The 68,871-nt window shown below is 53.7% G+C and overlaps 3 protein-coding genes across 10 annotated transcripts in view; 2 read left to right on the top strand and 1 right to left on the bottom strand.

Moving 5' to 3' along the window:
• Positions 1 to 5,642: 5,642 nt before the first annotated feature.
• On the bottom strand, positions 5,643 to 35,654 carry USP31 (ubiquitin specific peptidase 31). Of its 8 annotated transcripts, none has more exons than XR_015807152.1 (17): positions 35,058 to 35,654; positions 25,582 to 25,719; positions 25,020 to 25,108; positions 24,083 to 24,175; positions 22,865 to 23,000; positions 22,219 to 22,363; positions 21,291 to 21,474; positions 20,673 to 20,784; positions 20,350 to 20,444; positions 19,751 to 19,828; positions 19,432 to 19,561; positions 18,180 to 18,299; positions 17,807 to 18,032; positions 17,275 to 17,433; positions 16,458 to 16,610; positions 13,060 to 15,117; positions 5,643 to 7,249 (listed from the first exon to the last, which is right to left on the bottom strand). XR_015807152.1 is itself a non-coding variant. In XM_014886446.2 (17 exons), exons 1-16 carry the CDS (start codon positions 35,637 to 35,639, stop codon positions 13,580 to 13,582), a joined length of 3,978 nt encoding a protein of 1,325 aa, XP_014741932.1. In that variant the 5' UTR covers positions 35,640 to 35,654; the 3' UTR covers positions 5,643 to 7,246; positions 13,565 to 13,579. The 8 variants fall into 8 exon arrangements, 4 of the variants coding, with proteins under 4 accessions (XP_014741932.1, XP_088030280.1, XP_014741931.1 ...); XR_015807151.1 differs by having other exon boundaries at positions 5,643 to 7,246; positions 9,287 to 15,117; XR_015807150.1 differs by having other exon boundaries at positions 9,287 to 15,117.
• Positions 35,655 to 36,298: 644 nt separating this feature from the next.
• Positions 36,299 to 47,215, top strand: SCNN1G (sodium channel epithelial 1 subunit gamma). Its single transcript, XM_014886369.2, has 12 exons — positions 36,299 to 36,720; positions 37,452 to 37,746; positions 38,191 to 38,384; positions 38,765 to 38,868; positions 39,446 to 39,609; positions 42,330 to 42,428; positions 43,598 to 43,715; positions 44,244 to 44,322; positions 44,401 to 44,458; positions 44,752 to 44,813; positions 45,009 to 45,084; positions 45,497 to 47,215. The coding sequence occupies exons 1-12, from the start codon at positions 36,299 to 36,301 to the stop codon at positions 45,890 to 45,892; spliced, it is 2,067 nt and encodes a 688-aa protein (XP_014741855.1). The 3' UTR covers positions 45,893 to 47,215.
• A 12,308-nt stretch (positions 47,216 to 59,523) lies between these two features.
• SCNN1B (sodium channel epithelial 1 subunit beta) overlaps positions 59,524 to 68,871 on the top strand; it is a 10,074-nt gene continuing 726 nt past the window's right edge. The window contains exons 1-12 of the mRNA XM_088174155.1: positions 59,524 to 59,971; positions 60,982 to 61,645; positions 62,353 to 62,546; positions 63,314 to 63,417; positions 63,832 to 63,995; positions 64,498 to 64,605; positions 66,338 to 66,455; positions 66,895 to 66,970; positions 67,153 to 67,210; positions 67,540 to 67,601; positions 67,938 to 68,013; positions 68,366 to 68,871. The exon at positions 68,366 to 68,871 is cut by the window's right edge and continues 726 nt beyond it. Coding sequence (XP_088030281.1) covers positions 59,553 to 59,971; positions 60,982 to 61,645; positions 62,353 to 62,546; positions 63,314 to 63,417; positions 63,832 to 63,995; positions 64,498 to 64,605; positions 66,338 to 66,455; positions 66,895 to 66,970; positions 67,153 to 67,210; positions 67,540 to 67,601; positions 67,938 to 68,013; positions 68,366 to 68,821 — 2,499 coding nt within the window. The 5' untranslated portion in view covers positions 59,524 to 59,552 and the 3' untranslated portion in view covers positions 68,822 to 68,871. The remainder of the gene's footprint in view (positions 59,972 to 60,981; positions 61,646 to 62,352; positions 62,547 to 63,313; positions 63,418 to 63,831; positions 63,996 to 64,497; positions 64,606 to 66,337; positions 66,456 to 66,894; positions 66,971 to 67,152; positions 67,211 to 67,539; positions 67,602 to 67,937; positions 68,014 to 68,365) is intronic.

The raw sequence follows: 68,871 nt of genomic DNA on the forward strand, positions 1-68,871 counted from the left end.
AAATCCCAGCCCTGCACGAGCCAAACCCTGAGCTCTGCTCACAGGAGCAGTGCTGGGCCAGCAGCTCTGAGTGCAGCTGGCAGAGGTGTCCCTGGTGGCACATGCATGGCAAGGGGAGCGTGTCCTGCAGCACAGACAGCCGTGCATGCCTCTGTCAGCACGTCCTGCCTGCCCTGGGCATGCCCAGCCTGCAGCACACAGGACCTGACCCTGCCCTGGCATCCTTTGGCCCAGAGGGTGTCACCTCTGTCACTCCCACCTGACACGAGGCTTTGCCCCTGGCCCCAGCACAGCAGTCCAGCAGCAAGAGCAGAGCTGCTGGGGAGAGAAAAGACCAAAAAAAGCCCCTGGAGAACACCAGGCTCCTGTTCCCTGCACATTTCCATCATCTCCAGCACCACTCGCCATCACCTCAATGTTCTGTGCTGGTGGCTACACCGGGGCTCAGCACAGCAGCAGGTGACAGTGACAGTCACACTGCCAAGGTGCCCACCGTGTGCCAGCACAGCTCCCTCACACCCAGCAGAGCCACGGCCTCTCTCTCCTGGTACTGCAGCAGTGCAACTGGGACCTGTCAGGCCATGAAAATATTGGGGCATTAAATGTATTAGATGAAACTCCCTCTGCTACTAAAGTAGCTCACATCCTGGAAATCAGAGCAGTGAGCAGTGCAATTCCACCCAGTGATAGGACTGGATTAAGTTCTCCCCACAAAAGCCTCTTACTGTATGAAAAAGACCATTAGCAACCATGGAAATCAATAGGGACTGGCTGCAGAGCTGCAACACCCGGCACTGCCGAGAGCACCGATCGGCCCGGGGCTCCTGCACGGGCTCTGCGGGGCTGGAGCAGGGCTGGAACCGGGGATGGAGAGGGAATGGAGCGGGAATGGAGCGGGGATGGAGCGGGAATGGAGCGGGGATGGAGCCGGGGATGGAGCCGGGGATGGAGCGGGGATGGAGCCAGGGATGGAGCGGGAATGGAGCGGGGATGGAGCCGGGGATGGAGCCGGGGATGGAGCGGGGATGGAGCCAGGGATGGAGCGGGAATGGAGCGGGGATGGAGCCGGGGATGGAGCCGGGGATGGAGCCGGGGATGGAGCCGTCCTTGGTGCCTCCAGCACCGGCAGCTGGCCGGGAGGAATAACCCAGGAGCCCAGGGAAGCGTTCCCAGCAGGAGCCAGAGCTGCCGGGCCCATGCCGGGGTGATGGGGCGCTGTCCCACGGCAGCAGGACCCCAGAGCCCTTCTCATCCTTCCCCCACTGTCTCTGGGGCTGTTCAGCTCTTTTCACTGCAAACAGGGCTGGGAGATTTTCCCCTCAGCCCCTGCAAGCGGCCACTCCAGAGCCCTGAGCTCCAAGAGCCAGGCTGGGAGCCCAGGGGCCACAGGGCACTGGCCTTGGGATGGAATTTCCAGAGATCCTCCCGAGGGTCAATCACACCCTACAACAAACAGATGCAACACACAAGTGAGAAGGAAAGTTCCCTGGGTTTTAAAAAAACATTCAGTAACAGCAAGTGAGGGCAATATATTATTTAAAGGTTTTTCCAAGGGAAGAAAATTATTTCAGCTTAGTTAGCTTTTTAGGACATGCTAGCAGAGAGCAGGGAGCGCAGCGCTGCGCGCAGCAGGGCGGGGGCTGCAGCGGGGCGATGCACGGAGCCTGCGGGCAGAGGGCACGGGGCACCGGACCGGGCACCGAACCTGGCACCGAACCTGGCACCGAACCTGGCATCGAACGGGGCACCGGACCGGGCACCGAACCGGGCACCGGGCCCAGCCCAGCGCCGGCGGCTCCGGGCACAGCGCGGAGGGGACACGGAGTGCCCAGAGCCCCGCAGGGTGCCAGGGACACGGCGGGTGCTGTGGGAATGCGGTGGTGATGGAGAGAGCAGCACAAACGCACCGTGGTGCGGGCACGCTGATGAATTAGGTGTCAGTGGGTTTAATCCAGAGTCATTAGCCATGCTCAACGTCCGCATATCATTTGTTAAACTAATGGATCGCTGGAGGTCATTCGGTAATAAGAAAGGGAGAGGAGGGTTATTAGTTTTTATCAGACATTAATTGGCCAAAATCGATTGCTTGTTTGGTGTCTGCAGTGCTGTGGGGGTGTTTCCCCAGCAGCCCCCGCACAAACCCCGCACAGAAACCTGCACAGATCCCGCACAGATCCCGCACAAACCCCGCACAGACCCCGCACAGATCCCACACAAACCCCGCACAGATCCCGCACAAACTCCTCAGTCTCTGCCCGGGCTGGCACAGCCCCGGTGGCAGCTGCTGCCTTGGGCCGGACCTTAAACCAGACTTTAAACTGGACCTCGGGCCTCAAACCAGACCTTAAACCGCACCTCGGGCCGCTACCATCGCCGAGCGCTTCCCCGCAGCCCGTGCCAGGCTGTGCCCAGGGCTCTGTGGCCAGCAGCCCGTGCCAGGCTGTGCCCAGGGCTCCGTGACCAGCAGCCCGTGCCAGGCTGTGCCCGGGGCTCTGTGGCCAGCAGCCCGTGCCAGGCTGTGCCCAGGGCTCCGTGACCAGCAGCCCGTGCCAGGCTGTGCCCAGGGCTCCGTGACCAGCAGCCCGTGCCAGGCTGTGCCCAGGGCTCCGTGACCAGCAGCCCGTGCCAGGCTGTGCCCGGGGCTCCGTGACCAGCAGCCCGTGCCAGGCCGTGCCCGGAGCTCCGTGACCAGCAGCCCGTGCCAGGCTGTGCCCAGGGCTCCGTGACCAGTAGCCCGTGCCAGGCCGTGCCCAGGGCTCCGTGACCAGCAGCCCGTGCCAGGCCGTGCCCGGGGCTCCGTGACCAGCAGCCCGTGCCAGGCTGTGCCCGGGGCTCCGTGACCAGCAGCCCGTGCCAGGCCGTGCCCAAGGCTCTGTGACCAGCAGCCCGTGCCAGGCCGTGCCCAGGGTTCCGTGACCAGCAGCCCGTGCCAGGCTGTGCCCAGGGCTCCGTGACCAGCAGCCCGTGCCAGGCCGTGCCCAAGGCTCTGTGACCAGCAGCCCGTGCCAGGCTGTGCCCAGGGCTCCGTGACCAGCAGCCCCTCCCGGGGCAGTGCCAGCAGCAATGAACCCGCACCCTCCCGCTGTCCCAGCCCCCCAAACCCCCCGAGCTCCCCCAGCACGGAGAAGCAGAAATGAGCTGGGAACCACTCAGGTGATGTCACATTTATCTAACAAGTTTCCAAATGAAAACTAGCATTTGGACTTACTGCATTCAGGCTCAAAATTTGATTACATTTTTCTACAGCTGTAAATCTGCTTTCCTTTCTGCAACATTATTATTAAAGCCAGTATTGAATTGGTGGTGTGATACGTAAAATTTCAATCCTGGCTTTGACATTCCAGGAAGTTAAAAACCAATTACAGTGTGTGCTTTGCCTCAGGACAGAATGAATCATTGAACACAGCCACTTCACCGAGAGAAATTAAAGGCTGAAGCAGCAACATGGGGAAGGTATTACGTTAAAAATCAAAGGTCAATTAAAGAAAAACTGAGTCTATTTTATTTTTACTATTTTGCTTACATTTTCATTCCCTTCTGATGAACAAGGAGACAAAATAAACCTGCACTTGTATTTATCTGCCAGGTAATAAATCCGGGCTGAAGCTGTTTTCAGGAGCTGAGAGGAAACACTGAGGTGATAAAAACTCCCAATAAGCAGCATTAATCTCACTGTAACGAAGCCAGCACAGCAATGGGGCAGCACCTGCCCTCCCTGCAGGGCGGCCGCCCCCACAGCCGAGCAAGGGGCACCCAGGGGACAATGGCCCAGTCCCCGTCACTCCGAGCCCGCAGGGCCCCTTTTGGCCCAAGCTTGGCTGTGCCACGCTGGGATGGGCAGCACCAACTGCAAAAGGTGTGGGAGAGGGTCCAAGCCAGCGCCGTGGAGCGCAAAGAGCTTCGTGTCCCACAGGCAACCCCTCCCTGGGCACTGCAGCCCGCGGGGATGCTCGGGGTGGGGAAGCACCGCAGGTCCCGCCGGCCCTACAATAAAAAATCACTGCATAAATCAGTGAAGGACCTGCCCAGCTCCCTGCCTGAGACCTGCACAGGCGATGTCACAGCCCATGAACCCATGGAACTGCCACCAAGCTCCTCCTAACCAGGCATGACAGCAGCCCTGACTCCAGGGGCAGGACGGCGCCGCCCGGCCAGGGGCAGGCACTTACCGATGTCCCCAGGGATTTACCCATGTCCCCAGAGCAGCCAGAGGGACAGGGGCTGGCATTTACCGATGTCCCCAAGCAGCCAGAGGAGCCGTGGGTGATCCCCAAGCTGCGGCAGGAGGCGCTGACCCCTCCTGTAACACAAGAGATCGCTTGTACTTGCCTTGTTCGGCAGCAGCCTGTCAGCGCAGATGCCTCCAACATGAGCTCTAATGGATAATCCACACCTTGAAATGCACTCTATCATCTGCTCGTTACCCTCAATAAATCATTCGCAAAATATTAAAATGCTTAAGGACTGTCAGAGGGGCTCCAGGAGCCGCTTTGCAATGCGCACAGTGCCTGCTACAGGAGCAGAGGGAATCACGACAGCACCAGCTTTATTCACAGTCTGGAGCACAGAGAGGGCAGCGAGCCCCCCCGGCCCCCATCCCCAGCACCGAGACAGTCTGAGCCCGGCTCTGGAAGCTCATTAAGGCTGTTGGGAAACGCGGCCGCTCTCCAGGGAGCCGGTTCCGCCAGATTAAAAACGGGAGCGCTCTGCGGAGCGCTCACATCCATACGGAGTGCGAGCCACAGGGAGACAGCGAACTGATGGATTCCCAGGCAATTTAGACTCATTTCAATAAAACCACAATTAGACGGCAGCAAATGGCGGGGAGAGCAGCTGTTACAGCACCGGGACACCCAGCACAACCCGCCCTGGCGCTGCGTGACACAGACAGTGCAGAGCCTGTCTGCGGGCCGGGAGAGAGGGCTGGGAGCTCGGGGATGCTCAGGAGCTCCTCCCGGGGCTGGGAGCTCGGGGATGCTCAGGAGCTCCTCCCGGGGCTGGCCTGTGAGTCCCAGGTGCCTTCTAATCCCAGGGACAAATCCCAGCAGCGGGATAAAGTCCAACAGGTCCGAGAATGCACCACCAGCATCCATCACCAGGGATGGAAGGATCCCCACAGGGACACGTGGAGGAGCTGGGGAGCAGCCCAGCAGCAGAGCCCTTCATGCCCAGCAGCTCCTGCCACCCACAGCAGTGGGACAAAACTCCTGGCACGAGGGGACATATTATGGATCCAGGGCCTGTCGGGTCAAGGGATCCCAGCCCAGACCTCAACCACCACGGGAAAGGGCACAGGAGACCAGAAAGGAGACCCCTCACATCTTCAAAAGCCCCTCAGGCCTCCCCTGCCCATATGGTGTCCCAGCCCAAGGGGCTTCTAATGTCCCTGTGCCCCCAACCTGGGGACCCACTGTAAAATGGTAAATCCACCTTGGAATCAGCCAGAGGCTGATGTCACCATTTCTTATTAAAAGCTGGGTTTTTCCTCTACGATGGACTAGTTTTATGTTCTCATAAATTGCCAAGAGTTAGCCAGATCCCCACAGAGCCAGGATCGATACCTGGCCGAGGGGAAAAAGTGCTGAGGAAGGAAAAGCAATACTCCAATTAGAGCAAAATTTAAGAGTCCAGGGGTAGGGGTGACAGTGCCTAATGTGTTACAATTTATTGACAGCCTCCCAAAGCTCGGGTTTTGTTCTGGCTCCCAGAGGCAGGCAGGTGTCCCACCAGGGACTCTATGCACCCTGTCCTGGTTGGCACAACCACGAACCATTCCCGTGTGGTTTGGCATCCCCAGCCAAACACAGGGTGTTCCTGCTCCTCTGGTTCACCCATCAGCAGGGGAGCTCTGCTGGTGCCCCCTGAGCTGGCAGCAGCCACCCTACAGCCCACGGGACAGGTGAGAGCCAGCCCCAGAGCAGGGTGTGGGGGCACAGGGACCAAGGGCACACCTGGCACTGCCCCACGGTGCTCCTCAGGGACACATCCCCTCCCCAGGATGTTACAAACTTGTGTCCAGCTCTGCTGTAGTCTAAACTAAGTCCCAGTTAAACACAGCATAATCCCAGCCCAGGAGTAACATCTGAGAGCCCCAACCCTGGGCTCCCCTCCCGACCCCACTCCAGGCATTGCCAAATCCTGCCCTGGACCCTCAGAAAGAGGGAGGCAATAGAATTGATCAGTCAAAGATCCAAGTTCTCAAGTGTTTCCCATGGACCTCTCACCCCCCTCCCAGGTAGGCTGGAGGATGGCAGTGGGCTCTCTGTTAAATCCTGTGGCCAGAAAAACCCAGCTGGATTGGAGAAATGTTGGCAAATATAATAAACACAAGTACATTAACTCTAATTCTGCAAAGCCTTTGGCTATATTAATCTCTCTTTAATGTAATCACCTATAAATAAATGATGACCCATGATTTAATAGAACATCTGCCATCCCCATTTCTACACAAGATGTGAAGCAGTGCTAGGGGTGGGACTCGTGTGTGACTGGCCAGGGCAGGCAGCAGCTCCTCAGCTCCAGCTGCCCATTCCCAGCAGGGTGGATGAACACAGACCAAGGCTCCATGGCAGGGGCCATGTGTGCCCCCAGGCCCTGGGACCTGTGTGGGCAAGGAGTGATGCAGCAGAGCTGTTGATATAAACACCAACATCACCGTTTCTGCAATCACTGCCAGGCAAGGGGGAATCAGGACAACCCATGTGGAGATTTGGGGAACAAGGGGAATCCACTTTGGTGAGCACTGAGTGTGTGGGGCACACACTGGTAATGCTGCTCACCTGGGCAACACTCCCCCCCTGCAAAAATACAGAGAAGAGTAAAAAGAACCCTTGAGAACCAAAAACTGTGTTGAAAGACCAGTTTGTGAAGCCAAACCCAGCCCCTGGTCCACTGATCCAAGGGCTCACAGGAGCAGGAGGATGCCAGTCCACAGTGGAAAGCCCCCCAGGCATGGGGGGGGACGCATCATCTTCCATCCTTGTGCCCAGAGGAGAGCCCGGATTGCCAAAGCCTTTCATGCCCTGTCTGCCCTGGGACTGGGCAGGGCTGGTGCCTGCAGCTGGAGCTCTGCACCATGAGGAAACAATCCACCAGGGACAGAGGTTTTCTGTTCAGCACCCAGGAGCAGCAGCCCATCCTCCATCCTCATCCTCGCTGGGCTGAGGGGTGGCAGCAGGAGCAGCCCAGCCCCTCTCCCCTCTGGCAGCCACTCTCTCCTCTGTGTCTGGAGCCACTGCTGCACACCCTGCTGAAGGAAAAAGAGTTTTAGTTAGTTCAGAGCCAGAGGGGCTTCAAGCTTCCAGTGTCTGGAGAGGGCAGAAACCCCTCAGGCCCCCCCTGCCTCCAACATGGCCAAAGGTATTGAGGCAGGGGGGGCCTGAGGGGCTCCTGGAGGTGTGGGGATCGGGCTGGGGGTCTCCTGGCCCCAAATGCCACAGGACTTGGGTCCATGTGTCCCTCCTGTCTGGAGCTTGGCCTCCCAGCTGTGGTAGCAGGGCTCTGGTGCTGAGAAGCCCCTCCACGTGAGCCCCAACATGAGCCATGCATGGATGGAGGGACAGGAACACTCCCAGCTCTACCTGAGCAGGTGTGAGCCCTCAATCTCCAAAGAAGCAGCAGACCCCACGCCCTGCCCCGGGGCTCCCAGAGCAAACCCAGCAGCACAGGGCTCTGGTGCAGGTCCCACAGCAGTCGGGACCTGCACTGATGCTCTGTGGAGAGAGAAGCACCAGGAACATCCCGGGGCAGGAGGAGCCCGTGTCCCCTCCCCAGCACACAGCTCTGTGCCCAGCCAGGCCCTGGGGCACACAGGGAAGCTCCCAAGCCCCCATCCTGGGCAGGAACACACAGCCTGCAGCCTGGAAAAACGCTCACTCAGGCAGGATGCCTAGTAATAAATTTATTGTATTTTATTACATATTCCCCTTTTTGCACTTAATTCCAATTCCTCATATTCAAACTCTTCTTTCTGAAAGAAAATGATTTTTAACATAAAAATATAAATTCTGCATATTAAAAGTGCATACACCTTGAATAATAAAACATACAAATAAATAATAAAAGGCATTGACACAGTCTCATGCAGTTGTCCTCAAATAATTTAAAATTTATGGTACAATGTTCAACCCCAAGTAGACAGCCTGCTTTCCAATTACTGTACAGGTCAAAAACATTAAAATACAGAGGAGAATATCAAAGGTGTGGGAAAGCCCCACGTCCCTGTACCAGGTACAGTGATGTGACATGCAGTTTGAGAACTGTAGATATTCCAGTGTAAAATCTGACATTGCGTCCAGAAGAGAAATTGCATTTGCAACAGGACTTAAAATTCAATTTTAACCAATGGTGAGGCACAGGTGGTGAGCAATCTGTACAAATTCATACTTGGAAGGCCACAGGACAATACTGGAGCCACTGGTGGCCTGGATTCCCTTGTGTTACCCTGCCAAGGCAATTAGCACCTCCAAGGGGTTATTGCACTCACAAATGCCACACGAGCCTGAGGCCAGGGCGTGGCTGCAGGGCTGAGTGAGCCGGGACTGGTGGTCACACTTAGTTTTAATCTGTGTCTTTTAAAAAACACTATTTGCAGATAAATTGAGTGCTATCGCCTTTAAAAAAATAAGAGTCCCTAAGCCTTTAGATCTAACACAGACATTGTACAAGTCTTCAGGTGCTTTTCTTTTACAAAATAAAGCTCTTAATAGTAACTGCTTTACGATGCTTTTGTTGAGAAAACCACGTACGACTTTCATCTCACCACAGATTAAAACTAAATTTCAGTTCCCTCCACAGGTATCATTAGATACTGCCAAATTCTTTTGGATTAGTAGGCAAACGACAAAGATTAAAAAAAAAAAAAAAACAACCCCAAAACCAAAGTAAAATTAAAAAAAACACAACACCCAACAGTAAAATTATTTGGAATGTTGTTTCCAACCCTCTCCATGCCAGCTGACCAAGGGAAGGGCACCGAAGCTGCAGGGCCAAGAACCAGGAGGGGTCCAGGGCCCTGCAGAAGCCCGGGCCATGCAGCACACACGGGACACGGCTCAAAGCCCAGCCCGGGGCCCCAGAAAGGCAAAGGCCAAGAGCAGCGTGGGCAGCAGGGACACTCAGAGCAGCTCCGTGTGCCTGCACAGCCCCTCCTCACAGCCCCCTTGCATTGCATGCGACAGCAGGCTACACACAGAACCCTGAGCACGTCACCCTGCTAACGAAAGGAAAAAAACAACACAAAACAGAAATCAGCTTGTTCTCGTTTCCCTGCTCCAATCCCTCTAACCTTATGTTACGCTCCAGCCTTGTCAGTAACGCAGAATCCTGCAAAGGAAAGAGTCAGAGATGTGCAAAGGAAGCAGGAACCCAGGGACATGCTCCTGTGTGCCAGCAGCAGCTGCAGGAGGCAGCAGCACAGACTCCAAGCAGTGCTCCAGAGCCCAGGGCTGGGCCAGAGGCTTGCATAGTTAGTAGGGACATGCACTGGGGACAGCACGGCCATGCAAGCTGCCTCCAACCCACGGAAAGGGTCGGTCATGCTCAAGTCTCGGAAAGCAAAACCCCTGCAGCGACGGCGGATGAGGGCACTTGCAGTGGGAGAAGTGCAGTTAAGCTGCTAGCTTTCTATCCTAAGCATCTTGTTTTTATTAATCCATATTCAATAAGTCTGAAAGGGTTAACAATTTACACACCCTAAGTGAGACACAGGTTACAGAGAACTGCAGGCACCAAATTGTCTATCAAATGTGATTAATACAAATAAAAGGCGCCTCTTCAATACACGTCATTGAAAATGTGCTTATAACTTGAATACTACTAAACACTATCCAAAAGACACAGCCCAAAAAGGGTAAAAAAAAGTCTCTAGGTGACTCCTGTGGGAATTGAGCACTGGAATGAAGGCGCTGCTCTCCTGTGCCCAGAGGGCCGATCCCAGGAGCAGGAGCAAGTGGCAGACTGGGGACTGGGCTGAAATGCAAGTCACACACTGGCACAGGCCACTCCAACCCAAAGGCATTGCAAACACGCTGCCTGAACGGCTGCTTTGCCCTGGAGCTCACCTCTTTGGGACCAGGACACTGCTGGGCCTCCCCTCCCCAGGCATTTCCCATCACCATTCCCATACCTGTCCTTCCAGGACCTTGGCAGGAGGTCCCAGACCCTGCCACCCCCAGACGGGCTGGGCAGGACACACCTGGCAGCAGCTCCTCCCATGGCACTCAGATGCCCTACATGTCACCACCCAGGGGAGGTGGGGGTCCCTGGGCAGCAGCAGCCTCTGGGAGATGGCAGAGCCCACGTCCCCCACTGCCACGGGTGCTTCTGGTGCCACCAGGAACTTTAAGACACGACCATGTACATGCAGCTGCTCCAGAATAGCCTCGAGCCACTGCTGCTTGAAGGATCCATATGCAAAGCCACGGTGGTGCTGGCATCTAGGACTTGGCAGATCCCTCTCTCTCGTGCTCCCTGGTACCATGCCACATCCTGGCAGCTGGACAACACAATACCATGGACAGGAGCTCCTACACATGAAAGGGACAAGAGATAAGTCTGCTTTGAAGCAAGGAGAGGACTGATGATTTTTTCCCCAAATCCCTTTAAGTAGGGCCTGTAATAACCTACATTCCATTTCAGAAACATTTATCCTGCTTCATTGATGGAGTCATGACTGTAACAGCAGCAAGGCTTTGATTAACACTCCCAGTGAGCACCGTTTCCCACACCCTTCAAGCCTCTCTTGTGCAAGGAAGCCGATTACTACTGGAGATGTGTGGACCAACAGGCAGAGGTGTGGAGTGCCGTGAGTGGTGTTCCCAAGGGCCCTGACACAGAGCAGACACACACCTGGAGCAGGGACCTCACTGCACACACCTGGGGCGTGTCCTGTGTCCCACAGAACCCTGGTGCACTCTGCCAAGTCAAACTTTGCCTGAGGACAGCCCAAGCCAAGCCCTCCTGAGCAGAAAACGCAGCAGAGAGGAAATCCCACCTGCTCAGAGATGAGGGCACTGCCAGTGCAGCCCCTCCTGCCTGCTCACACTCCTCTGCACAGAAGGAGCCCGTGCACCACAGCTGCCATTCCAGAGGGACACAGAAATCCTGTTTGGCAGCATAACGAGAGCAGAAAGTGCTGGAGCTGGCAGCAATTAGCGTCAGGAATTATGGAGAATGTGCAGAGAGTGAGGTTGGCATCTCATGGGATTGCAGAGGTTCAACTACTTTAAGAGCTGCTGGAATACCAGGACCTCCATCTCCCTTCTACCCAAACGAGAGCTCCAAGCACCATTGTCTTGCTCCAGATACAAACACTGAACTGGTGCTCAGCTAAAACATGGGTTTGGACATGGTTCAAACTCCCTTCAGTCAGGCATGCAGCACAGGAGCAAAACCACCTCAAAACCCACACACCAGCTTCCAGCTTAAACTCCTTCAGTGAGAGATGGCATGAGAAAAAAATGTCATTTGATAAAAATAACCTTTCACAAATGTCCATGGCAAAATGCACAGAAAGTAGTTCTGTCTATTAAATATCCCAAACCGAGTCAGCATAAGCCACCGGAATTACATTCTTGCTAGAAGAGTTGTTACAAGAGAAGAGCCAAGACAGTGTAAGACCTTAATACAGATAAAACCTTAAACAAATACTTCAACATCAACATTTCAGGGAGTAATTTAAGTACTGCAATATGAAGCAAGTCTTATCTGCTCTGCTGGATATAACAGAAAATAATCCAAGAATAATCCAAGTCATACATTTCAGAAGCAAGCAATGCAATCTTTGCTTCTTGTTGCTGCAATAAATGAGACTGAAACAATGCCTGGGTGAAGGAATGCATTGAGGGGACACAATGCTCATGTTTGGGCTGGAGCAATCAGGGCATTGCATGTGCAGCCTGTGGGCACTGCTGGGGCACGGGAAGGGGATCAGCAGGACATCACCAGGACACTGCAAGGGCTCCTTCCACGGCAGCTGGGCTCAGCCCCACACACTGACTGCAGCTCCCTGGCACTGCCAGCTCAGCCCCACACACACCCCCAACCCTTCCCTCCCACTGCTGCACGTGTGTGGTGAGCAGAAATCTGACCACAGAGCAGACCTGGGGCAGGGCTGCCTGCAGGGCAGTTTGTTATGGGCTCTGTCTGATGGGACAGCACACACGTCCCTGGCCCCAAGCTATGCCCAGAGAAGCTCTGCCATGGGACTGGGGTGGCACAGACCTGGCTCGGCAGAGAGCATGCCCAGCTTATCACAGCCTACAGCACATAAAGGATATGCAGCACATCAATAAAAACTCATGGAATTTTAAAAAAAGGATTACACCACATATATGTAAAAGGACTTAAGAAATCCACCTTAAGAGGAACCTTACAGAACTTGAGGAATCTCCCCTGTAAGAAGGGCATGTAAACAAAGACATCAGTAGATGTAGTGTTTTGACCCTGATGGAGGCTGTCATCCAAACAAGGGGAACCTTCCACTGAGGGACATGTGGCAGCCAGACCCATGGGGAGGGGACCAGCGTGCCACTGGGAAGAACAGGAAAACTGCCCCGGGGGTTTGGGTACAGCCCCTCCAACCCACACGAAGGGGCCTGTCAAAGCATGCTCAGAGGGGGCAGCATGACACTCGACCTAACCTTCACCCCTAGAGATAAGGGAGGCTTAATTACTCCACTATGGTAAGGGTCTGAGCACATCAGGAAATGCTTCCCAGGAGTTTGAACATCCTGGCAGCATCATGGCCATCCAGGTGTGTGGACATAACTCTCCCATGGCACTGCTTCCACAGGATGAGCTGGCCAGCAGCTGCTGCCCAGGGATTTCTTCTGTTGTTTAGCAGTGCATTTCAGAAGAAAATAGTTAAACAGGACAGGGTAGAGGTTGCCTTAGGTATGGACAAAGCAAAACTCTTCATAGACACAGCAACAAAAACTGCAGGTTACATTTCAAACTTCCTGCTGTTGGAATGCAAAAATGAAATCTGTTACACAGACACACAGGTACCTTTCTGTCTGTCACTAATGCTAGTCCCTCCTATACCGGCTGAGTATATACCTGAGAAACAACATTAGTGTTGAAATATTGCCCTTTAGAAAGCTTGAAAATGGAGGGGAGCAGGGACAGAGAGTTGAGAGCAGAAAGAAGCGACAGTCTCTCCAGTTTCCTTCGCATCCTCCACAGCTCAGAACAAGGCCATACACCAGTGTGGACACAGCCCACCCACAACAAGACCAAAGGAATATCAGTTCACAGCTCTACAAAGCACACCAGTGTCAGTACAGCTGGGGGTCAGGTCCCAACTCTCAGATCTGAAGAAAGTTGTTGCACTTTCGACAGAGACTCCTGTACAAGTGCTATGGGACAGCTGCATTCATGTTCAACAATGACTCCAGCTAGGCTACTTGCACCAGTGCTGGCTGCCTGTGGCTATTTGGTTTGATGGCAGAATCAAAGGCGCTTTGACAACTCGCAGTTAACTTCTCCTCAAAACATACATTAGGCACATGAACAAAAAACAAGAGCTCAGAATAAATTAGCTTCTCAGCAGAAGAAAAGACACCTGGATTGCAGCATTTCACTGAGGTTCCAGAGAAGGCCGTACAGACACCTGCATGCTGGAAGGTAACTTTTTCAGTGGCTTGTCAGCAGACTGCTTGCCACTGGAAGGAGGAGAGTGGACTCTGGGATCTAGCTGGGAAGACTTGGACTTGCGACTGGATAGCAGAGAATGTTTGTTAGATGTGGCATCTTTTGAGACGAGTTTTTCTTTTGTAGTGATGTTGGCGTTGGTTTGGGAGGCTGGTGGGACACCGCCTTTCTCTGGTTTGTCCTCCAGCACGTTTTTAGTGCCTGACTTGGAACTGACACTCCCTGTCTTTTTCGAAAGCATCGTTGTCTTCCCCAGGTCTGCCGAGCGCCGTGTCTCCTTCTGCCTTAAGGCTGATTTAAAGAAAGACAAACCCTTCTCCTCGGACTTGCTGTCCCTCTTGAGCGCAGAGCGCGCCGCAGCGTTCGGGGAGCGCAGGTTGGCCATGGAGGAGCTGCGCACGTGCCTGCTGTCCACGGCCCTGCTGTCGCTCCTGGAGTGGCTGATGCGAGGGGAGCTCGTTCTGGAGCTGCTGGTAACGCTCGTTTTATCCGAGCCCAGGCTGACCTTGGAGCCCTCCCTGCTCAGGCTGCGCTCCGAAGTCCGGCTCTTCCCAGAGGAAGAGCCCTTAGTCAATGAGCCTGATGGGGTTCTCTTGGCAGCTGTGGAGGATGGAGAGGAACCTGACTTCTGCTTCTGTTGAGCTGATGGGACAGATGCCTCCAGGGGCTTCGTGCTGTGATCCTTCCTAGCCTGAGTGGGAGCAGGAGACCCGTGGCGCCCACTGACCCTGGAAGAGTCTGTCTTACTCCTAGAGCGGGAAGCTTTCTGAGAACTCTTCAGTGGAGGAGAAGAGTGAGAGACTTTGGTCTCTTGGGGAGCTAAGACTGTCCTTCCCTTCCTCAAACTTTTGTCTGGCTCAGAAGCTCCTTTGGAGCTGTGACCCTTCTTAGGGGTGTCATGTGCCTTCTCTGCAGCCAGCCCCGTCCCAGCTGGGGCTTTCACCTCCTTCACTGGGGAGCTGTCCACAGAATCACTCTGGTCAACAAAGGCGATTTGATTGTTGTTATCAAAAGGGTCCAGAGCAGGGTGACTCCTGTCTGGCTGCACAGAGCTTTTCCCATAGCCATCTGAAAGGTCTGAGCTGGATGTCCTTACAACGGACTCTTCCCTGAATGCCCCTTCCATGACAGCCAGAGGGGCTCTGCGAGCTGTCCTGTGCTCTCGCCGGCTGTCACAGGGCTCCAAGTAACTGCTGGAGAGATTCCTCAGGCTGCCAAAGCACGAGGTGGAGACTTTATCATCAGCAGCTTCCCCAATCTTCTCCAGAGTGGAAGCAGAGGTATGTACTGGGGAATCTCCAGAGAAGCGTGATGGGGAGTTGGAGCGGAACTGCAGTTTTGCAGAGAGTGACCACGAGGGTCTGACACCATTTTCACTCACTGCCAGTGGGCTGGTGACAGAGGATCTGGATGACAAGCTCTGACGCTGAACACTCCTTACAAATGGTCGAGTTGAAAATCCTCCTGCAGAGAAAGCAAGTGACAGCGTCAGTGGGAAAGCCAAGGCTGCAGCTGCTTTACCCCACCCACCCACATTTCCCCAGGAGAGCCAAGCAGCCCAACCACACAACACTATGTGTCTGTCCATGCAGGCTGCAGGCACAGCTCCTTGCACAAAAGCTCAATGAGGAGTCCAACAACTGTTATTTGCTAGGGGCCACCCAGGAGTAACTCTCTGAAGCCTCTAACTGATAACCCAGATTCTTCTCTCATCCTTGAGCAGCAGATCAAACACAAGGTTTGCACCTCAAAAGTCCTTGAAACTGGCAAGATCACCAGCTAGGATTATGATTCTGCATTAAAGAATACTTCCCAGAGCATTCTGTGAAAGGCAAAGTAGGATTCCTACCTGAAGATCAAGTGATGTAATTGTATTTAGAAACACAAAATATAAGTATTTTACAAGTGTGACTTCCATGGCCAGACCTGAGAGCTGTCACAGCACTGCTGCAGGGACATCTCCACACCAGCTTCCAAATGCTCTGACTGACCCATGGAGCTCCACATTCCCCAAAGTTACAAGGCAATGTGTGGAGGAACCAGGCAAAGCCAGGAACTGAACAGTAACTTGTGTACATGAGTGAATTTGCAACTCCCTCCCTCCCTGGGACCATCCAGCAGCAGGCAATTAGTGCCTATGCTGAATCTGTCAGCATTGTGTCAGCCACCCTGCAAAGGTGATGCACTGAGACCCAGAGAGAACACAAACACAAGAAGTTCCTGACAGAGAGGTTTTGTTGATGGCATTAGCTCTCTTTGAAAAGCTCCTTAAGATCCTGCCCTGTTCTCCTCCAACCTTTCACATGAGACAGAGCCATCTCCTGCCTCTCTTAGCTGCTGGAGTGACCACAGATTCTGCAGCTGTTTTAGCAGGGATCTTGCAACAGAAAGACAAGACAGCAGTGTGTGGGACACATATTGAGAAAGTAAGAAAATTACAGCCTGAAAAATATTCCAGGCTGGAGCTTTTCAGCTTATCCCAGCCGATAAGCTCGTCCAGCTCAAGGCTAGGGAGAATTTCTCCCAGGGTGATAATTTGGTCAAAATAAAAAGGAATTAATAACAAAGATAGAACACCTGTTGTGGTGTGTGCCCAGGCCCTGGCAATGGGGTGTCTTCTCTCTGAACCAATCACCTTTTCTCTACTCTTGGAGTTGCAGTCCTGCTATAAAACCAAGTGTGTTTCTGAATAAACTTGGCTCTTTCTTCCTTTCATGAGAGACGACCATGTAGCTGTGCATCTTATTTCCATCACACTTCAAGGGTTAAAACCCCTTACCCACGGCTCCAGCAGCGGTACCCACCATCATCCTCACTGCGCTCCCCGGCGAGCTCCACGGACTCGGAGAGCGAGGCCAGGGACGTGCGGCGGGAGGAGGCGGCCGAGGCCACGCTGGGCTGCTTGCTGCCCGGGAGCCGGCTGAGCCAGTGCTCACACAGTGACGAGCTCGTGGAGCCTGCAGGGACACACAGGGACACGTCAGCAGCTGCACACAGAGCCCTGGCAGGCCAGGGAGCCAGCACTGCTCTGCCCTGGCTGACACCGGTGCTGGCCCGCACGGCCACAGCGGCCAGGCACGGCCAGGGGAACGGGGCTTTACTCTCATGGAACGGTCATGCTCAGAACAAGACAGAACTGCGCTTGTCCCAGTGTGCTGCCAACACCAGCATGCAGGCAGTGGTGGCATTTCAGCTGCCATCCCAACACCACAGAAATCTTTTTTTTTCCAGGGCCAGGTCACCAAGCCTGCAGCTGCCCACGGCTCAGCCTGCATTCCACCAACACGTGCACTACTGGTGCCCCCTTGGGACTGAGAGTGCTGCCACAGGGAAGGAGCAAGTCATGGTTTGATGTCCTGCACAAGGGCAGCCCTGAGCAGTCACCCGTGGGAGCACAGGGGTTTCTCCATCTCCAAAGCCTCCCTGCCAAAACTGCTTTAGCAGAAGGAGGTGGAAAACTCCCATGGCCTCTGACACACAGCCAGATTCAGACAAGCCTCACTGGGCTCTGGGACACAGGAGTGGGGGTTTAGGCTGAGCTGGGTAGAAAATTCTCCAGAAGGACAAACTATCCATGAAAGACAACTCAGAGCCACCCCTGGAAGTGCCAGCAGGGCTTACCTGCCACGGAGCTGTTGGCAGACCAGGAGGGGATGGCTGTGCGTCGCTGGTAGAACAAGATGTAAGCTGTCTGCTTGCACACCTCACTTTCACAAAGTTGCTGAACTTCACTGTCATCGAAGCAGTACCACTGGCCATCAACAGAATTCTTGCAATATGCTAAGAAATAATACATTACTGTCAGACTCCCTGACTCCTACTGCTCTCGGGTTTGCTGTATGATATTTAACATAACTCATCTGCTATGATGGGCTCCGAGGACAATGACAGGAACAGATTTATTCCTGCACCATCTTCCAGTCTGACTGGCAAGATGGAAGCCTGAGGCTGCCAGAACATAATAAACAGATTACACTTCAGGACTTTCTTTGTCCAACATTACCCTTCAGAACAGAACATCATTTGGGTGGCTCCATTCACTTCATCCTCTGTACCTTGTGACACTGCTCCCATCCCTTCCTGACTCCATACAGAAACAGAACCAGTTTCTGTGTGAAAGGCTCCAGCACAGATAGCATAGCAGGACACTTGCCTGTGTAGTGTCCCCCTTGCATGGTGCCATGGTGGTTGCACACAGCATACAGGTCATAGATGTAGTCCTCAGGATCTCTGCCCAGGCCATAAGGCTTCCTCCAAGGTGACCAGTGGGATGGCAGGCTCCAGCTGCTCTGGCTGCGTTTCACAACGTGAGGGGTCATGTCCAAGCCACTCAAGGGAAATTTAACCATGTTCTGAAGTTTCATCCTTCGGTCTCCTTCCTGTGCACAGAGCAGAGCATGAGCTGCAGAGGCCAAGGCCTGGGAAAAGCCCAGGTGAGGAACACAAGGGGCACAACGGCTGCTTCTAAAGAGGGGAGCTACTCACATCACACAGCAGTCCCCAAGCAACACTCCAGGCATCCTTACCTGTCTAAACCTTTTGAGATGGATGATGAGAACATCAGGTAAGGTCCAGAGGCTCAGTGTGATGCTACCCTGCTGTAGCTGCTTACAGTGTGGGCATCGCCATGCATCATCTGGGGCAAGCTGCAAGGAACAGGCAGGGCTGGGTACTGGTTTTCAATTCCAAGGCAGCCTGCACCACAGCACTGCTCCTCTGCTGTCCCAAGCCCAGTGCAGACACTGACCCCTGTGCCTCATCTCCCTCCAGCATTTATCAAGCTCACTGGAAATGCAGGGCTCCCAATGATGCTTCTCAAAGTGACAAGCAGAGGCGTGTGCCTCATTCAGGAGGCACTTCCTCCTGCAAGGCAGAATTCAGCCAGGGCTGCTGTGAGGAGGAACTTTTTGCACCTTATAAATGCCAGTGCCTTGGAAGTGGAGAAGGAAAAGGAAAAACCAAGGCAAAAAGCAGGCAGGCTTGGCAGCCTGGAAAGTATTCTCAAAAGAAAACCAGCAGTAGAAAAAAAGCAGGGAAAAAAAAAACAAAACAGAAAAAGATCAGAACAGAAAGAAGAAAGGTGTCCTTTGGATGTCCCCTCTGCAGTCCCAGCAGCACAGTTACACACTGAAGACTCTCCCTGTCCCCCAAGCCTCCCTCCACAGCCCAGTGCTCAGAGAACTCAGCAGCCACAGAGATTTAATCTGCCAAAAAGCTCTTCCCCCCCTCTGAAAGAACCAACAAGAGAGGTTCCCAAATTATTACAGGCTCAGTCCTGGGTCCAAAGACTTTCTCCAGATGAGCCCTTTGTACAGCAGATTAGAGACTGATAAAGGAATTCAGAGGGCTTCCATGTGCCAGGCAAGGGCCAGGTCAGAGCCCTCTCTGTGCTGCTGTTCAAGAGGGTCCCACTCAGTGGGGGCTGCCTGAGCCCACCCCAGCCCTGCTCAAGCTTGGGAGCGCACAATTGCTCCAGGACACTCTCATGAAGCCACATTGTCCTAACCTTTTATAATATTTATAATATTTCACAGAAGGAAATTCTCAAAGAGAGGACAAAGTTCTTGTATCAATATCTGGGCAGCAAAGAACCCAGCAGCAGGACCTCCCACAACCCTCTGACTGCAGAGGAGCTCTGTTAGCAGCACAGATAAACAGTCCTGTGCTACAAATCTATTCTCCTGTCACAAGGAATCAATGTTAGCAGAAGAGAGCTGCTCTGGAGTGAGGGAGTTCCTGCAGCACGTGAGCAAGCCAGAGCACACAGTGTGTATCTACCTGTTCCTCTTTGGTGTACAGTTGGAAACACTGAGATAAAGTGCAGGTCTGAGGTTGATGATGAAGCTCTCTCTGCTGGCGGACGCTTTCAGAGTCTGGAATATATTCCTCTTCTGTATTCACGAACAAGCTGCACCAGGGAGACACCACATTTACCAGCACATCCCCTTCCCCCCAGGCTGGCCCTGCAGACAGGGGCTGGGCACAGCTGGAGTTTGAGCAGTCTCATGTTTGCTGAGGGATGCACAGCTCACACAAGCAAGCTGCAAGCAGCAATTGTGAGGTGAACACAGTTTAAGGTTCTTTACTTCATACTTACTAATCTTTAGTTTCTTTGTCCCATTCTACCACTAATTTCACATGAGCAGTTCCCCCCTGTCCGCATGATTTCAATGCCCTGCAGAGAGGAGCAGACAAGTCAGACCATCTTTCAACCCAAAGTCTACATTATCTTTACAGGCATACAATTTCTCTCCACAAACCCTTCATCCTTCCTCCACTCCCACAGCTCAAGTTTGCAAAGGAGTAAAAGGAATTCACACAGCAAAACACTTGGCAGAGCTGATAAATGCCTTTATCCAAGTATGGGAGTTCTGTAAGGCAGCAGACACCTGTTACAGAACAGGCATTTACCAACATTTCAAAGAATAACAGACACAACAAAAATTTTTAAAATAGTGGGAGTAGTATTTTCATTCTGTTCTCTCTTTCCAGGGAGGACAGACTCCAGATGGCATGACACACAACTGAGATATTCTCACACAGCTTCCTGAGGATATTCCCTCATTTCCCTGCTCTGCAGTCCATTCCACACATCCACACCAGGACTGCTCATTTCTGCACGGTTAACACCCAGTTCCCAGCTAACACACCTCTCTCCACCCCTGGGAAGCACCCAGCCCCCGAGGGCCAGCTCACCTTTCCACTGTTGGGTGGCAGAGGGGTCTCTCCTCCTGAGGTAGCAAGTATGTTATGCCCACAACACTGACCACTCGCAAGCTGAATGGGCAAACCTGCAACACAGACAACAGGAACCCCCTCAGTGCTCCAGCCTGCCCACTAACTGCTCCCAGCACTGCCTGACACACACTTTACCCTAGAACACGTCTGACATGAGGAAACAAATGCACAAGGTCTCAAATGTGCCTGTGCCAATGAGCTGGCAGAGGGCTGATGTACAGCACTGGAACCTGTGCACCCAACAGCTCCTCTCTGGTGACCAGAGAGAACATTTGTCTCACCTGCAAGCAGGCTGCAGGCCGCAGGAAATACTGCATCTTCTCCAGTATTTCCTTCTGCAGAATATCCCAAGCAATTGTTTTTTCCAAGTGCAACACAAAAGGCAAGCCAAACCTATGGGAAGGAGAAGCATTTGAGGAACAATTTAAAAATGATCCTGTTCAGCAATCAGAACCCCAAACTACATGGGAGAACTTCATGTGAAGTTTTGTGAAGCTTTAGAGCCTGAGGCAGCTGTCAGGCTCCAGCTGATAAACATGCCTTTGCCATGGCTGTTTCTCACTTTCCTCCCTTCCCCCATTTTCACTCCAATTTAAAATTCCTACTCATAACAAGGTCTGGTCAAACATGCTGCTCTCAAATCAGACAAAGGTGGTGTATCCTCCCAACTGGGCTGCATTTGCTCCTTTACAGAAATGCAATACTTGAAGTTCACCAAAATCAGAAATATTTTGCTGCACCCATTAATGCATTGTTCAACGTGCTCTTTAGCACCTGATGTGAGCCAGGGATGCAAGCTGCTGCTCCTTCACCTGGAGCCTGTACTAGAGGAGAGTAAAGCCCAGCTCAGTTTAGGAAGCAGCCAGAAGAGCAGCTCCAAGCATGCTGCTGCCAGTCACCTTTTGCTCTGCTGTCCAGTGCACGCTCTGTTACACACCAGCAAGACAATCTTGTCATTTGCTGCTACTTTAGGACAGGACTGTTCCAGTTTTCCAGACTTCACCGTTCCTTGAGAGTAAGCTATTGTTCGGGAGTGCTCAGTGCCACATTTCAAGTTATTCAGGTTATTGTTCACATGTATTCCTGAAAAATTAGGAGAAAGGAGACATTTCACTATGTCATTTGCCTTTAGTGTCCTCATGCCCCCCCTGGGCTGCAGAGGAGCAGGTCAGTATGGAATCAGGAGCATTTTCATCACTTGTACAAAGGTTTAAAACTTCCATTTCACAGTGCCAGTTTCTTTAGAGAAGGACATTATATGCAAGTGCTCCCCATCTTATTTTTCACAGCAGGTTGTACAAGCACTCTCAGCTCTTACTGCCTGCAAGAAAAACTGAAGTGCCAGGAGCCCAACTTGTTACTTTCAATAATAAAATTCACCTGTGATTACACTCCATCTGCCCAGGACACCATGATTCCCTTTCACTGAGGGGACATGCAGAGGCCCAGGAGTTTGAGCTTGCAAAGAGAAAGTGTTTGTTCATTCCTGAGACTGTTTAATCACTAGCAATCTGATTTTAAATAACACTGTTTCAGTGGCTTCATCTGGTCCCTAGCAGGTCTTTAAATTAAGCCTGACAAGAGATTTCACATTAAGCCAGCCTAGCCCGCAGCATCAGCCTCGAGAAGAGGCAGAAAGGAGTGTACAACACTGCTTGATAACCTCCCAGCTGACAACACTATTAAATCTTCTGCAATGAGCCTGGACAAAGTCAGAGCTGAAATCAATACCCCAGAACATCAACAGCTTGTGGGATTCACTCTTTTCTCACACAAACCTCCCTCAGCAGTCACTGAGGTGGGTATCAAGAGGAGTTATTGACTCACCTCTCTGACTGAGGATGCCCTCGGGCCTGAAGGTCTCTGGGGTCTCAAAGGCAAAAATGCAGTCGCTCTCGTGGATGGTGTCCAGGTCGTCGGTGTCGCAGAAGGAGCGATGGAACCCATCGTAGTACATCTCTGTCAGCACGATCTGCAGGCAGCACAGGCAAACCAGAACCCATCAGAACACCCTGGCCCCAGCTCACTCACTGCCCCATCTCTCAGCTGCGATTTTCCTGCTAAGGGATGGCACTCCTCACGACATTCTGTTGTCAGCCAGGAGCAAGGAAACAAGAAGCTGGGGTAAAAGCAACATATGGAAAGGGTTTTGTGGAATTCAACAGCTTTCCTGAAGCTCTTCCTACAGAGGAATTGGCTGTAGGTGTCCAGTGGTTGCCTTGCTGCCAGCATGCACAGATCACCAAGGGGTCAGGCAGGTCTGGACAAACCACTGAGGGCTATTCCAACACCACTAGGATTCAAACAGCCAATGCACAGGGAAAAGCACAATCCAGATTTCCACCCCTACCTCGCTTCCCTGATTAACCATGGGCAGCAAATTTCGATTTCTCCATATCCAAGAAGGGACAAAAGCCTCCACTGTCCCTCCCACTGCAGGGAGGGCACCCAGGTGAGCAGCCCAGCCCCTTACCTGCTCCGTGGGGATCTTGGTTTCCGAGGACACGGCCTCCCTGAGCCTGGCCACTGTTCCGGACACGGGCACGGCCACCCCGATGCGCATGCAGTGCGAGCACTTGCCCTGGTACACCACGGTCACGTACAGGGGCCTGTGGAGAGCATGGCAGCACTGCTGGGCACCTCTGGGCACTGCCTGCAGCAGCCTCGGCCCAGCCAGGGCACACCCAGGCTGCCCACCAGGCACAGGGCACTCCTGACTGCCCGCATCCACCTCACACTGGAGGTGCTCTCAGCTGCAGCCACACAAGGGCGTTGGATTTACAGACTCCTGTCTCACTACATGGCCTGGTGTTACTGGCTCCCACAAGCAGAACATCTCAAAAAAGGCCCACAAAGTTAAAAACAAAACTATCTGTGAGAAGGCAATCATTTTTCCAACAGGGACCTTGTAAGGAAGCTCGGGACAGTCCGTGTAAGCACCCTGGGAGCAGGCTCTGCCTCAATCCTGCCTCCAAGAGCAGCCAGCAGCACTCTGGGGAGACAGGAGGGAGGGGACACCTTCCCTGGACAGCCCACCCAGCCTCCACCCAGTGCTGAAGCAGGGATTTCCAGAGCAAACGGGACAGAGCAGCATTGAAACTGCCCTCTGATCACACTGTTCCATTGCTCCCAGAACCTACACAAGTTTTCTGGATGCAAACACCAGGTGGAGGAGTTTGTTTATACCACAGGTAGTTTTGCTGTGCATCTCCATCTTCACTTTGAATGCTGTACCTGAACTTTTTTTCCTCCCCAAAGCCTTTTTCTTTATTTGCATCAGCTGTCTTTCAAAAAAGCAAAATATTTTGCAGGAAAGATTCTAACGTCAATTTTTTTTTAAATTGGAGTGATCAGTGAAGCTGTTCTAAAAAAAAGTATATTTCATCCTTTTCCCTTTTTTAATTTTAAGATGCTGTAAATCCAGTGAAAAGCAAAATATTTTGGTTATGTGAAACAGAGACTTTTCCTCCCAAAATTAATTCTATAGGAAGAACAGGCCTTTCTCAAACAAGTGAAAGGCTCAATTTTGCATTTTACCTGCAGAGCAAAACAAGAAATCCCCATATGGTCCTATCTACCTTCTTTAATGACTTATCAGAAATGTTGCTGATAGTGTGCTCCTGCTGTAGCCAATGAAGCAGCAGGACATGCACGGGGAAGAGCCAACGCTGGGCTGAGGACAGCTCCATACCGAGTGTGGGGCAGAGGGATCGGCAGCGAGATGCACAGGAAAGGGTCAAAGGTGTTGCTCTGCTTCTGGCAGTGAGGGCACGTCAGGGAGGACCTGGGACAAACAGGATAACAGGGCACAGTTACAGCTCACTTCACTGGGAATGTATGAACCACCAAACCCCAAGCTCACCAGCTGCAGATCAAACGGGAAACCCTGGAAGGGTTTTGTGCTTGGAGAAAGGTGAAGTGACAGGACAGCACTGGGCTGCACACAGCTCTTACACAGGTAAAACTCCAGAAAAGAGTCCATCCTCATTCTCCTAAACTCCATTCTCATTCAGAATCAATCTGCACCTTACAATGGCTTTGTGTCTTAGACCAGGCTTAACGTTTCTCCTTTGCAAAGGAAAAGTTGGCAAATACTGGGATGAAAGCCCAGCAATTTTAATTCTTACAGCACAAGCCATCAAGGAACACTGGTGATTCAGCTGTTCTCTTCCAATAGCTCTGAAATTAGAAAGCTCTCTTCCCAGAAAGTAGGGAAAGCCCTGAAGGGACAGTGATAAACTTCAGCTCAGAATTCCCAAATGCCAGATGACAAGCGCTGTGCACACACTGGGGATCCCTCACTCCCAGGCACCTCTAGATCCTGCCATGGGCTCTTTCCTCTGACAGGGTGAGCCTGAGCCTTTCCTGAGCCTTTGCTCATGAAGCACTGACTCACTTTCAGGATGCACAGAACAGCTGTAGGGGTACATAGTGCAGATTTACACTGAATATACCAATTCTGAAGCAGTGAAATTATCTTTCCTCTGGAGCAAGGTCTTAGTTCAGCAAGAATTCAGAAGGAGCTGTTAACACAGTGACACCAGTCCCAACTGTACTGGGAGCCAGTGTCACTTTAGAATTAACACTGGGGTCACCCATACATTCAATAAATTTACAGAATACCATACCTGTACTGAGCTTGAAAGAGTTCCTGCACAAAAGTGCTACTGATGGGAAAGGCTGGACCCTCAAGCAGCACATCATCCTCCAGAGGTGGCTAAAAGAGAGGAACAAACCCTTGAGGCACACCCAGGCGTGGTGGCTGCACCAAGCAGGCAGCTCCAGAACACCAGTCAAATTTTGCCTTCCTTAGCCAAAAGCACTGGGAAAACGCCACAAGCATTTTTAACTACCAAGCACACTCTGCTCCAAGGGCTGGGCATGCAGGACAGTGAGGTGGGCAGGGAAGCCCAGGGAAGGGCCTGGGTCTTGGGGCTCTCACCTGACAAGGTCCAGCAGCCCCAGTAACACCTCCTGGCTATTGCAGAGCCACTCAAACACAACTGCCCCAGGGAGCACTTGCCAGGGGTTAGTGGAGCAGCTGGATACACTCCCAGGGCAGAAACAATCATTATTTTAACCCAAGCTTTTGTTCCATCTGAACTACTCAAGCTGAGAAGCCAGTGGGGAGAGCCACTTTAAAAGGAGAGCCTGTGTGCAGTCACAGTGTCCCCCAGCAGAATCCCTTACCTTGAGTGGAGGCATGCCACCAGAATTGACCACGTTGTTCAGATCCTCGTGGACCCTGTCGAGGAGCCAGAGCAGGAACTCCTGGGCATCGTGCTGGGCGTTCCCACGGTACTGCATGGCATTCTTGGACACGATGTTCTGTGGGAGCAGACAGTGCAGCAACAGCTAATGCTGACCCCAGGCCACCCCATCACACCCAGCCCTGCCTCACAGCACCTGACACCGTGAAATCCTCTGCTTGTTCAAGCTGCAGCAAAACGAGAACTTAGCCTACGAATGCCCACGCACTGTGTGCTGCCCACTGCAGCTTTGGTGAGGTCACACATTTCCCAAAACCTTGGTGCAGGTGTTGAGTGCTAGTTTAGGTCTACAATTGCAGAGAGGTGCAGCTTTCCCTGCACACAGGGAAGAACAGCATGGCAGAAAGCAGAGCTGGAGCAGCACCCGTGCCAGGCTGTGCTGCACCTACACCCTTGGCACACCTGCCCAGGTGAAAAGCTGCTCTCACAGCACTCTCACTTACTGACACGGATCCCCAGGAGGGACGGGGCACTGGCAGAGCCCACACAGCACCTGCAGGGCAGGAATGGGTGGGAGGGCTGCAGAGGCTGCACATGTGCCTGGTGCCAGAGCTCCTCCACTCCTCTAATCAGACTTTGCAATAGATTTGAGAAATGAGGTTGGGTTGCTCGCTTTATCCCTCTGAAAATGGGGTCACTGGGGAGGGGGATGGTGATGAAAGAGGCAGGAAAGGACTGATAAACATATACTGTCTATGCTCTGTAATCTGTCCACCTGTCTCAAGGCTGCAAAATAATGGAAAACAGAAATAATCTGCTCTCATTACATATGTGCAGCCCTTCTGACAGCAGTTTTACTGCCTTTGCTGTGCAGGGACCAGCACCCTCCCACATAAAATATGTGCACATAGCTCAAACCATGGGAGTGGTCCCCAGCCAACACTCAGTGCCACACTGCTGTGACCCCAGCACCTCTGCTTGGTGCCCAATGTAACCTCAGCTTGGGATGCTGCTGCAAATCTTTTTATGGGGGAGAGAAATTGGAAGCAGTCTGTGGGCACCCGAAGATTAATGGAGACCAAACAGCCTCCTCTGCTCCTAGTTCCTATTAAGCAAAGCAAAAACCACTGGCAGAAATAAAATCATAACATGTAATCCATAAAATGGATCCAAAAATGTCTTCTCAAGTACCAGCCTGATACCTCTTGCCCTCCTTCAGCAGGAAGGTGAGCTGAATGCACCCAGAATGTAAGGCATACATGTGGAGACCTGCTTTGCAAACATTAACTTTGTTCAAAAAAACCTACACTGAAAATTTAATTTACTTAAATTACTGTGTTAAATTTGAAACTGAGAATCAATCACTAACATGTGAAGCAGAGGCTGTAGTCCACCTTTAGTGGTCACCTCACTACACCTCTCCAGAACTGTTGGGCATGCTCCTACACTAACACACCAGTTTTAAGAGCTGTACCCATCCTTCCCAACCCACTGTGCCCTGCTCAGTGCCAAGGGATGATGTCCCTCACTCCTCTGAGGGAGCAGGGCTCCAACAGCACTGCAGGTCACCACAAAGCCAAGCTCATTCTTCTCAGTGTTGACCACAGAGAGCCAAGGGCAAGAAGTGCAGAGGTGGCTGCCATGTGTGGGGATGTGTGCCAGCAGTGTGTGCTCCCTCTGTGCCAGGACATGGAAGGTGTGATGGGAGCAGCCCACACTGATGCTCTCCCACCAGCCAGAGCCAGCAGCCTGGCCTGCTGTCCTTTGTCCCAGGCAGCTCAGCCAACACTGTCACTGCACTTCATGGGCCCATCCAACAGAGCTGACCACAACAGGCTCTTGGCATCGCTGGAGGAAACAAATCCAGCATCTCAAGTGAAAAGGGCACATGGAGGGGCTCTGTACAGAAACATAAGGACTTTGGGAATCCAGGCTAGTATTTGTTATTGGCTCTTCCCCAGAGGCACAGCACATCAGTCCAGAGCCTCCCTGGCTTTCACTGATGTGTGTCCCACAGAGAGCAGGCAGCCTGTGCCAGAACCCAGGGATGCACAGCCGTCATGTGCCTTGCTCTCTATCTGTGCCACTGCTCGGCTCAGAAGCATCTCCGTGATAATTGCTCTGGTTTTCTCAACACTCTTGCAGCCTGAGTGAAGTAAGGATAAAGAGCTGCCTGTGGAGACACATCACAAGATGCTGGAAGTGATTCAGGAAGCACTACAAAATATCAGATGCAACTTCCTCACAAGAGGCTCTGCTAAACAAACACTCCAGCAGCAGCACGCTCCCAGCCCCACTCACACTCCCTGCCAGAGCTGCTCCAGCTGGGCCCATGACTGCTCCAAGCCCTGTGGCTGCTGCTGCAGGGAATGAATGCTGTGTGCCCTCCTCCCAGCCGGGTTTCTTGTCTTTGCCATAACCCTAAACTCTTACTCTTCTTTTGCTCATCACTTAAGACAACACCGCATTTTGCTGGTCCTGCAGTAATGCAACAGCAACTGTAACTGGATTCAGATACAGAGTAAGGAAGCAAATGCTTTAAAAACACATGAAAACCACCACATTTACCAACCCCCAAGAGCAGTTAATCCTCTGTCCCTAATCTGGCTCTCCTGTAAGCAGAGTTGACACATCAGACCAGCCTCTGTCCAGCACTACAGGGTATTAAGAATAACTCCAGAACAATTCTGGTGCAGCTGTTCCAGCTGTGAGGCACCAGGAGTGGCCATGGACCCCGACATTGCCTCCCAACACCCTCCAAGATGCACAGCACCTCCAGCCCTTGGCTCAGCTCAGCCCCTGTGAGCTTGGCAGGAGGTGGGTGGACCCTCCATCCCATCAGATGTGCATGCAGTGGTACACAGACACCCGGAATGAAGTGGCTCCATCCAAAGAGATAAGGGAGAAAATTAGAATTTCCCATCAATCCCACTTATGTACCTCTAATGCAGGCAGCCTGCAACCATATCAGTCCCTGTCTGTCCATAAGGGAGATTTACAGCAAAGACATATTATCATTTTTATCAGGCCACTGAAAGTTTAATAAGAATTCATCTACTGCTCTAAAGAGATGCAATAAATAGATCAAAACAGAGCTGAACTACTGGCCTTTTCTTTGCTGCTATTATTGTTCCATATCACAAAGACAACTAGAGGAAAAATGCTGGTCTGCTATTTTCCAATGTGGCCCTGCTAGGAAGCAGCTGTGGAAGGATTTTGCACATGAACAGATGAAGTCAGCTCATTAGAGACCTGACCCAATGACACACATGCACAGGAAAGAAAGTCTGTTCTTTATCTTCTGTTGAACAGTGAGTTATGCTCAACCACATTTCTCTTTTTTAAGCCCACAACCACAGTTTTGCCTTTGAGTAAGTTCTACAGCAGACAACCACTCACCTGAATTACTGTCTGCTCACACACAGACAGCACCTGTCCCTCTCCAGAGATGTTCTTTTCTGGGGAGACCAGCAGGTCTGCCACAGCAGCCAGGGCAGGACACAACACTCCTCCCTTGCTCTGTGGGCATCCAGAGACAGCACCCATGGGACATGGCAGCTCCACGGGCACCCCGTGTCCCCTCACAGACCCACCCTGTGCAGTGCACAGCCCTGTGGGAATACTTCAGGAGGCAAAGCCAAGAGGAGACGTCAGGGAGCAGCACAGCAGCACCAGAGGGATTCTCCACCACGTTTAACAAGCCCAGACAAGAAGCACCACCACAGCAGCCCCTGCCTAACACCTCTCACCCTTCCAGGCTGAATCCCGTTAATCCTCATTAACCTTCCTTCAACACATCAGGAGAGAGTGGAGCTCGTGCGGATCACAGAGCCAGGGCTGCAGCGTGTGCCCAGACACAGAGCTGGGTTGTGGCTGCTGCATTCCCCAGCTGGCACACTCCTCTCCAGGCCTTCCCAGGAGTGCAGCTCTGCCTGCCAGAAGGCACCACCAGGAGTCAGTGCTGGCTGCCAGGAGAATTCACCCTTATGAGGAGCAGAAATGCCATACTGTTCAGCAAGAACTTGTTTTCCTGCTACACTAGTAGAGAACTGGTGGGATTCAAAGGAATAAGGGACTGAGGAGCAGAAGAATGGCACGAATGTGAAGCAGCTCAGTAAAGGACTATCAGTAAATGCTGGCACAGAGGAGGGACATGAAGGAGCTCATGCTCCAGGTGCACACCTGCACATCTCCCAGGCTTTGCTTCAGGTCCCAAGTCACACACAGAAACTGAGATAGGGATCCCATCATCACTGCTCTGAGAAGCCTCCCCTTGCACTTTACAACAAACATTCACTGCAGTGACACAACCAGATGCAAACAAGTTCATTAAGCAGGGCTTTGCTCAAACGGCAGAAGAATGGGACCACTCCAATCAAGTGTGGCCATGCACAAAGCACAGAGCAGCACACATCCAATTAAGCTGCCTGGGAACATGCATCCCCCTCACTGCTTCCATGGGCTGCCACGCACCACACAGCTCTCATACCTCCACCATGACACCAGAGGCACCAGCAATATTTCATTTTGCACAGGCAGCATGGAAATAAGAACCTGGAAGCTCAGAAGACAGAAAACAGTTTTTTGGCAACGATGTTCATTTGCCCTTCCAGCCTCACAGAGGGCTCTGCCAAGCCCCAGGGTCACCTGGCAGTGGAGCAGCAGAGCTGTTCCACACTGGGGTCTCTTCTCCTGCCTCACCCAACCCTCTGCTCTGGAGAGGAGCATTCTTCTACTGCCCCCTCCAGCAGAACCCCCTCAGCAAACCACATCCAACCGCTGGACTCTGCTGCTCAGCCTCAGCTCTCCAGCCCTGTGCTGCACTCACTCAGATCAAAGTTTGAAGCATAACACAGAAATCCCCAGAAAACATTTGGATTTCACAGGTAAGTCAGACAGCTGCCTCAAGGCAACCGGGTCTGCTGCAGGAAACCCTTCCCAGGGGGTTTAGGAATATGCACGTAGAAAGTGAGTGAAGCAACTCTAAGGAAAAATAGGCAAGAAAATAAGCAAAACAAAACAAACCATACATGCAATAATGGACTTACATCTTATCGATTATGAACTAATGTTCAAAAAACAAGGGTGTAACATGGCAAGACTGCTAGACCTTTGTGACCCACATTTCCATGACGTCAAGAACCATCACAAAAATGATGCAGAAAACGTGGAACTAGCTTTTTGTTTCAAGGAAAGTTTGTGAACTCCAAGTCCCAGAGCAGCCCTAGGACAAGCTCCTCAGTATGATGCCAACACTGGAAGCACCTGGACTGAACTGCAAAAGCACTTCAACCTTTCATATTACCTAACCCACCCAAAGCCTCTTCAGACCAACACAGGAACTGAAGCACCAGGCACCAAGAGCCAGGAGTGAAGGCTGAAGGGTTTCACATTTATCCTTTCATGCCCCTTTCTTCCATCCCTCTGTGCAGAGGGAGGGCAGCTTGCTCTCTGCAGAAATATTTTAGGAATAATCAGTTGACCTTATCCAGAATAAAATAATTGATCCTGTGCTAGGCAGAGAGTAAGACAATTAAATACAATCCAGGAGATCATATCTGACACATCACTGGCCCCATTAGCAAGGAACAAGGGTTCTGGTGAGCAGAAGGGCCTGGGGCTGAGAGCTCTGTGAGCATGACTGAAGGCTCCTGCCACCCACGCTGCCCCAGCAGCCCCCCCAAAAACTGCTCTCACTGCACCTTCAACAGGAGGCAAAGATCTGACCATGAAAACACTATCAGGAGTTCCTCCATAACTCAGGAGTTAGAGATTAACTCCCAAAGAAGTGCCCAACACAGCTGGCAGATTGCTTGTCCCAAAGTGAGATATTTGCACCAAAATCATTCCCAGAACACCTTGAAATGAGTTTCAAATAGCTACTGGGAAATCTCATCCCAAACATAAGCTTAAAAATAAATAAATAAAAGAGGAAGCAGCACTTTTAACCTGGCACAATAATCTTCATTCTGGGTTCAGATCCAATTCTGACAATCCAACCCAACTGAGTTATGGTGACTGTTGCTGTATTTGCTCAACATGCTGCAGGTCACAGCCCAGGCCATTTTCTCGTAGGACAAGAAATGCAATCCCAGCTCTGGTGTGCAAAGGGTCTTGTTAAACATTGGCATGCTTCAGTGTGCGACTGCCCTGGAGCCTCAAAGAAAGTCTCAAAACAGACTCATCATTGACAGAAGACCCACACTCCACAGAAGGCAGAGGATTTGCATAAGAACATAATTTTTCAAGCCCAATTAGTTTAAATCACAATCCTTCTTGCTGACGACCCCCACCATGACCTCTGAGTGTTGCAGACCAGTTCCCGTACAAAGGGTGCTCTGTCCTCCCTGTCTGACACTCCCAGGAACTTTGCAGGCAGGACGGGACAGCTCCCTGCAAAAAAACAACCCAAAGCCCTGCTTATACAATAGATGTTTGTCACCATTGTCACACCATCACAAAGGGGAAAGAGGAAGCACACGCTGCAATATTGGCCCCTGTTATGAAAGCAGCAGCTTTGTTTAGGCAGGAAAACAAAACCCGCGGAGCAATCGGAAGAGAAGGATTGTTAAAGCAAACAGCACAGGAGCAGTGGGAAAGTCATCCTCAGCAGAGAAACGCAGGAACCGCCAGCTCTGCCACGGTGCTCCCCGTTCAGCTCCCCAGGAACCAAACCCTTCTGCTTCCACCTCCCATCCAGTCCTCACAGACCTTCTCCTGCCTCAGCCTCCTCCACCCCCACGTTCCTGCTCTGTCAGCACTCCCAACCTCCCCTCTCTGCACAAGCTCTCTGCCAGGCTCTCCCCTCAACCCACAGCTACAAGATGAGCCACTTATCACAAACCAGTTGCTTGAATTGCATTTTCTTTGGTTTCAGCAGCTACATCATTCCGAGACCATGACATGGATTATTTCCCGAAGACCAACTTAAAAAGAGAGGAAACACTACTAAGGAAAACCAGCTGAGAGTGAAAAGCGTTCCAAAAATCATCCCTTCAAAGGTCCCTGTCCACAAGGACTCTGAGACATGCTCCTCTGAAAATAATATCCTCTCTTCCAAGAGAGAAGCCTAGAGATATAAGAATGAGCAAGAAAGTATTATCCTTTATCCTAAAATACACTTAGCACCTGCAGAGAAGTATTCAGGAATTAGGAAGTGTCTTTGCTGAGTTACATTTGGTGCCAAAAGAGGGAAAATAACAAAAGACCCAACACATGGATTTGAAAGCATACTGAATAAAGAGCCTTTTGCCTATCAAATAATTATTACTGTCAGTGGCTATTACCATTGGAGGGAAAGCCCAAAATTACTCTGTGAAAATACTTTGCCCCCTTAAAAACAATTACACCTAAGAAGATCAGGAACGTTCCACCCTCTAAACAGAACAAGCTGGGAGGATGTTTTCTTTGTTTCGGGGGGGAAGCTGCAGTTTCCAGAATGAAAATGCTAATCTTTGCCTTTCTCCAACCTAAGCCCATTGTTTACATTTGTAAATGAACTGTGCAAATCAGCTGCTGAGAAAAAGTTTAATTAAGACTTGAATTTAATAGCAGGTTCTGGCGACTTAACTGTCTCTAGAAACATTAATTTCGTATTAGAAGTAATTGACCCCTATAAGGGAGCAGCACTTGACACAATGACACAGTCCTGCAGCAGGACCCAGGCTGCTGGCACCGTGCAGAGCTCAACTGGATCAACTGGGACCAGATTCCCTTCAGCAAGAGGCTTTTGAAAACCTCCAGGGACCCAGCAGGTAGGAGATGGATGGGCTCCAGCTCCATCCACAGCACTGGCTTATCATCAGCAACGCCTGCAAACAGCAAAGTTGTGCTATCAACACCCCCAGAGCGTGGCCTTCATTTAATCCCTGGCCCTGCTGCTCCTCCTCCTGCTGTGTCTCATATCCCAGCCCTGTTCCCACAGCCTGTGTGAGCAGCACAGCCTGGCCTAGAAAGAGAGCTGCTCCCCCTTCTATCAGTTCCACTGTCAGAAGACCTTTCACTACCTTTTTTCCTGCTATTACTCTGGAGAAATCCACAATTTCTTCTCCTGCCACATCACCTCGGAGCAGTGACAGGTCAAGCTGAGTCCCCCTGGTGCTGCCAAGACCAGACTCGCTGAGTGATCAGCTTTCCAAGTACTCTGCTGAAAAGACCAGAGCCACACGTGGTCCTGGTGGCAGGAATCCTGAGAGAAGGCAAACAGGCTCTCCAGGGAATACCCTGGCATAGCTGTGGGATGAGTGGGTGCTCAAAGGGAGAACCAAAGGGAAGAAGGTGCTGGCCATGCATCCATCCAAATGACTGAGGTGCCAAAGGCCACTGCCACCTCAGAGGACCCTCTAGGACATCCCGACTCTGGGACCCAGTCTCTACCTTCTCTGCATCCCAGCTGAACTGCAGGCTGAGAGCCCAGGACCGTGTCAATGATGCTCTCATTGTGTTTTCATGCATTTGAACATCTGCTCTGCAAGTCAATCTGCAAGAAAAATTCCCCTAAAATTTCCCCTAATTGTCTCTAAGTTCACAGTGTGGAAGTTACCAGCCACCCTCTGATTCTCTCACACAGCCAGTTTTCTGTGCCAGGAATAATACTTCTCCCTATTCCAAGAGGCAAAGTAGGCCTAGAGCACTTTTAAAACAGTTGTGCCTGATTTCATCCACAGCCATGGCAGGGTGTTTTTAAGCCCCAGTGCAGGACCAAGCCCTCTGCTCCAGCAGCTCCAGGGCCAGGCGGGAGGCCCGGGCAGGGCAGGGGCGGTCAGGCAGAACCACAGCACAGGGGCTGCGGCAGGAGAACATCCCTGGACAAACACGAGCGAGCCCGAGCAAGAGAGTACAAGCAGGTATTCCTGAAACACGCTCCCCAAACGAGCCCAGACTCACGAGCTCTTGGTTAGCAGACTAAAAGGCACAGCTCTTCTTCCACGCACACTCAACTCCCAAACAACAGTTTGTTGCAACTTCCCTAATGGTAGCACGGTAGAGAAATGAAACAGTAAAATGGGCATTTTCACCCATAAAAACCATCCAGAGCCATCAGCCAGCATCAAACACCGTGAGCAAAGAGCAGAGTGGCAGCACGTGTCCCATCGCCAGGGCACTGCCGTGGGTGCCCAACGCCGTCCCTTGGCAGGGTCTGCTGCTCTGGCAGGATGCTGGCAGCAGGAACAGCGCTCCAGAAATACCCGCACGCAGCTGGCAAGGCCAGAGGGCTCTTCCCACCGCGTGGGTGCTCGGAGCAGTGCCAAGACACCCACCACAGCCGGTGACCGGGGCAGCCTGCGGTGCCCGTGTGATGGTGACACGTTGTGTCGCATCTGGACCTGTTGTGAGCCACGGCACCACCGGCCGAGCCCCGAGCCACCCCCGCACGGCGGGCACGGGCCCCGCAGGGCTGCTGCCGGCGGCCTTGTGCTCGCTCCTCCCGCCTCGACGGGACGAGGCCCCGCTCACCTTGAAGTCGCGGCTGTGCTGCGGGGTGTACTCGAGCGTCCAGAGCGCCCGCACCAGCTGCGCCAGCTGCTCCGTGACCTCTCCGGGCGCGGGCGGCGGCCCGTCCGCGGGGGGCGGCCCGCCGCGGAACTGCTCCAGCGCCAGGAACTCGGCGAACAGCTCGGTGTTGCTGAGGCACTGCAGGATGGCGTTCATGAAGCAGGTGTTGCCGTGGTTGCGCAGCCCCGCCACGCCGGGCACGGCCTCGGAGCTGCCGGCGGGGCGCGGCGGGGGCTCGGGGCTGCGCGGCGGGCCCGGAGGGAAGCAGCTGCCCAGGCCGCTCGTGGCCTGCGGCGGGGGCAGGCGCGGGGCGAGCGCGCCGCGGGGCTCGGGCTCGCTGCTGTAGTGCGAGAGCGTGGAGAGGGTCTTCAGCACGCGGCTCATGAACCCGCCGAGCGACCGCCCGGACGGCGCCGGGGCCGGGGTGGCGGCCGGGGCCGAGCCCGCGCCGCCGCCCGCCGCCCGCCCGCGGAAAAGCCGCTTGCTGAAGGAGCGCTTCTCCTTGGCGCTGCCGGCCGGCCCGGCGCCGCTCACCCGCGACATGGCGGCGCGGCGCAGCGCGCATCCCCGCCCGGCGCTCGGCTCGGAGCTCAGCCCGTCCGGCGCTCGGCCCAGAGCTCAGCCCGGCGGCCGCCGCATCCCGCCGGGCCGGGTCGGGCCGCGGCTCCGCCGCTTCACGGCGCCGCCATGCAGCGGGCGGGGCGGGGCGCGCCGCCACGTGACCGCGCCGCCACCTTGGCGACGGGCAGACGCTACCGCAGCGCCGCCATCTTGGGTGCTGGCGCGGGGCGGGGCGAGGCGGGGCAGGCTCCACCCCCCGTGCCCCGCCCCTCGGGCCCGGCCACGCCCCTCTCGGGCCCCGCGCCCCACACCGGGGGCTCCGGCCCCGCTGGCCGGGACCCGCCCGGCCGGGCCCGCCCCGCTCGGGCCCGTTACTCCGGGCACCCCGCGCAGCCCCGGCCGCTGCCGTGGGGCGGCGCTGCGCGGCCGCGGAGCGCGGCGGGCGGGACGGGGCGGGGCGGGGGCGGGGGTAGGTACCGAGGGTAGGTATCGAGGCTGCCGCCCGCCGCCCCATCAGCAGCGGAGCCGGGACTGAGAGCGGAGCATGGCGCCACCGGGCCCGGAGGGTTGCCGAGGTGAGTCGCGGCCAGCGCGATCCCCCCACCCCGTTCCGAGGGTCAAGCACTGGGAAAGGGGAGGGGATGCCGGGCGGGACGGGCCCCTGCGGTCGCGGTGCGGCGGGGCAGCGGGCGGGCGGCGATCCCCCGGCCGCCCCCTCAGCGCCCGGTTCGCCCGCAGCGGCCGCCACGGCTCCCGGTAAGAAGATCACGGCGCGGCTGAAGCGGACGCTGCCGGTGCGGGGCCCGCAGGCGCCCACGCTGAGCGAGCTGATGCGCTGGTACTGCCTCAACACCAACACGCACGGCTGCCGCCGCATCGTGGTGTCCCGCGGCCGCCTGCGCCGCCTGCTCTGGATCCTGCTGACCCTCAGCGCCGTGGGGCTCATCCTCTGGCAGTGCGCCGAGCTCCTCATGAACTACTACAGCGCCTCGGTGTCCGTCACCGTCCAGTTCCAGAAGCTGCCGTTCCCCGCCGTCACCATCTGCAACATCAACCCCTACAAGTAAGGCTCGGGGAGCTGGTGGGAGGATGGGAGGTCAGCACAGCACCGGGTTCCTTCCCCAGCTCGCCCCTGTCAGCGCTTTCCCGAGCTGGGTTCTCCCTGTCGGGCACCTGGTGTGCCCCATCCCCGCTGTGCCATGTGCTTTACACTCTCATCCCTCACTGCTGCCTGCTCACCTCGGCTCCTTCATGCTGTGTTCTGCTCCACACAGCCCCTGTCAGCTCTTTAGTTCTCTTCAAATTCTCTTCTTCCCAAGACTCCAGGATTACAAACAGCATCATCACCTAAAGAATGGAAAAGCTTCTTGCTTCTTTCTTTCCTTATGGGAGATTTTGACATGATTCATTAACAATACTTTTTCTCCTGTCAAATCATGCTTTACATTGCTCTCTGTTCTGCTGCCAGATTCCCACCCTGGTCCCCATGGGGATCCAGCTTTTGATGACTCTTCACAGATGAAGTCTTACTTCCACATACTCTGCCTCCTCAGACTTCCTAACATAAGGAGCTTGAGAGTCTTGGGAGAACTCTGTGTGCAGTTCAGTCTGCTCTGCTTCCTGGGTTCCTTGCTCCAAATCTCTCCATGGATGTAACTGTGTCTGCCCTCACTGGTGTGAGACCTGCACGGGGAATTCTGTCCCAAGCCGTGGCACCCAGAGTGCAGCAGGCAGGGCACTGCACTAGGCAGTGAGGTGTGATGGGGTGTCACTGTCACCTTGTCTCCCATGCAGGTACAGTGCTATGAAAGAATATTTATCTGAGTTGGACAAAGAGACAAAAAAGGCTTTGGAAACTTTCTATGGATTTTCGGAGGGCAAGTCCAAGGTGCGCCGGTCGGTGGATGACTGGAACAGCACAGGGAGCGACTTCTTCCAACAGATCCCCCTGCTGAAGGTCGAGGACTTCTCCAGGACAGCGACTGAGCTGCACAGTGGGCAGAAGAGGAGAGTGGAGGGAAGTGTCTTTCACAAGGATTCGTCCATCGTGAACTCTGGCGATTCCAATGACATCATTGGCTTTCAGCTGGTGAGTGTCACTGTGCCCTGGCCAGGGAGTTCTCTGTGGGGCAGCAAAGGGCTGTGCTGGGGTCAGTGTCCCTCTGGCAGGTTTTATTGCCTGCTCGGGTGGCTTTGCAGTGCACAGTGGTGAAGAGCATCCTGTCTGCTCTTCTGCCTAAGCCTCCATGGCTGCTGCAGAGTCACCTCCAGCTCTCTGGAAGAGCAGTACCTTCCTAAGTCTTCCCAAATAGAGTCAGTGTCATCTGTGACCTTTCCTGTCGTCCTGAAATATTTGGTCATGTCAGCGCTGCATAAAAGGTCTTTGATGCCCACTGTAACTTCATACATGGTTATTTCTGTGGAAGAGAAACACTATCAGATGTACCTTGTACAGTCCTAGATTTACACCTGCCTTGTAGAATCCATGATTTCAGTCCATCTGAAATGGTTTTTTTCCCTTTGTGCTTGTCAGTGTGACGCGAACAACAGCAGTGATTGTGCCCTGTACACATTCAGCTCGGGTGTTAATGCCATCCAGGAGTGGTACAAGCTGCATTACATGAACATCATGGCACAAATTCCCCTGGAGACTAAAGAAAAATTGAGTTATTCTGCTGATGACCTTATACTGACATGTTTCTTTGATGGCCTATCTTGTGACAAAAGGTCAGTGCACAGAAAATTCCTGCCATCTTAACAGCTTATTTCCAAGCCCATAATATGTAGGAATGGAATATTTGGTATTTGCTGAATTCCAGCAGGAGCTACTGCTAGTTCTGTGAATCTGCCTCCCCCATGCTATTAACCCCCATTCCCACATTAAAACTTCCTCGAGTTTCCATTTCCTCATACATTAAACTAGATCATACTGCCATGTATTTTCAAATTACTCAGAAAGAGATCCACATCTTTCATAAAAATAAACTTCCTAAAAAGAAGTAGTAACCCCTCCCATGCAGACCTGGTCTGTCTCTTGTCAAAACCAAAGTCCAAATGTGCTTTTTCCCACAGACAGAACTACAGTCATGATATTTGACTTCTTGCAGGCACTTCACCCGATTCCATCACCCTCTCCACGGCAACTGCTACACCTTCAACAGCGGCGAGAACGGGACCATCCTGAGCACCTCCACGGGTGGCAGCGAGTATGGTGAGGGGGCACTGCACATCTGGGGTGTTCAGGGCTCTTTGCACACGCAGGGTGTTTGTTCCCTGTCACTTTGCACACCTGGGATATTCCCTGTCACTTTGCACACCCGGGGTGCTCCCTGTCACTCTGCACACCTGAGGTGTTCCCTGTTGGTTTGCAGAGGAACTGTTTGATAACAAGTGGTGCAGCAAACTGGATCCTGCTGGAGCGTGAGCGATGTGTTGGCTGTAGATGTACAGGCTGATTGGGGAAATGCCTGTTTGAACTAGTGCAAACTCTTGCCTGAGAATACAGATAATATCATTGCATCACTAATGTTTTCCAGCTGAAATGACTGCTGCCCAGTTATATAAGTGAATTCCAGCCACGTTCTCAGCAGATGTTATTTGTTGTTCTCGGTGCCACCAAGGGATGTTACTGGCTGCAGGTGTCTTGGTGTGGCTGGGCAGAGGCTGTGCTTGGCTGTCTCTGTTCTACTTAAGGCCAGATAACATGAAACAAACCGTGCTGCCCTCCCTGACCAGAAAACGTGGCTCAGGCTCCTGGTGTAACTTCTTGCCTTGTCTCTGTGGTTCAGGATTACACGTTGTTCTGTACATCGATGAAGCAGACTACAACCCCTTCCTGGTGACATCCACAGGAGCCAAGATCATCGTCCACGACCAAAACGAGTATCCCTTCATTGAAGACATTGGCACGGAAATTGAGACTGCAGCGGCCACCTCCATAGGGATGCACTTTGTGAGTGGCAACAATCTCCTTTCCGGGTGCACCTTTGCCTTGGTACAGCCGTAAATAGGAACTGATGGGGTGATTTCAGAGAGCCAGCAGCTCGAAGGCTTTTAAATACCTCCCACTCAGCAGCTGAAGTGCCCTGAGGGAAGTGCTATCCTGTGATAACACTTTTCTGAACAAAAGAGGCCATGGGAAAATCAGTCTTTTATCAACCAAACCGGCCTGGGATATTGTTTGTTCTCCCTTTTCTTCCACCCCTTGGCTTTCCAGGGGATTTTTGGTTTTGTTTTCACAGCAAAATCCACAACCATAGAAGAGTGTTGTCAAGTGCCTGGTTTGCCTTTAGCAATGAGCAGGGAGTTCCATCCCACGAGGGTCCCTGGGCTGGAGGAGCCAGAGCTGGAGCTGTGGGTCCCCGCGTTGGGGATGGTGGCAGCACAACCCTTTGAACTATTTTGTGAATGTAAGCCTCGTTGTGCTGGTTTTCTCTCCATGCCAGCAATAAAAACACCCTCGTGGGCAGCGGCTTTGCTTTTGCCAGCTGTGAGCAAAGGCAAGGAGAGCTGCAGCTCCTGCTTTCCCCGTTTAGTGTCAGAGGAGGCATTTGGCCCGAGGGGGTTCGGCAGAGCAGAAAGCTGTGCCAGGTCCCCTTTCAAGTGGATGGGCTGTTAAGTGAGCACTTCAGCTCTGCTTTTCTTTCTGCTGGTCTGGTCGGAGCATCAGCCATCCTGCTTATCTCGGTGTGCCGAGGCCCTGCATTAGAAAAGACATTAAAAGAGGGCTGATGTTTTACAAAATGTAAATAGTTAACTGTATTCTAGCTGTCTGGAAAACTGTGGCAGCAACTCCTTGGTCAATCATGACTGAGAGATTTGGGAACCAGGATGGTGTGAGGACACCAAGTCTCACAAGACTTTTCTCTGTCACCATCACACCGTACAGAGACAGTCATACAAGGCAGAGTCTCAATATTTAATGTAATATGTTCCTGGTGTTGCTGTAGTATAAAAAACAAGATAAAAAAACCCCACAAGTTTAGGCACATCTTAGTGTCTGTATATAAAAGATTTGTCTTGAGGAAGGGATCCAATTGCATCCTAATGAGGCAGCCAAAATAGAAGCTGGACACAATTTCTGGTCTCAGAACAAAAGCTGGGGATCACTGTCCTGCTGGGAAAGGACAACTGCAGAGAGCCTGCTGAGTGGTGAGGGGTCAGGATTGTCAGGACAGGGCTGCAGCACCGAGGTGCCACATCAGTCCTTGTCCCCACATGCAAGGTCACAAAGAGGACACAGCAGCTGTGTCCCTCACTGTGCTGGGCTCTGAACACTGCATCAGTACCTGCTTATTGCTCGTGGCCTTCTGCTGGGTACTAGGACTGGCCCCCACCTTCAAAAATATTCCAAGGTGTTTGGCATGCAAACAAGGCATTGCTTGGTCAGTTACAGCGCTTTAGTTAAATATTTAGTTCGGAAATTATTTCAGTATCTGAAGAAACAAGTAAGCTTTTGCAGGAGCATAAGCCACAACAAAATAATTCTATACAAAGGATCGATGATCTCTTGGAAGCCCCAAGAAGAGACTGAGGCAGTGTCTTGGCACTACATCGTATGTGGAATTTAAAAGCTGGTTTCAGTCAGTTTTCAGAAGTAATGCATCTCTAATACTGAAATCCCATCTTTCCCTCCAAAGAAAGAGAGATCTTAGCATCTCTAAAAGCACTGATTTGCACCACAGTGGCCCAGAGCCTTCTCTTGCTGTGGTGAGGTATGCTGCTATCAGGTGTGGCCCCAGGGGCTGGTTTCAGTGCCTTAGGGGCTACGAGCCTTTCTCAGGTAAATTGACCCTTTGTACAGAATTTTAAATTCTAATGTTAAACTCTGTAGAGAAAGACAGGTGAATGGATTCTGAAATTGAATTTTCTTGTGGTTTCAGGCCACTTTATTGTAAAGTGGATAATTACTGCAGAGAGATAACAGGAGCTGAGGGAGGCAAGGCAGTCTGCAGGAAGTGGGCCATGGGGCTGGAATCAGATTTTGGGAACTTGAGGGCTCCCAGCCTTGGTTTCACAGAGCTTGCAGGCACAGACTTGGCATGTCAGAGCTCTTTGCTCTGGGCAGAGATTTGGAACAGGAAAAGTCATTAACATTTGAGAGGAAGGGTCAAAGCAGCACCTGGAAAAAGGTTTGAGGGAGACACAAACATTTGATTTAGAGTGGATTGAGAGAGGTGCTGTTGAGCACTAGTGGAGCCTCAAGTGCTGTTTGCCCACGGCACAGGAGCAGCCAGTGCAGCAACAGCTCAGGCAGGTGGGATCCTCACAGAAAATAACCCAAAACAAACCCTGTCCCACAACCACCGTCCCTCAGAACACAAACATCCAGAGCAAGCCATGCACAGCCTCTGAGACTAGGAGAGAGCATGCATATGGATTACTTGACTTTGAAAAATCCTCACTGCTATGGTTATAGCACCTTGCATTCCTGCAGAAGGTTTCCAGGAAGACAGCAGACAATCCCGCCAGAGCAGTGTTTTGGGAAACTGATATTAGAAACAAAAAACCCCTTGTTTTGACAAGGCATCGACAAATCATTTTAGGTAGCAAAAGGTAAACATTCTATTTAAAGCTGCCTTATCACTTACAGTTTCAGAGCTGGGATAAAGTGTCGCTGAATCCTTTGGGAAACTCCAAAAAAACCAAGTTTTGTTCTTTTCTGTTTCCCAGACTCGGTCTCGCAAGCTGAGCAAACCCTACAGTGACTGCACAGAGACAGGAGCTGACATACCTGTGGAAAATCTCTACAACAAGAGCTACTCACTCCAGGTAAAGCCATTACATTTGGGATTATCAGCTGCTTGAAAACTACCTGCATAAAAAGCTTTATAACAGTCTGTGGTTCAGAGACTGGGAACAGTCTGAGCACAGGGCTGTGCTGATGTGAAATGCCACGGCACTTCTTAAAATCCAACTTTTATTCCTAAGTGGTTGCTGTTTGAAGTTCCCTCAGGCACCCTGTTAGATAAAGAGAGAACATGAGCTCATTAGGCAATTTTCAAGCAATGTGAGACTGGAAAATATTGGCCAAGTAAAGGTTGCAGCTTAGTAACCCTTGAAGCCAGAAATTGTGACCTTTAGGACTCCAAGAATAACAGAAACCATCTAATCAGTATCCAGATAGCAGGATGTTTGTTTACAGAGTAAGTTTCCACTAATTTTACATGGTTTCTGTAATTTGGTCCTCTTGGAGAGTGTCAGTTGTTCTGGCACTCTCCACTTGAAGAATTGTACTTACATTAGCTGCTGCCTGCTGCAAAGCCCAGGTCTAGGCTGAATTTGTGCTTTATGGGGAATATGAAATCTGCTGTGGTGTAGTGCCAGGTAGGATCACCCAGACATTGTCCCAGGTTTTTAATAACAGTACTTCACCGAAACTCAGTGCTCAGGAGGGCTGGGACTGGAACCAAAAGGCTTGACTGAGATTTAAAAGAGAAGTTCTGTTCCTGCATGTCCCAGTGTTTTAGCACAAACCACAGCTCTGCTGCCTTGTTAATCCTCCCAGCTTCACCTCTCCCAGTAGGCACCAGCAAGGTTTGGTGGAAGCTGAGAACGTTTGTTGCTGTGAGTCACTTCCCACACCTAGTTAGTGATTCATGGGCCACGTGCCATGGCAGGCCTAAACCCCTCTCCTTGACTCTGTAAAGAGCAACTGCAACACTGAAACTTTTGGTGGCTATAGGGGAAGTGGGGGCATTCATAGAACCCCATATATGTAATCCTCCAAGAAGATTATATTCTTATTTTTTGCACTAGAGCCTCGACCCTCTACTGTACTTTCTGCCTGTGTTTGTATTCACTCACAGCAGAGTCTGAAGGCCCAGGGAAGCAGGGTTCCCATCCCACTGCTGTTGTCATAAGCAGGATGGTTTTAGGTGTACAGGAGCCTGGAGCTTGGTGCTGCCTCTTAGCTCCCAACTCTGTTTTTTTCTCCCCAGATCTGCCTGCACTCCTGCTTCCAGAAGGCCATGGTGGAGTCCTGTGGCTGTGCCCAGTACGCTCAGCCCTTACCTCCTGGGGCCGAGTACTGCAACTACAAGAAGAACCCAAACTGGAGTTAGTATTGAAACACCTCTGGCACTGCACCTGCCTCAGCTGCCAGTCCTGTCCCCTGCATCCCCAAAGTCCCTGTCACACAGCCCCTGCACCCCCAGCATGCCCATCACACAGCCCCTGTATTCACCCTGTACCCCCAGTGTCCACCACACAGCCCCTGCACCCCCAGTGTGCTGGGATGAGGCAAATCTGCCTTAACCCACTTAAGTCTCCACCCCCAGAGCCAGAAGTGCCTCCCTTGCTCTCACTGACTGGTTTGTGAAACTTCCCCTGGTGGCTTGTCACCTGTGCCCACCACAGAGCAGTGGAGTGGAGGGCTTGACCTGGTGTGGCAGTTTTTTTTTCATGCCTGTATCAAGTGACAGCCACTTCTCAAGAGTCTTTTGCAATATTTATAGGGTAAATCTTTTTATCCCCTCCATGTAGGCGATGGCCACAAGGGCCACCTATGTCCCAGATGTCCCACTCCAGCACAGGTAGCAGCTTTTCTTTCTGGCTTCTCACACACATCCTGCTCTTCCTCTGCAGTGTACTGCTACTACAGACTGCATGAAAAGTTTGTGAAGGAGCAGCTGGGCTGCCAGCAGATCTGCAAAGACGCCTGCAGGTGAGTCCTCGCCACAGCCAGAGGTAAAGTGTGTGTGGGAGTCAAAGCTCACAAGTGACATCCTGCCTTTCTCTGCAGCTTCAAGGAGTGGGCACTCACCACCAGCATTGCTCAGTGGCCATCCATCGTGTCAGAGGTCAGTCCCAGTTGCACTCCACCAGAACAGCAGCCTAGCACAAGGCATTGAGTAACCCCAGAGGCTCAGCACAAAGGCAGGAGCCCTGGGGTACTCAGTAGCATTCAGTGATGCTGGATGTTCACCATTAAACTGAAATTTGTCTTGGGAGATCCCCTTGGGCTCAGCTGGGCTCTCACACACTCAGTCCTGGTGGCCATACTTGCCCAAGGAGGTGTGGAGCATGAGTCCCTTCCCAAGGGTCTCTGCACAAGAACCTGCAGCTCAAGTAGCATTTTCTGTCTGTTCTCCAGGACTGGATGCTCCGAGTTCTCTCTTGGGACAAAGGGCAGAAACTCAACAAGAAGCTGAACAAGTAAGTCCCCCTGTGTGTTCCTGCCTTGCACCTCCAGCTCTGATATGATCTCGGCAGCCCTAATGATGGCAATTGGGGAAAAAGCTCCCTTGGAGCAGCCCAGCCCTACTGGTCCAACTGGTTATTTGCATAGTTTTTCAGTATGTTTCATGTTATTGTTTTACTAAAGCCTCTGCCTGCCTCCTGCTTCCCCAGGACAGACCTTGCCAACCTGATGGTGTTTTACAAGGACCTGAACGAGAGATTCATTTCTGAGAATCCTGCCAACACGGTGAGTGAGTGTGCTGGTCCCTACTCCCAGGACACACAGCACTTCCTCCCACACAGGCTGGGAGCTTTCACCTGCCCAGGGGAGCAGTCCCACACGGGCAGGGGCAGGAAGCTGATCTCAGATATGCACCTCTGGGCTGGTCCTGCCCTTTCCAGCCCTTATCTCGGGCCATGTCTCTGCCTGTCCAGCCCCGAGCCCTGTGCAGGGGCAGCCTGCAGGCTGCCCACAGCAAGCTCAGCTCCAATCTTCCTCTGAAGCAGAGCCAGAGAGAACAGCAGCAGAGATGGGCCCGGTGTGTTTGGGAGTGCTGAGCAAGCCCTGGGTGTCCCAGCTCAGTCCCCCTGCCTGCCGGAGCAGCACCATGGCCACGTGCCCATTGCAGGCCCTAACCTCGTGCTCTCTGCCCTTCCAGCTCGTCATTCTGCTGTCCAACTTCGGGGGCCAGCTGGGGCTGTGGATGAGCTGCTCCGTGGTGTGTGTCATTGAGATCGTGGAGGTGTTCCTCATCGACTCGCTGTCCATCGTCCTGCGGCGCCAGTGGCAGAAGGCCAAGAAGTGGTGGAGCCACCGCCAGAGGAGCAGAGCGGGGAAAGCACCGCAGGGCAGCGACCCGGAGAGGCAGGGCCACGACAACCCCACCCCCGTGAGCATCGACGAGGACCTGCCCACCTTCACCACCGCCCTGCGGCTGCCGCTGCCCCAGGACAGCCCCCTGCCCAGGACTCCCCCTCCCAATTACAGCACCCTGCGCCTGGACACCGCCTTCACCGAGCAGCTGCCTGACACGCTGGAGATGGGCCAGCACTGACACTTGGCACCCACCCGCCCCCTGCCCACAGGGGTGGGCGCTGGAACCACGCAGGGTGAAAGGCACAGACCCAGACAAGCACTGAAGGGCTGTCAGGTCACACCCTCACTCAGGGATTGAACCGGCAGTCAAAGCTGCCCTGAGCAGAGCTCAGACACGAAGCCAAGGGCTCAGAGACATTAGGAGCTTCAAGCAACATCAGTGCTGGAGTTAATGATGGCAGGAGATGGCTGGAGCAGGATGTGGTGCTAAGCTGGGATGTCTCACCAGGCAAAGGCACGCATTAGCCACCAGCTGCACACACCCCATTGCATGTGGGCAGGAATTGCTCCACAGCAGCAGATTGATGCCACATTGAGCATTAACACTAATTGCTCTCTGCTGTGTGGCTGGACTTGTGGGAAAAACCCCGGGCTGTCAGGAATCCAGGATGGCATTTGTAGGAAGGGCATGACAGGGGCTTGGGCAAAGCACAAAAGAGCATAAAAGGAAAGCTCTCACTTGAATTTTCATTAGAAACCTGATTCCAATGGTGGCCTGAGGAGCTCTTTCTAGTAAGATGAAGAGCCAGGACAACATTTCTACAAGAAATGTGCTTGTAGAGCAAGTTTCTACACAGCTGGGTAGGAAAGCCCGAGTCATCCCCAAAGAATCATCTGAAAGGGCATGAAATCCAATTTGGAGCACAGTAATGAAGTGCATCCTCTGCAAGCTTGATCCATTCCACATCACTCAGGCAGCCCTTAAACATAACTTCCAAGGAGCTCATTAAATGACTTCCCAGAAGCCTCACAGGCAGCTAGCTGGCTGCTCTTTTCCTGCTCAACCCCAGGCCAGGATTTCCTCCTGCAGCCACTCAGTTCCTGGAGCTGGCAGTGCCTGGAGGATGTCTCACTCCACCTGTACCTCAATCCCCTTGCCCCCATCCACAAAGCAGTGTCAGCAGGCACCCTTTACCTCCTGTGCTGCTCCCCCCATGGGCCAGGGGCTGCTGCCTGTGCCCACACAGCCACGAGAGCTCCTGGGGCGAGCTGGGGCACCAGGGCTGTGCCCTGCACCAGCTCCCTCCTGCCACAGCTCTGCTGCCTTCAGCACCCCGGGGGTGTGAGCAGAGCCCACTCCACACTGGCTGCTGGGGCTGTAGAGCCAGAGCGTGTGAGGGGGTGTCTGAGTGGAAGAGTCTCCTTTCCTTTCTCTGGGAGCTTATTTTATAGAGGACAGTGAGAATCCAGAAAGGTTTTTTAATGTGCAATAAAAGCTATTTTAACTGAATTATTTAAATAGATGATAAACTGAAAAAAATAAAGATATATTTTTGAGTAACTGCTTTGCCCTTTTGTTTTTAAATCACCACTCTGAGTTAGTTCCCTGCAGGCATCCAGAGAGCTCAGGGGACTTGTCTCTGCATGCCCAGGGGCTGTAGGTTCTCAGCAGGGCCAAGTCTCCCAGCAGAGATGGAGCAGGGGAGTTCTGTGGGACCCAGCTCAGGGGCAGGCAGGAGGGACATGGGGTGCAAGCAGAAACAGTGAAAAGACCTTTCACAAAGCAGTGCAAACCAGCAAGGGACCAAAACCACTGGAAATTCAGGAGTCCCCAGACAGCTCCACACCTGGGCAGTCCCTTGGAGGCCACAGGAAAAGTGAGAAGCAGATCTGCCTCGGCCCCTGGTCCAGCACTGAGAGGTGAGCCCTGGCTCATCCCCATCAGCTCCAACAGCATCAAACACCAACGCTCATCACAACAATCCTGCCCCATGGGCAGCAGTGGCAGAACAGCCCCAGAGCAGCCCAGGGAGCCCCAGCTCCCCTTGGTGTCACAGGCACGAGCTGTCCCTGTCCCCACTAGAGCAGGGACAGGGGTCACAGCAAAGCCCAGAGCCAAGGAACCTCACCACAAACTCCTGCCTTGCCAGGCTGGTGGTGCTGGCACAGGAGCTGGTTTGGGTCTGTGACACCTGACTGAGGAGCTGCCCCCAGCTCACACAGACATGGCTGCAGGGAACACTGGGGGCTCCCCTCCCAGGGAAAGCCAGAAAACACCACAAACTGTGCCATGGCACAGCTGTACCTGTGAGTGCAGCAGCACCTCAGAGACCACGGCTCTCCACAGGGTCTGCTCACATCTGCTGCAGGCAGTGCTAAGGAGAGACTGTCCAAGCTCAGTTTGATGCTGGTCCTGCTCCTTCCCCACTGCTGAACCACTCCTGAGTTTTCTCTCAGACTGCTCAAACACCCCTACCCACCCCCGGCCCTCAGAGCTGGATTAAATCAGTGAGTGCTGATCATACAATCAGCCCCTGACAGGAGGGAACCCCCCACACCTGGCTCTAGGGCCAGGGAGGGCACTGGCAGCTGGCACAGATTGGGATGGCTCAAGGGTTTGTGTTTCTAAAGCTTCCCCGGAGCAAAACAAAGCCTTGGAAAATAAACAGAGTGGTGCCAAGCCTGTATGAAGGCAGGTGTAGGGACTGGTCAGACTTTACACCAAGAGCTGCAGTTCCAACAAGGGGAATATCCTCTGATGGAGAGCAAGGCTGCTAACCTGTAGTGGTCCAGCAGCAGAAATATCAGGGCTCTCCCACTGCAAACCCAGGATATGTGTCCTGACAGGTGCTTTTTTGGGAGAACACTTGCTTTAAATTCTTTGGAAAGCACAGGTGTTGGGCAGGTGCTGTTTGCAGTTACTCTTGGGTCAGGTGCAACACCTTTTCCCCATGTATGAATAATCCTCGGAAGGCAGAGGGCCACGGAGCTACAGAAATGCTTTACTTCATCCTGAGTTAAACACTGAACTGTGCTGAGTCACCTGAGTCATCTCAAACACAGAAAACCACCGGGGACAGTCTGGGAATCGGGACTGGCACATGCTAAACATCATAAACCCAAAGTGTCTGGGACACTCAGCCCGGGCTTTATGGGAACAACAGGCTGTAAAATCCAGGGCTCAGCACCAGCCTCTGTCTCACTGCACTGGCTCCAGGGAAGCCACCCTGGTCTCCCCCCATGGGGACAGGGGCTCCCAGGAGAGTCTTGGCAGGTGATGGGAGCCCAGCCAGCCCCGGGCAGGGCTCAGAGCAGGAGCCCCTCACTCACAACAGCCCTGTCCCTGGGATACAGCTGCAGCCACAGTGCCCAGCTCCTGGGCAGGGATGCCAATGACCCCAGAGCCACAGAGCCACAGCTCCAGCCCTGTGGCACTGCAGGGAGCAGCTGCAGCACCCAAAAACACAGCGAAGGTGGGGGCAGCACGGCAGGCACTGCCTTGGCAAGGAACAGGCTGGGCAGAGGTGTTGAAACAAACCTGCAGCAGGTGCTGCTGACTCAGGGGAAAGGCTGTGGGCACAGCGGGACTGGCCCTGGCATACTGGGACTGGCCCTGGCACATTGGGACTGGATCTTCGAGGAGAGGAGGCACAGCAGGAGAACCTGGCTCTGCTCTGCTCTGCTCCTCCACAGAGGGGAGAGAGCCAGAGGTGATGGAGGAGCTGTGGGGGAAAAGTGTGTGAGGAGGAGGAAAACCCAGCTGCACAGAGATTTTCTGGGTGGCAGGAGTGTGCCCGTGTCAGCCTGGAGGGTGACCCCAGCCTCTCCCAGGGTGGAAGGAAGGGGCAGCTGCCCAGAGCTGCTGCCAGCACATGTAGCCAGTCAGCACCGACAGGGTTAAAAAATGCCCAGGCCCCTTGCAGAGAGGAAACATCTGGGTGATATGCAGTGGTCCACAAACAGGTTTGGGAGTTAAAAGGTTCATTAATGTGAATGGGAAAGGCATCTCCAGCACATGCCTATGGAAATGGAAAATCCATCCAGGCTCTGAGCCTTTTGTGCTCAATCCCAGCTCTGGGGAGGCCAAACACTTTTGTCTGGGCAGTGTGGATGGTTCAGTTTTACCCCTTCCCCTCCAGGGCAGGGTGAGCCAGCACCAGAGCTGGGCAGTCCTGGGGGGACAGCCCGGCCTGAGCCATCCCCACCAGCCCAGCTGTGCTCGGCACTTTGGAGCATTTTCCAGCAGCTGGAGCATCCCCAGCCAAGGCCAGGCTGGCAGGGGAGCCATGGAGTGGTTGCAGGCAGTGAGTCAGGGCTTGACCCACGGGAGCAGCAGGTCCCTGCACAGTGACAAGCCAGGACAGGGCCCAGCACTAATCCCAGCAGCTCCCCAAGAGCAGGACGGGCCAGGACGTGCCCTCAGCAGCTGCCCACACCCCCTGGCACACCTGGCACTGGGCTCAGCTGGAGCCAGGCTGAGTGAGAGCAGTGCCCAGGTGAGCAGGGGGAACAGAAACCCCTGGGCATTGCCAGGCAAGCATCCCATCCCATCCCATCCCATCCCATCCCATCCCATCCCATCCCATCATATCATCCCATCCCATCCCATCCCATCCCACCCCATCCCATCCCATCCCATTATCCCATCCCATCCCATCCCAGCTGGGCTGAAGCTGCTGTGCCCCTGCAGCCCTGGGCAGAGCTGAGCCTGCCCTGCCCTCATGGCACTGCTGGTCACCCCTCTCCGGAGCAGGGTGCCCTCAGGGTGCCCTGGCCCTGGGGCAGTGCTGCTGGAGGGCAGGGGCTCTGCAGTCCCCCCTGTCCTTGTCCCAGAGCTGTCCCCTCCAGCCCCACACAGGCAGCTGTGGGCCCGGGCTGCTGACCTGCAGCCATGCCTGCCTGTAACGCAGCCTGAGGTGTGAACAGGGAAACACACCTGGCCCCAGGGCTGTGCACAGCCTGCTCCTGCCTCTCTGTCCCCTGGAATCCTCACCCAAGCCTCAGCACTTTCCTGTAACTCTCCTGCACTGCCTTGTCCCTCCCAGCCTCGCGGGTCAACCTCAGTTTCCCCCCCAGAAGGAGCTGGGTGGGAGCTGGACCCTGCTGGAACCAGACCCCCCTCACTGCTGGGCATGTGGGGGTGCCAGCCCTGCCAGCCCCCCAGGGCCATGGTGGCACTGTGACCCTGGTGGCACTGTGACCCTGGTGGCACTGTGACCCTGGCAGCCTGGCCATCAGCAATGTTCCCAAAGCACAGGAGGGGACACTGGGGCAGAGTGACAAAAACCCAAATCACAAAGCCCTGAGCAACTGAGCCAGGTCCCATCCAGCACCGGGTATGGGATACGGGGTCACATCTCTCCCTGCCACTCGTGTGCTTTGTCCAAATGTGTTTTCAGAGATTAAAAACATGTTCCCTGTATTTATCCACCTGCAGCAGAGCACACGGCAGGCCTGTGGGATGTGATGACCCAGAGCAGAGCGGAGGTGGGAGCTGGCTGCAGCCCGGTGAATCACCCTGTTGTCACAACGCCTCTCACTGCAGCACCGTCCTCTGGGCTTAAAGACCTTCTCACCCAAGTTTACATAATGAATCCTGAACAGTACAAGCTGTTCCCCTGGGTACACAGGAGTAATCACTCCTGGTCATGTTATAAATCAGCTCTGGTCTTGTTATAAAATGTCATCAGTCACAAAATAGTTCACATTTGCCCCAGGACATGGGAGGGGACCATAAAGCACCAGCCCAGGGCACCTTTACATTGCTGCATGCTGCTGGAGCCACACTGGCACTCCCCGGGGTACCAGGGCATCCTGAGGGCATCCAGAGGCTCCACCTGAGCTGCCACATCCCAGGATGCTGGAGTCACAGCACGAGGGATGTTTTTACAGTAAACTTCTACAGCGGAAAAGGCAAATGAGTGCAACTAATTCTGTGTCACAATTAGTTACAGAGCTGGTCAGGGGAAACCCCACCAGTGACAAATCATCACTGAACCTGCCCAGTGTCATCCACAGGTGAGCTGGGACCCAGTGCCCAGTGTCACCACGCTGGGGCTGAGGAAGCTGGGCACCAGTGGAGTTTGCCCATCCCTCCCTCGCCGTAGCCACAGCTTGGCTGGCACAGCCACACGCGGTGGTGCCACTGCCCAGTGCCCAACCCTGGCACGGGGTGACCCCTCATGTGGCCACTGGCCCCCCGAGCTGTGCCAGGCCAGCAGGAGCCAGCGGGGCCCCTTCCCTCCGCTCTTCTGAGCTTGTAAAACAAAACCAGTCTGGGTTTTACTGCCTGATCTTTGTAACGCAAACACAGAGCAGTTTACAGGTTTTACACAGCGGCTCCAGCACAGGGTGGTTGTGAGATGCTCACTGTCACTGCGCTGCGATTTTACTGCTCACAACAAAATGACTCGGCTCCATGCAGTGACAGCGTGTCTCTGGAAGGGCACACGATAAACCTGAACCCTGCAATTACTGCACTGCGTGAGCCTGAGCTGACAGCGGCTGCCCGGCTCCCTCGGCAGGGACAGGGAAGGGACAGGGACAGGGAAAGGAGAGGGGACAGGGAAGGGACAGGAGCAGGGACAGGGACAGGAACAGGATCAGGATCAGGATCAGCCCCTCCTGTGCAGACCCACAGTGCCTGCACCAGAGCTGGGTGGGTGATGGTGACAGGGACCCATGGGGACTGGTGGGAACTGATAGGAACTAGCAGCTCTGCTCTTCTTCATCTGCACACCCACACCTAACAGCATCCTGCAAAATTCCAGCTGCCTTTGTACCCACTGCAGCCACAGCCACCATCAAAACATTCTCCTTCCATCAGGCAAATTGAGGAGCAGTTGATATTTTTGAGACAGGGTGGATGGGCAGATGGAGTGACTTTCAGGGCTGATTTTCCCCATGGATCTGGTGTCCCAGCTGTGTTTAGCTGCTGTCAGCAGTGCATCATGCCAGCACAACACACCACTGGGAACACAATGCCTGGGATGCAGGGGAGCTTCCCGTGGCGTTTCAGCTGTATTTTCAGCAGGAGGTTTTTGCTTATGAATAAACTTTCTCATAAACAATTAAGAGATGATGGAAAGTCAAGGCAGCTCAAGGTCATTTGGCTTTGCTGGCTGCACAGCTGATGTTCCAAAACCTGGCACCAAAGCCACCCTTCTCTATTTCCAGTGCTGGGGCTGCCAGGGCTGGTAACAGACATTGTTCTCTGGGGAAGCAGGGCCATGGCAGGACAATTCCTGGGACAGGACACAGCAACCCGGCAGGTCCTGGTCCATCCAACCTGTTCATTCCAGCTTCCCTCGGAGATACTTCTCAAACACAATCCCACATTCCACTCCTGACATCACGACACGAGGTACACTTGTGCCAGTTAAAAATAAAAATCCCTTTTGTTCCCAAATAGCAGAACATGGGGACATTTGGGAAAATCTGACCAAGTCCTGATTGAACAAGAATCTGTCATTACCTCTCCTAGCAAGAGGCAATCACTCCTGTGTACAATGCTCTGCCCTCAGCAGTGATTGATGGTTCCAAGGAGGTTTGTATATGTTTACTGTTCTGTTGTGAGGAGCTGACGTCTCCCACATCGCTCGAGATGCTCAAGATTTTACCTCCAAACGTGTTTGTACAGCGGTGCTGGGCTGAGGGATCCCAGCCCATGGCACACACTGGGCTGGCCCCGGGCTAGGAGAATGCACAAAATGGGGGGGCACCTCTCTCCAGCCCCCCGAGGGATTAATTATGGGACCAACAGGAGTCAGTGTGCAAGACACATAATAGTGAGATTAAGTCATGAAATCACAAAGCTAATCACTGTGAAAATCCTGACAGACAGCTGAGCCCCTCTGAGCTGCTGCCTACCAGCCCCCAAAAACAGAAAAGCTGCTTCCACATTTAGTTAATTCTGTCATTTTATGGAAACTGTGCTCATTTCTTCTGGAAAGAGATCATCAAGTTCCAGATCAGTCCATTGGTGCCACTGAGGCAGAGCTCTGCCCCTTCTGTTTGAATATCCATCTCTTGCCCAGAGAACAGAGTGCCCAGAGCAGCTGTGGCTGCCCCTGGATCCCTGGAGTGCCCAAGGCCAGGCTGGACATTGGGGTTTGGAGCACCTGGGACAGAGGGAGGTGTCCCTGTCCAGGGCAGGGCTTGGATCTGGGTGAGTTTTAGGGTCCCTTCCAACCCGAACCATGCCAGGATTCTGTGTTTCTAAGGTCCCTTCCAAACGAAAGGATTCTGTGATTCTGTGATTTGGTGATTCCGTGACTCTGTGACTCTCTGAGTCTGTGAGTCTGTGGTTCTGTGATTCTTTGATTCTGTGGTTTTGTGACTCTGTGATTCTCTGATTCTGTGATTCCATGATTCCATGATTCTGTGATTTTGTGATTCCGTGATTCTCTGATTCTCTAATTCTGTGATTCTCTGTTCTCTGTTCTCTGTTTCTGTGAGGTTTGTGCCGCTATCCCAGGCTGTGTTGGGCGATCTTGCCGTGACGGGAGCGGGGGCAGCGGAATCGGGTGCGATTCCCTGGGACGCGTTCGGAGCAAATCCAAGCGATATTCCGAGGCAGGGAGGGAGGGCAGGGATCGGGGGCAGGGATCGGGGCGGGCTCAGCCGAGCCGGGGCGGGCCCGGGGGCGGTGCCGGTGCCGGTGCCGGTCTCGGTCTCGGCGGGGAGCGCTGCACGGGCAGGTACGGGGGGACCGGGGCCGGGGCACCGGGAGGGGTGTGCGGGGTCGGGGCTGGCCGGTCCCTTCGGACCCGACACCCTGCCGAGGGAGGGCAGCGCTGGGGCATCCCCCGGGCATCCCCCGGGCATCCCCCGGCAGCGACTGGGGCGAAGGGACCGGCTGGACATGGTGTGTGACACTGCTGGGTGTGTGTGACACTGCTCAGGTGTGTGACACTGCTCAGGTGTGTGACACTGCTGGGTGTGTGACACTGCTGGGTGTGTGACACTGGTCATGGTGTCTGTGACACTGCTCAGGTGTGTGATACTGCTCAGGTGTGTGACACTGCTCAGGTGTGTGACACTGCTCATGGTGTGTGTGACACTGCTCATGGTGTGTGTGACACTGCTCATGGTGTGTGACACTGGAACACACCTGGGCTCAGCCCATCTCTGCCTGGCTCTGCAGCAGCAGCCAGGTTTTCGTGCTGGGCAGGTGTTTGGGATGTCCCTGCTGTGCTGCCAGGGGTAGCAATTCGGATTTAACCTTTATTTACACAGGGGTTTCCTTTAATCTCCCTGATAAAAGAGAGTGGGAGCAGGCTGCCTGTTCCTGGAGGAGCTCAGTGTTTGGTTTGGTGTTGCAAATGTGCCATCTCCCCCAGGGTGGTGTCCTGGTGAGGCAGAGTGTGCTCGCAGCATCCCAGGGGATGGAGCTGCTGCTGCTGCTGGGGCTTTGCTGCTCTCACTGCCCAGGATTCCTGTCCTTCCTTGCCCAAGGAGCAGAGTGACCTCAGCAATGTGACCTTACAGGCTCGTGAGGAGCACGGCTTGTGATTGTCCTATGAGAGAGGGACCGTGGCCACCACCGGATCATGGACTGGTTTGGTTGGAAGGGACTTTCCAGTTCATCTCATTTCACCCCCTGCTCTGGGCAGGGACACCTCCCACTGTCCCGGGCTGCTCCAGCCCCAGTGTCCAGCCTGGCTCTGGACACCTCCAGGGATCCAGGGACAGCCACAGCTGCCCTGGGCACCTGTGCCAGGGCCTGCCCACCCTCCCAGGAAAGGATTTATTCCCAATTTCCCATCCAGCCCTGTCCTCTGGCAGTGGAAGCCATTCCCCTTGTCCTGTCAGTCCAGCCCTTGTCCAAAGTCCCTCTCCAGCTCTCCCTTCAGGTCCTGGAAGGGCTCTGAGCTGTCCCTGGACCCTTCTCCTCTCCAGGTGAGCAGCCCCAGCTCTGCCAACCTGGCTGCAGGGCAGAGGGGAGCTGAGGGTTAGGCAGGGAGTGGGGGCAGAGTGCCCAACACCCAGCACAGTCAGGTGAGCACTATCTCAGCTCCCAGACTGTAAATACTCCTGGAGTGCTGCTGGCCTGCCCCTTGGGCTGGAGACCTGCAGGCGCCTGCGTGGGTTGGAGCTGGCACTGTGAGCCCTGGCACTGTGAGCCCTGGCCACTCTGTGCCCTGCCACTGTGAGCCCTGGCACTGTGAGCCCTGGCACTGTGAGCCTTGGCCACTGTGAGCCCTGGCACTGTGAGCCCTGGCCACTCTGTGCCCTGCCACCGTGAGCCCTGGCACTGTGAGCCCTGGCACTGTGAGCCCTGGCCACTGTGAGCCTTGGCCACTGTGAGCCCTGGCCACTATGAGCCCTGGCACTGTGAGCCCTGGCACTGTGAGCCTTGGCCACTGTGAGCCCTGGCACTGTGAGCCCTGGCAGTGTCCCTGCTCTCCACCAGCAGCACAGAGCATCTGCTGGGAGCTCTGCCCCGCCTTGAGCTTTCCTTGCTCCCTGGCACCTTGCTGCTCCCCTTTCCAAAGGGCCAACCTGTAAACTTGGGAGGTAATAAAAGAAATTCCTCTAATTTGCAAAACTACCACTAGAGAGTATCGATGGCTCGTTTAGGAAAACTGAGCTCTTCCCTCGGGGCTCGGGGCAGGTGGCAGATGAGCCGCCGGTGATCAGGGAGGAGTGACTGGTTTCCCAGGAGAGAAAGTGCTGAGCAATCACAGTGGCATCGGGCCGGCTGTGTCAGGGTGGTTTTGCAGCCCGTGTCCAACCCTGCAGCTTCCAGGAGTGGGCCAAGTTTTGCTCATGACTTTATTTCCTTCAAGTGGCAATTGCCCTAGGAAAACCCCAGAGGAGATTCAACAGAGTCAACACCATCATTTCGTAATGTGGGAGTCTGATGTCACTGTGAGGTGGAGGAGTTTCAGCCAGGATGATGCTGGGATGAGGCAGGGCTGGACTCAGCTGCTGGAGACAGGGAGGACACGTCCACAGCACGGAGAAACCCCGCTGGAAGCAGGAGCAGTTCCTCTTGGGGTGGCTTTGGTCATCACAGGGATGCAGGTGCTGCCAGGACGGGGCCATGGCACCCTGGGCACCACGGGGCCTCGTGTCCCAAACATGTCCCATGTGTCATGTCCCACACGGCTCAGATGTCCCTGCTGTGACCAGAGCAGGGCACGGGTGTCCCCAGAGCCACCTGCCAAGGGTTCAGGGCTGTGTCCCTCGAGGGGGTGGCACCTCCTGTGCCCCTTGCTCAGCCCCTGCCCCATCACTGTTCTGCCCTCCCCTCGGAGTTGTCTGTGCCGGATGGACAGCGGGTCTTTACATCCCTCGTTTGTCACCTCTCTGCTCAGGTGCAGCCCTGATGGGGCAGAACAGGACCCACTCTAGGCTGGCACCAAGCCTGGCACCAAGCCTGGCACCAAGCCTGGCACCAAGCCTGCCCTGAGCAGCTCCAGCCCCCGAGCTCTGAGAGCTGTGCCAGGGAGGAGCCCCCATAACAGGGCTTGGGCAGCTCCCATTGAGGGAGAAACCTGTTCAGAAACACTCTGGGAATAAAGGTGAGAAGAAAGCTCCTAAAATGACAATATACATTGCAAAAAAGTCATCCAGGGGCATCCAAATGCAGCTTTAGCTTCATGCCATTTCTTTTATCCCATATGGAAAGGAATGATTTCTCCCAGCTCTGTCAGGTTGATGAGTGACCCACAGAGACCAGAACACAAATGGGGTCCCCCTGTGGCAGGAGCCAGTGCTTGGTGGCAGCAGGGACAGCTGAGGGCACACAGCTGGCCAGCACCAGCCAGGCAGGAGTTTGCAATCTAATCTAAATCTTTTATTGGATTTCTTAAAAGGCAGAAAATATTTCCTCGTCTGCCTCACTGTGCTCCCCGGATTTAGACGAGCTCTGAGGATTTGGTTCTGTAAAGCCAAGGCTGACCTTGCCAGGGGCTGAGCTCACCCTGCAGGGCTGGGCCAGGGTGGCCCTCGGGCTCCTGTCCTCCCACAGCAGAGGCCCAGGTCACTGCTCCCTTTCCTTGTACCTGCCCAAACGCAGGCAGGCTCTGGCGCAAGATCTGCTCCCTCTGTGAGCAAACCAGCCCCGGGCAATCAGGAGGAACCTCAGTGGCACAAGGTGCTCAAGGATGGGATGGAGTCCAGGGCTGCAAGTGCCAGGACTCGAGTTCCTTGGAGAACAAAATCTTTCTCTATAGGAGTAGAGCCTGCCCTTAGACCTTAGAGGCAGCAGCTGGGGTTTGTTCTTTCCAAAATCCTGTCCCACACAGGATCACCCACATGTAACATCACAGGCAATGGGCATGCAGTGAAAACCATCGTCTCTCTTTGTGTCATAGAGACTTCACAATCTCTTGGGTTTATACTGTTGTCAAACAGCCAGCACATCAAGGAATCAGTATTTTTTATTTTTGAAAGGTATGAAGAACCCACCTCCTTTCACTGGCCAGGGCCCGTGCTCACCTTTGCTGCCTTCCCTGCTCACCTGCAGCAGTGCTGTGTCACTCTCATTCCTGGCCTGCCGGGTGCTGCTCCTTAGGGAACGATTGCTGCGTTATTCCAGCACTCTTCCTCCCTGGATGGGGCCTGTTCCCAGCATTAATCTTTAACCGTGCTCTCCTGCAGCTTAAATCTGACAAATGTTCTGAGTGGTTGCCCCAGGTTCTTTTTGAAATCCTGCCTCGGGATGTTAAGATTTGGTAACACAGATTCTAACCTTAAAATAGCAGCACAAAATGTTCTATTTACTCACAAAATGAATGCCAAGTATGCAGCATCCCTCACCAGACCGGGGGAGTGGGGGGGGGGGCTGTACTGATAATATCTGTCAGACAAAGGAATTTGGTGGAAGGAACCAATCTGGTGTCCCTCCTCCAGCAGGCAGCAGCCCTGGACAGCATTCCTGGTCCTGGGAAAGGAGCTGCTGCTTCAGCTCCTCTCCTGTGCCTCTGAGAGCTGGATGTGCTCTAATGCTTCTTCCTTGTAAGAAAATTTGTCTCAGGCTCCGGGTGAGGTTGAACCTGAGCGCTGTGAGCTGTGCCCGAGGCGGCTGCTGAGTGTGCTGCTTGGTCCATCTAGTGTTGGCTGGGGCTGGGGCAGCATTCCAGCTCTATCCGTGTGCACACAGCATTCCCACAGGCTGGGCAGCACCTGGGCAGGCACTGCCACCTGCACTGCCACCTGCACTGCCACCCTGCTCTGCCACCTGCACTGTCACCCTGCACTGCCACCCTGCACTGCCACCCTGCTCTGCCGCCCTGCTCTGTCACCCTGCTCTGTCACCCTGCACTGCCACCCTGCACTGTCACCCTGCTCTGTCACCCTGCACTGCCACCCTGCACTGCCACCCTGCACTGCCACCCTGCTCTGTCACCCTGCACTGTCACCAGGCACTGTTACCCTGCACTGCCACCCTGCACTGTCACCCTGCTCTGTCACCCTGCACTGCCACCCTGCACTGCCACCCTGCACTGCCACCCTGCACTGTCACCCTGCTCTGTCACCCTGCACTGCCACCCTGCACTGCCACCCTGCACTGTCACCCTGCACTGCCACCCTGCTCTGTCAACCTGCTCTGTCACCAGGCACTGTTACCCTGCACTGCCACCCTGCTCTGTCACCCTGCACTGTCACCCTGCACTGTCACCCTGCACTGCCACCCTGCACTGCCACCCTGCTCTGTCACCCTGCACTGTCACCAGGCACTGCCACGTCCTGCAGGTCCTGGTCACTCACTCTGGTGCAGCCAGCAAGAACCCAAATGTGACAAAAATGTGACATTCACCACCTTTGGAAGTGTCAATCCCAAACCTCTGCTGTGTCCTCCTGGGAGGCTGGGTGACACGTTGCTGCCATGGCACGACCCTGGCACATCTCTGCTGGGTTTGTCCTGGGTTCCAAAGCACGGCTGTGCCATGGCAGGGACTGTCCCACCGTGCTGTGCTGACAGAACAGGGACAGCAGGTGTGGCACGGCCCCTCAGAGCTGGTTTGATGGCTTTTCTCCTGGCCACAGGCAGCAGCATGAACCTGAAGAAGTACCTGGTGCGGGCTCTGCACCGCCTGCAGAAGGGCCCTGGCTACACCTACAAGGAGCTGCTGGTCTGGTACTGTGACAACACCAACACCCACGGCCCCAAGCGCATCATCAAGGAGGGGCCAAAGAAGAAATTAATCTGGTTCTTCCTAACGCTGCTCTTTGCATCCCTGGTGTTCTGGCAGTGGGGGATCCTCATCAACACCTACCTCTCCTACAACGTCACCTCCTCTCTCTCCATTGGCTTTAAGACCATGAAGTTCCCTGCAGTCACTGTCTGCAATGCCAACCCTTTCAAGTAAGTTTTTCTCCTCCCAATTTCCCCATGTGTGCCCTAACCCCTCAGAAACGCTGCATGAGGAACTGAGGGCCTGTTCTGTCTCAGACATCACATGAGGAGCATCAATGGGGTCACCAAGTGGCCCTAAAAACAAATAAAGAACAATATGAACGTGAATGGCTCAGGGCCACAGGAGGGTTCATCTGCCTGCAAATTCTTCTGGGCTTCACAGAATCCCAGAACAGCTTGGGTTGGGAAGGGACCTTCGAGTTCATTTCATTTCACCCCTGCCACGGTCAGGGACCCCTCCACTGTCCCAGTCTGCTCCAAGCCCCAGTGTCCAGCCTGGCCTGGGACACTGCCAGGGATGCAGAGGCAGCCACAGCTGCTCTGAGCACCCTGTGCCCAGTCAATCTAATGAAGGTTTTTACCTCCCTGCAAACTTTCCTCAGCTCATAAAAGAACCAAATTCAGCTCACCTTTCCCAGCCAGAATCAGTCTTTCCATCTTTCCCCACAATTTCTTTCCTTCCCCTTCCTTGCTGTGAGCATTCTTCTCATTGTTCCCACTGCAGTCACTAGGAGCTGGTTCCACAGTTCTGTGTGCCAGGAGCCACAGAGACAGAGCTGAGTCGTGATTTCAAAGGGGTCACTGATTTTCATCAGAGTTGATTTAAATTTCTAGTGGTTTAAATCCATGCAATAGTGTAGCCCGAGGCAAGGTGCTCTCAGCCAACACAAGAATTGCTTTAGGGGTAGTTTTTCCTCCACTTGCTAGAGATGTTTTGTGTAAACTGCAGTGAATTACTGAACTAGAACCATGGCCCAGCACTGGCGTGTTTATCCTCCCACTGCCCCCCTGCCCAGCTGCAGCTGCTGGGACACCAGTGCCCGAGCATGGACATTCCCATTGTCCTCCAGTAAATCCCAGGCAGCGCCCTGAGCTCCCAGGGAGGTCCAGGCCAGTGGGGTGGATGCCACATGTCCCCAGCACCTTGGCCCTGCCTGCTCACAGCTGCCTGTCCCCAGGTACTCGGAGGTGAAGCCCCTGCTGAAGGAGCTGGACAGGCTCATCGAGGCAGCCCTGGAGAGGATCCTGCAGCCAGAGAACAGCAGTGACATCGTGTCCCCACCCCTTGACCTGGAGCTCTGGAACCAGATCCCCCTGGTCCTCATTGACGAGCACGACAAAGACAATCCCATCATCCTGGACATCTTTGAGACCAACCAGACTGCAGTGGGCAACGAGAGGGGCATGGACAATGAAACCAGAGTGAGGAATGGCACTGGGTACAGTGAAACCATGGACAGTGAAACCAGAGTGAGGAATGGCACCAGGGACAATGAAACCATGGACAATGAAACCAGAGTGAGGAATGGCACTGGGTACAGTGAAACCATGGACAATGAAACCAGAGTGAGGAATGGCACCAGGGACAATGAAACCATGGACAATGAAACCAGAGTGAGGAATGGCACTGGGTACAATGAAACCATGGACAGTGAAACCAGAGTGAGGAATGGCACTGGGTACAATGAAACCATGGACAGTGAAACCAGAGTGAGGAATGGCACTGGGTACAATGAAACCACTGCTCCACCCACACCTGGTGTGGGGAACCACACCACTGCTCCACCTGCCCCAGCCAACAGCACGGTGGAGGAGAAGAAGTACAAGCTGGCAGTGAAGCTGGTGAGAGGGGTCCCACAGGGGCAGTGGGCAGAGATGAGAGGGGTGCATTGGCAGGGATGCAGTGGGGAGATCTGTGTCTCCTCCCCACCAGCTGCCCGTGGCCACTGTGCCCTGGGCTCTGCTCTGGCTGTGCCAGGTGTGGGGACTGCCTGTGCCCAGCCCAGCCCCTGGACAGAGCCAGGGCAGGGCTGTTCCCTGCAGGTTCCCAGACACCTTCACCCCTTCCTTGAGTCAGGCACCCAAAATGCCAGGGAGAGGCTGTGGCTGTGCCCCATGGCCTTCCTGCAGTCCACAGGGCAGAGGCACAGGTCTTGCAACCCCTCAGCCCTGCTCCCATGGAGGCTCCAAGGACCCTGGCACACCTTGGAAGCTGGGGAAACTCCAGCCTTAAAGAATTGGCCCAAAACTGACATTTTCTGTTAATCTGTGGAGGTCAGCTTGGGGCTGATGTATAACCTGCCCAGCTGAGAAATGTCCCTGGGGAAGGACCCTGCAGTGTGACAGCCAGCTCAGGGTGACAGCTCAGGGTGACAGCTCAGGGTGACAGCTCAGGGTGACAGCCAGCTCAGTGGCACAGCCACTTGTGGCTCCATCAGGCTGAACCTCTCCGTTCCTGGGAGCTGAGGCAGGACGAGCACGTGGGGAGGGGGTCACAGCATGGCCCCTGCCACCCCCCAGGCTCAGACCTGCCTGCTGTGTGTCCCCAGTGCAGCCACCAGGGCTCTGACAACTGCACGTACAGGAACTTCAGCAGCGCGGCGCAGGCGGTGACCGAGTGGTACGTGCTGCAGGCCACCTCCATCCTCTCCAAGGTGCCTCTGCACGACAGGATCAGGATGGGCTACCAGGCAGAGGACATGATCCTGGCCTGTCTCTATGGGGCTGAACCCTGCAACTACAAGTAGGTGCACACGAGCTCCCTGCTCCTTTTTGTCCCTTGCAGGATTGAACAGCACGCGGGTTCTTTTCTCTCTTTAAGGTCTCTACCAGCTAGCAATGAGATTGCTGATGGCTCTCAGCTCTAACAACACTTCCCAGAGGTTTTCTGGATGTGATCCAGGCTGAAATGTGTTCATTTGGAACAGTGCTGGCTGAGTTAGGGTTTTGGATGGGCTGCTTTGCTCTTGACAGATCAAGAGTAGCAGCACCCAGGTATCCAGTGATAACCAAGTGCTGAGTCAGCAGCACCAGTTACAGCCCCCCTCCCTTTGCACAAGGCTCTGGGAAATGCATTTTAGCCAGCTTTGCTCCCTGGGAATCCCAAGTTCCCGTCTCCAGTGCTGAGGAACACAGCAGCACCCCACCCTGTCCCTTCTGCAACAGGGGCAACCAAGAGCTGGCATCAGAGCACGAGCTCTAAGGGCAGCCCAAAGCTGTAAGCACAGCTCAGGCTGAGCAGCTGTTCCTGTCACCTGTGTGACAAATGTTCCTCTCCATCCCACTGAGCACTGTCCCCAGGGCCATGGCCCAGCACACACCTGTGCCTTGCCTTGCTGTTTTCCCAAAAGCAGATGGATTGAAGTGCCAGCAGCTGTGGTCCCTGTTCAGCAGATGAGGCAATGGGAGGTGAACCCCAGCACAGCTGCTGAGCTGGGGCCACCATCTGCTTTTTGTCACATCCCTTCAGTCCTTCTGTGAGTCACAGTTCTATGTGTATGGTTCTTCCAGGAATTTCACCCAAATCTACCACCCAGACCATGGGAACTGCTACATCTTTAACTGGGGCATGGAGGAAGAGGCTCTGAATTCGTCCAACCCCGGGGCTGAGTTTGGTAAGGGAGTGTTCTGTGCTGAAGGAGGGGGCAGGAGGGGCAGACATGAGGGTTCTGTCTCTTGGTGCCCATTTCTGTCACTCAGGGCAGATTTATGATTCTCTGTCACTGGAGCACTGCAGCAGGGAACAGAGACTTTCCAGAAGGGGATGAGCCCCAAAAGGAAAATGTGCCACACAGAAAAAGAGTGACTACAGACACGTGGCAGAAGGGCAACCTCTGGATATTTGAAATATCTGAGGCAGCACCTGACTGAGCTACTGCCATTCTGGGCACTCACCACTATAAGTTTTCCTGCACAGGTCAGGCTACCACGGCAGCCAGACCCTGGCTCTTCCCGAGGAACAGGGAGAAGAAAATAGACTCCCTTCTTTCCCCAGTACAATTCCTGTTGTGTTTTGTCTGGTGTCCCAGGGCTGAAGCTGATTCTGGACATCAGCCAGCAGGACTACATTCCCTACCTGTCCTCTGCTGCTGGGGCCAGGCTCATGCTGCATCAGCAGAAGAGCTTCCCCTTCCTCAAGGATCAGGGCATCTACGCCATGGCTGGGACAGAAACCTCCATTGGAGTGCTGGTGGTATGTGTGGCATTCCTGGGGAGCAGATTGTCTGAGAATAATGTTATCTGATGGGACCTAAACCAAGTTTGCTTTAAGTCTTGGCTGAACTGGCTCAAACCAAAGGAGACAAGGTACACACCTGTCAGGGGCTGGAGCACTTTATGGAGGATTTTATGTAACTGTCCTGGCAAAGTGCTTTGTTGAGGTGGGAATATTGGGCTCAGGTCACGGCTGCCTATTCCTCCAGCTTTGCCAGGACAAACAGCATGTCAGATTTGGCAGGACAGACAAACAAGCATGTCAGGGTGTCCAGGACAAACAGCATGTCAGATCTGGCAGGACAAACAGCATGTCAGGGTGTCCAGGAGCCTGAGCAGCCTCCTCTGCTCTGCCACCGCTGACTCCTTCATTTTCAGCAAAGCTAAACTTCGAGTGGGGAGCACAGGGATTACAGAGCCTCTGGGCACAGGGAGCTGTGGAGAAGAGCTAAGCACAGTGTGGGGTCTGGGCTCCTTTGCAGGATGAGCTGGAGAGGATGGGTTACCCCTACAGTGACTGCACCATGAACGGCTCTGATGTCCCTGTCAAAAACCTCTACAGCCAGTACAACACCTCCTACTCCATACAGGTAACACCCTTTTAAATCAAGAACACCCTTCAAGAAAAATCATCAAAGCAATTAAATCTTTGTCTATCATGCAGAGTACCGGGGAGTCATAAAATCATAAAACCTTTCAAGATCAAATCCAAGTATCAACACAGCAGCACCACTGATAAACCATGTCCTAAAGTGCCACATCACATGGTTTGTGAGCACTTCTAGGGATGGTGACCTCACCACTGCCCTGGGCAGCTTGTTCAAATGCTTTACAACCCTTTCCATGAAAAGTTTTTCCTAATATCAGATCCGATCTAATATCTAATATCTGATCCTAATATCTGATCTAAGCCCTGCATGGTTCTGTAAGAACAGTCACTGAGGCTTTGGGAAAATTCTGCTGAGACAAGTGACACTTCTCAAGAACCCGTGTTTTGTGTACACAAGTGATATTTACCCTGACAGGAGAGGAATACAAAGGAGAGATTCTCCCTCTGAACACTCCTGTGTTCTTTAACTTTTTTCTCTTTGGGGGAATCAAGTAATTGTTCACCCTGAAGATGCAGCTGGTTTGTACAGGAAGCCAAACAGCCCTTTGCTTCTTCATCACTCTGAAAATTGGATGAGAAAGTTGAGTGTCTGTAAACCTTGAATCTGTAGAAAATTAGAGTGCAAACACTAAGCACAGGTTAATTTGTAACAGCCTGTACTGGAGAGAGAAGGAGCTCTTGAGGGTGCAATGTGATAAAAAGGAAAACACCCAAACCATTTGGGGTGATTCACAGATGCACCTGGAGAGCAGGAGAGCTTTGGGCTGGCACTGGTTTTATATTTCTACCTTTATATAATATAATAACAACTGGGCCACTTTACCCAGCTTTTGAAGATGCTTGTATAAGGTTTAAGCAAACACTCGGGAGGATTGCAGGATTGCATTATTCCCTGGAAGTGCAAATGCTGACGGAGTTCTGTGCCCAGGCAATGCCACTTCAGAGCCCTCTCAGCACAGCCAGGCTCTTCCATCACACCCTGACGTTCACACTGAAATTCTCTGCTTGTCCTACCCCAACTGTTACATTTCATTATCTTCTCACAGACTTTGCTATTGCTTTGTGCTGCCTCATGCAGAATCCCACTCACACCTCACCAAGCTACTGCAGCCACCATCCTCCCCAGGAGAGCAGCACCTACACACAGATCATTCATGTCTGCTCTTTATGTTGAAGGATTTGGAAATTCCTGGCCTTTAAGTGTAAAACCAGCCCTTTTTCAGGGTTGTGTAAAGCCTGGGGAGCACAGCCACGTCTGTGGTGGGAGAAAACATTTGTATTCCCTTTTGGAAGCTGGAATATTACTTCTATGAAGCCCTAAAATAACTGAGAAGTGAGCCGTTCTCAATGAGCTCAATTCTCTAATTGAGAAATGAGCAGTTTCTTGTGTGAGTGGGAGCTGAGCTCCCTCCATTTCCCACGAGGTCTCACCCATGGGCAGCTCCCATGAGTGGCCTCAAAAACTCCAGTGCCCAGCAGGGCTGGAAGAGGGTCTGGCCAGGGACAGTTCTGGCCAGGGACAGTTCAGTTCTGGGCTTGGACAGTTCAGTTCTGGGCAGGGAAGGCTCTGGCAGCCCCCTGGCCTCCATCCCTGTGTGTCTGCAGCCCCAGACCATCTGCTCAGTGCAATAGGGAGGCATTTCTGGCAGCCCAGGGGCTCTGGGAGCTGATCCCAGCAGTGCCCAGCTCCGAGCATCCCCTTCCCTCCCCAGGCTTGCCTGCGCTCCTGTTTCCAGAACCACATGGTGGAGATCTGTGGCTGTGGGCATTACATGTTCCCTCTGCCTGAAGGGGTGAATTACTGCAATAATGAGGATTACCCAGGCTGGGGTAAGAGCTGCTGGGGGTTCCTGGGGGGGAGAGGGGTCTGCTGCTGGTCCCTTGGGCACCAGAGGCACAGAACACAGGGTATCACTCCAGGCCTCTGCACCCAAAAATTTTGGGTCTCCTGGTGGGGGCAATGGAGGGTCCAGTGCTCCCCTGGGGTGGCACAGCTCTGTGCTGGCAGAGGCCAGGGCTGTGCCAAAAACACCAACCCTGGGCAAGCTGGCTCTATAAAAACTGTCTTCAGAAAGTTACCGTTTATTTTTAATTTATTATTAAATTGTCTGAGTGTTTTGCCCAAGTTTCTCAAGGAAAGGAAAGTTGAAAGGGAAGATGGCAAATCTGTGCAGAAGGGTCATACCTAATATTTATTTTGATAAATGAAACTGATATAACTCAGTAACTGGGTCCTCGTCTAAACTTTAATTTGGTTTTCACCAAACAGCATATTGCTATTCCTCACTAACATCCAGCATAAAGCAACGTCAGATCTGCATTGACTCCTGCAAAGAAACGTGCAAGTGAGTACCTGAGCCTGATGTGTGCTGTGCAGGTAAAGGGATCCTTTTGTCTGACTCCCATCAGTCCTGACTTTCCTAAAAGGGCAGCAAACCCCGCAGGGCTGGCTTGCTCTGTGAGAACTGAAGTTCCAGAGACTCAAGAGGGGAAATCTCCAGACTAACGCTGTCTGTGTTCCCTCCAGTGACACCCAGTACAAAATGACCATCTCCATGGCAGACTGGCCATCAGAAGCCTCTCAGGTAACCCTGATTCCCTGGTTTGTGGCAGACATTGATGGTTCCTGTTCCCAGCACAGGGACACTCGCTGTGGTCACAGCTGGTGTCTGTATTTTCCCCACACAGCCAGCAGCAGGGCTGGAGGCAGGAGGAGGGACCCCCACAGCAGCTCCTCCCTCCTGGGCTCTGTCCCAGGGCCGGTGTCAGCCCCAGGCTGAGCCCACCTTGCACAGCCTGTGCCCCTCAGGTCCAGAGCATCCCCCTGCACCTGGCACAGGGCACAGCACCCACGGGGCTCCTGCTCTTCTCACAGGATGCCTCTGCTCCTTCTCAACCCGTTCTGTTTCCCTAGGACTGGATTTTCCATATTCTGTCTTACGAAAGGGATATGTCAACAAATGTGACTCTGGACAGGTGAGTGAAAGGAACAAGCACTTTATCTTCTGTGCTGAGCCTGTTAACACCAGCCTGACACGAGCCCTGGCGCTGGGCCAGCACAGGGAGGACCAGGTCTGAGCGTGTTCACCTGGGACACACAGCAAGCAGATCCAAAAGGCACTTCATGCATGTCCTGTGCTCTCCAGAGCTGCAGACTGGGTCAGTCAAACTCAAACATGTGGTTAAGTACAATCAGCATCGAGCACAGCTCCGATATCATAACGTTTGTCACTTCATACTCACCACGGTCAGGCTGGAGGTGCAGGACATGGACAGGCAGCCCCTCACTGAGGTGGCTTTTGTTCTTTACAGGAACGGCATCATCAAGCTGAACATTTACTTCCAGGAGTACAACTACCGCACCATCTCGGAGTCAGCTGCCACCACGGTGAGTGCCCTGTGACAGAGAGAGCAGGCACAGGAGGGGACAGGGGATGGCAGGGCTCGGTGCCCTGGGGACAGGGGATGGCAGGGCTCGGTGCCCTGGGGACAGTCTGTCACGTCCCTTGTCCCTCGAGGCTGCTGTCATGAAGTGGATGAAGCCACCTCTGCCTGGTGGCTCAGAGCCCTCAGTTCCCCCACTCCACCTCCCATCCCTGCCCCAGCGCCCCAGGGCAGCACCAGCACAGGAGGGCACCTGGCAGGCAGGTGCCAGGAGCATCCCCCACCTGGGTGATGGGTCAGGGGGGGCAGCTCTGAGGGGCTCCCCTTCCTCAGCTCACTGCGCTCTCCTCCCGCAGATCGTTTGGCTGCTGTCGAGCCTGGGAGGCCAGTTTGGCTTCTGGATGGGGGGCTCGGTGCTGTGCCTCGTTGAGTTTGGGGAGATCATCATCGACTCTCTGTGGATCACCATCATCCACCTGATCAGCTGGTGCAAGGGTCTGCAGCAGCGGCGGGCACGGGCTCGCTACCCAGACGTGCCCCCGACCGTGTCAGAGCTGGTGGAGGCTCACACCAACCTGGGCTTCCAGCACGAGGCTGGGCTGGTGGAGGCTCACACCAACCTGGGCTTCCAGCACGAGGCTGGGCTGGTGGAGGCTCACACCAACCTGGGCTTCCAGCACCACGATGGGGGAGCAGGGCCCGGGGCTCAGGCACTGCCCCCCGAGCCTGGCACGCCCCCCCCCAACTACGACTCCCTGCGGGTGCAGCCCCTGGACACCCTGGGCCCCGACAGTGACACGGACACCGAGTGACCACAGTGCCCTGTCCATCCCTGCCAGGCTGCGCCGAGTGACCACAGTGC

This window comes from Sturnus vulgaris, chromosome 16 (genome assembly GCF_052056855.1).
Source record: "Sturnus vulgaris isolate bStuVul1 chromosome 16, bStuVul1.hap1, whole genome shotgun sequence".
Taxonomy (NCBI): Eukaryota; Metazoa; Chordata; class Aves; order Passeriformes; family Sturnidae; genus Sturnus; species Sturnus vulgaris.

Bases quoted from the DNA above. Each gene is read 5' to 3' on its own strand.
- USP31 (XM_014886446.2), bottom strand. From the start codon at position 35,639: ATGTCGCGGGTGAGCGGCGCCGGGCCGGCCGGCAGCGCCAAGGAGAAG. The intron at 24,176-25,019 runs GTATGGTATTCT...TGTTTGTCCCAG, and splicing joins CTCTTTCAAGCTCAGTACAG to GTCCTCCCTGACGTGCCCTC. The intron at 23,001-24,082 runs GTATGGAGCTGT...TGCTCTCCACAG, and splicing joins ATCCCTCTGCCCCACACTCG to GCCCCTGTACGTGACCGTGG.
- SCNN1G (XM_014886369.2), top strand. From the start codon at position 36,299: ATGCCGGGCGGGACGGGCCCCTGCGGTCGCGGTGCGGCGGGGCAGCGG. The intron at 39,610-42,329 runs GTGAGTGGCAAC...TCTGTTTCCCAG, and splicing joins CCTCCATAGGGATGCACTTT to ACTCGGTCTCGCAAGCTGAG. The intron at 42,429-43,597 runs GTAAAGCCATTA...TTTTCTCCCCAG, and splicing joins ACAAGAGCTACTCACTCCAG to ATCTGCCTGCACTCCTGCTT.